The sequence below is a fragment of the Malania oleifera genome, chromosome 7, assembly GCF_029873635.1.
Source record: "Malania oleifera isolate guangnan ecotype guangnan chromosome 7, ASM2987363v1, whole genome shotgun sequence".
NCBI lineage: Eukaryota > Viridiplantae > Streptophyta > Magnoliopsida > Santalales > Ximeniaceae > Malania > Malania oleifera.
This window is the reverse complement of record NC_080423.1, coordinates 87297919-87370007: the sequence shown is the minus strand read 5'-3', so window position 1 is coordinate 87370007 and position 72089 is coordinate 87297919. Positions and strand designations below refer to the sequence as shown.

Sequence of the window (72089 nt, the reverse complement as noted above, 5' to 3'; positions counted from 1 at the left end):
AATATTATTAGGTTTTGAAAACTGTAAATATATTTAATCGGAATAATAACTTGGTAAAACATATAGTTCGTACTGAAATCGTAAAAGGGTTTCCTAGAATAGCATGTTTCCCTTACCTGACTACTGAAAAACTCCTATGGTATACTGGTCCAACACATGTAGGGCTTCCTACTCAACACCCTGAAAACAACATTCACCAGAACACAATATCATTATTTCTTTGCTTCCATCATTTCCTACAACTGTCAGAAGGCCAAAAACTGAATATAAAGTCTCACCCTGATTCTGGGAAGAAATTCAACTCGATCTCATCGACGATCTGCCTCGGTAAACTTGGAGAGAACTTCACCAAGAGTGTCGTGGTGGCCTCAGATCGTCAATCTAGTGACTGACGGGGCCAAAATCAAAGAGAGATGAAGGAGAGGCCGTAGAAGAGAGAGAGAGAGAGAGAGAGAGAGAGAGAGAGAGAGAGAGAGAGAGAGAGAGGGAGAGAGAGAGGAAAGTTGCATTGATTTTTCTGCGATTAAACTGAGTTGATGGCTATTTATACTGCAGAATTCATCGACGAGCCACGTCACCTCGTCGACGAGTCCTGTAGAAAGTTCGTCGACGAATCTGCACCCTTGTCAACGAATTTCTGACTTCCCAAAAATCCTTTCTCGGTATCTTCTCGTCGACGAGACGAGACCTCGTGGACGAGATCCTGAAGAACCCTTGTCGACGAAACCCCTGTGTTCGTCAACGAGTGCTTGGAAAATTTCTTAGGTTATTATATCCAAAATCCAATGTCGTCAACGAACGCGAAGTCTATTGCCTCCTTCTGTTCCTGTTTCCATTTCCCTCCTTCTTTATTATTTAAATAACATTATTCTTCGGGTCGTTACAATATATATCTATATATATATAGATATATAATATAAATTTTTAATATATATAAAATATAAATTAGATATATAAAATTTTAATATGTATAATATATTAAAAAAATAAAATTTTAGTATATATATATATATAATATATAAATATTTTAATATAATATATATAATTATTTATTATTAATTTATATTATTCAGTTAATTCGGTTAACTAAATTAACCGAATCCAAAAATTGAATCGAAAATCGAAAGTCAAAAACCGAAATTCAACGAAAATAAAAACCAAACTAAACCGAATAAATTTTAAACTGAATCGAATCAACCAAATTTGCTCGATTAACTCGGTTTTAACCAAATTATACTCACCCCTAGCACAAAGGAGGTGAAAGAGAAAGAAAGAGTTAAAATGACTATAATGTCTAGAAGTTCCTCAATATTACAAAAAATTTTCATTGTCTCTTTACAGTGCTTAGTATTTATGAAGGCGCAAGAGGGGTGTTAGAAATAAAGTAGGTTTTGTTTGTAAATAGTTAGAAAGTGAGGGATATAATTGGAATGTATTTTATTCTTTAAATGTAATAGTATAAATAGTGATGTACAGTACATTAACTTTACTTTTTTTTTTTTTTATCATTCTAGAATATAGAAGAGACTTTCTTCAATTTCTTTGTTTGCTTACATGGTATCGAAGCATTTCTCTAAGCAAATGCTCCCTTCAAAGCTCCTCGAAGATAGTTGATCTCTTCATCTAAAGCAGCTTCAGATGTTACCTTGGAGTGTTCGATGCACTATGTCAGATTGTTCAAATCATTTTTCTTCCAGAGGAACTCAACAGGGTGCTCGCTGAACAAGATCAAATTTTGGACGTTGATTGGCGCCTGCAACTTGTTTGAAATTGAGTTCGAATTTCTGTTATGTTTGCGTGTAGCTAACTAGAAGATCAAAACAATTTTCTCTTAAAGAAATTTCTCTCTCTGATAGACAGTGCTATCTTTGATCAATGCCAAGTTCTTTCTCTTAAGCATCAAGTTCTAGTGGTTCTTGTCTCACGTTATCAGTCTATTGAGTTCGATTGAAGAGTTCATCTTCTAAACGAGCAGGAGTTTCTTGAATTTTGGGGGAAGTTTTTCGCATGCTTTTCCTTTGTTTTTGGTTTCGCTGCCGCCTTCGACTTAGCTATAGTTTTCGTCTTCACTTCGCAGCAATCTTCTTCTTTGCCAGCATAGTTTTGATTTGATCGTTGACAGTTGAGAGCAATATTCTGCTTCTGCCACGAGTTCCAATTTCTTCATTCTTCGGAGTAGAGAACTCTGATTTTCTCGAAGGCGGTGAGAAATTTCTTGGAATTTTAGTTTCAGAGCATTATAGATTCTCTTTTCCTGCTGCTGTGCTTCTTATCAATGGAGTCTTTTTTGTCGTCTTCTCTGTTTAACGCCTCTGAGGATCCTACTAGTCCTTACTTATTGCATCATGGTGACAATCCTAGTGTGATTCTCGTCTCTCAACTTCTTTTTGGAGAAAACCATAACACTTGGAGTCGTTCTATGTTAATGGCACTCAATAAAAAGAATAAGATTGCATTTGTTGATGGAACTCTTCCAAAACTTAATTCCTCATATCCACTTTATTATTCATGGATTTGTTGTAATAACCTAGTTCTCTCTTGGCTGCTTAATTCTGTTTCAAAAGAAATTGTCACAAGTATCATCTTTATTGATACTGTTGAAGAGGTTTGGAGTGATCTGAAGGAACGTTTCTCTCAAGGAAAGGGACCTCAAATTTTTCAATTGAAAAAATCTTTAACTTCCTTAGCTCAAGATCAGATGTCCATAAGCCATTATTTTACTCATCTCAAAGGTTTATGGAGTGAATTAACCAATTATTGACCCCTACCAAGCTGTTCTTGTGGTGCCTTAAGGACTTTAGTCGATTATCAGCAGTGGGAATATGTGATGAAATTTTTAATGGACCTCAATGAGTCTTATTCACCTACACATGGCCAAATCTTATTAATGAATCCTCTACCTCCCATTAATAAGGTTTTTTCTTTGATTCTTCAAGAAGAGCATCAACAAGGCATTTCCACCTCTATTTTCATACTTGAAGCTTGTTAGAATTGATGTATTCCCAAGAGGGAGGGGGTGAATTGGAATTTAAAACTTTTTCTCCTAGGTTAATCTATCCAACAACAGTATATACACAACCAAGGGTCTGTCTATGCAATTTCCAAATGCGTAGATAAATATAATGTGGAAATTAAGTCATACGCATCATTCACCCCATAACATACATATGCGGTAAATATAAAGTGCAGAAATATAAACAAGGCACACGATATGTTATCGGAGTTCGGCCAACTGTGCACACTAAAGGCTCACTTAAGGGTGGAGCGGCACCGATTACAACCAAGTCAATTAGCACAGGGCTGACCTTAACCTTTACAACCAGGTCAATTAGAGGGGCTGACCTCAATCTACACGCCTTAACAGGATGGCGCACCTAACTTTCCTAACCGGGTCTAAGCCAATTCGGGACTATTTCAAATGGCTAATCTCCCTCTTCAGGCCCGTGCCTGGAATACAACAGTTTTGCTCAATAAATGAAATGGTACAGTGATTATGCTTTCAGGTAAAGCATATATGTACCCAAATACGCTAAGTCAAATACACCACAATATGATTTAATATGTAAGTTCAGTGTGGTCTAATATTTCAACTCTCAAAATATTTGCTATCAGTGTAATGAGTGCATGAGAGTATCAACAAGCAATCTTTATATCACAAGATATTCAATCAACAAATTTACACAAAGATGTCAAGCAAGTTTCAAATGTATCAGTCTGAGGGATATATCAATCACGCAAGTAGTAGATGACGTATATGCTTGGTTTGCAAAAGATGTATAGTCTTTGTATTCAGCAAATCATATGCAAATAGATATTGCAAGAAAGATCTATATTACAAGCACAAATATCTTCTCAAAGATATATCAAGATAAAACACATTAGATATTTGAAAGTATTTTGAAAATATTTTGCAACCAAAAACAAATACAATATTCTCAAGATTTTGCAATGAAGGTGCAATCTTAGAAGATCAAATGAAAATCTTCTTAGGATAGACTTATTAACAAAGTCTCCTAAGAATACTTAGGTTTAAATCTCAATAAAAATAAATCAATCAAACATAAATGGGAGAGCAAACCTATTAATATAAACACTCAATCAACTTACAAAGGATTTAAGAAATCGAAGAAGGTAAGTATAAGTGAATGGGGATTGGATATGAGTATTATAGGTTTTGGGATTTTCAGAGAATTTCTCATAATCAATATTTTTCAATCTCATACTAATTATCCCAAATGAGGGGATATTTATAGACACCCCTTGAAATATAACTGTTAGAGAGCTATTGGGAATAATTAGGAAATTTTTAAATCATTTTAAAATAATTAACCCTATTTAAAATATTTTAACCACGGTAAAAAATTAGGGCAACCCGAGAGGTCTGGTCAACCAGAAACCTTTTCAGTCGACCGTAGTTCATGTGGTTCGGTCGACCTGGCCATTTTTGAACTGCTCGGTCGGTCGACCAGGAAAAGGCGATTTTTTCAATTCACGAGATTCGGTCGACCAAGAGAAAATGAACTGAGGCTTTTGGTTGACCAGACAGTTGGGACAACTCCCGAGGACCCTCGGTCGACCAGGTTGGTGGTATACAAATTCTTCTCGGTCGACCAGGAAGTCAAGCTATTGACTTCAGAAGGGTTTGGTCAACTGGGCCATTTTGAACTACAAAAGTTCAGTCGACCGAGTTGTGGTCAACTTTTTGACCTAGACCGGGTTCGGTCAACCGGGACAGAATGAACTGTATGGGCCGATTGACCGAAAGTGCTTTAAGTGTGCATTTCGGTCCTATTTTGATTCACAAACACCCTATTCAATGTGCCTAACATATATAAGTGCAAGGGTGAGTGTCCTAGGGTCTTTTCTATGTCTTTTTGAAGACACCGAAAAAATCTGGTGTCGGTCAATCGAAACCCCTAAGGTATTTCTAGGGTCATTTGCATTATAAGCTTGCCTATTAGATCATGCAGGTGATGCATGCAATTATTACAAGACATAAGCCCTAATTACTATTACAGACCCTTTACATCAAAGAAATATATTACAACATAAAATGATTAGGTCTTGACTCTTCACTTTCTCTATGTGCATCTTGACTTGCCAATTTGAGTTCCTGCACATAATCTCAAACACCCATTAGATATAATGAGTATTTGTCATTATCAAAACCAAGCGTGTCCTATAATGTAACGCCCTAACCTGGGTCTGTCAGGGAGCACTACATCTCTCCTCCTCTACCTGGACCAGATAACAGGGGGCGAGCCTTATCGGACTAATGACTGGCCCCCACAGACCAACACGTGTCATTTTCAGTGTGTTTTTTCCTCACTCACACTTCTTGAGAAAACTTCCCAGGAGGTCACCCATCCCAAGATTGCTCCAAGGCAAGCAAGCTTAATTGTGGAGTTCTTATAGGAAAGCTCCCGAAAAGAAAGGTGCACCTTGTTGATATGGGTAGTAACATCTAATCTTTTAAGTCTTTTCATCCTTAGGGTATCACAAATACGGTCGACAAAGCTACTGCATTAGCCAGCCAATCTACTGATGTTAAACAATCACGTAAGACCAGAGAGAAACCAATCTGTAGCTTGTAACAACCCCAAAAATAATATGTGAGTAAGTGTGATCCTAAAATAAAAAATAAAAAAATTAATGATTAATTGATTAATTAACTAATTAGGTGATTAATTAAATGACATAATAAAATAAATAGTATAATATATATAAATTAGGTGATAGGATATATAAATACACATATAGGTATATAGGTATATAGGTATATATAATATTAATCTAATGTAATAATGATATTATATATTATATTATATATATATATATATATATATATATGTGTGTGTGTGTGTGTGTGTGTGTGTATCTTAAACCTAAAGGAAGCTTTAGGAGGCAATTAACGCCCCCTTTCTCTTGCCTTCTCAATAGTCTCTTTCTCCTCATGCCTTCCCTCTCTCTCTCTCTCCACATTTTCTCGGCGAATTCTTGACCAATTAAAGAACGAAAAATACCACTGGGTTCCTATCTCGGCCACCAACATTTTAACCGAAGTGGATTTGTGATTAGGGCGTCGTAGGCACCACTTTTGGGATAAGGTAAACTCACTCTCTCTCTTCAATTTCTCCCCAATTTTCAGCCAAATTGACGATCGTAAACCACCACGTGGTTTTAGGGGCGATTCTCTCCAAGATAGTTGGAGCAGATGCGTGATTTGGGGTTCCTAGGCACCACCCCAAACTAGGGTAAGGGAGTTGTTTTTAAGATTTATTAGCTATTTAATTTATGTAGATTTGGAAATCTTAGGATATTAGGCATTCTGGGGATGAACTGATTAAGTTAAGATTTTTGGAATACAGAGTTCCGTTTTCCATTCATTTTAGGCAGAAGTTCGAGGACCAGGTAAAGGGAATTAAATTATACGAGCCTTTTTATTAAATTTGAATTGGTTATTTTCAAGTATAGGAACTGTATAATCATAATATGATTTTCTGAACGGGTTAGGCAACTGAAAATAATGATTTTTGATTATAAACCATATTTTGGAAAAACAGTGTTGCATGAGAATTACCTTTCATAATTAAGTTTGGTTGTGAATACTGTTCAACTGTGAATACTGTTCGGTTGTGAAACAATCTACTTGTAAATACTGTCTGCTTAGAATACAGTCTGTTTGTGAATACTGTTTGGTTGTGAATATTGTCTGATTGTAAACATAAATGGGCATGTGAGGTTTGTTTATAAAAGCTTTGTGTGAAGTACGCAGTAGCCCTGTGTGGGCCACATACTGTGAAGTACGCAGAAGCCCTGTGTGGGCCACGTACTGGGAACTACGTAGTAGCTCTGTGTGGGCCACGTACTGAGAAGTAAGGTGTGATGTAGAGATGTGCATTTCATCTGTGGATGTACGTGCGTAAAGGTGAATTGAATGTAAGATAACTATAATGTGATGTGGTAGACATGTATGCAGATTTTTCTGGTATGATTGGTGTAGGATGTGAGTGAATATTGGTAGGTGAATTTAAATGCATAAATAATTAGTGCGAAGAAAAACTCTCCGCCTAAGGGTTTATTGAGTAAGATGAGTGCCCCTGATAAGTATCAGTTGTGGCCACACCTGAATTTAATCGAGCGAGGTTACAAACAATATCAGAGCAAAGGGGCAATACATGTATAGGTGTGTAATCTCCTTAATCCTCGGGAACTTCGCTGATAAATAATGGTTGCATATGTGCGAGTACAGTTTACATGTCTCTTTTCAGTTGTTGTTGGTTAATTAATGATTATATTTTATATTTACTAAAAAACCTTTCTGCCACACACTGTTATAGTTTATTTCTTCCTTATTGAGAGGTATCTTACCCCAACAAATTATTAAAATTTTTCAGGTCCTTCAGGTGATCAAGCTTAGAGGGCTCCAGGGAGGGATTAGAATATTGGTAATTTTGGGTGGTTGTAAGAACAATTATATGTACAGTTTATGTTTAAATGTTGGAGGTGTAATATGGACAAATGGTTGCATTTTTTTTTTTTTTTGGGATGCATAGATAATGCTCTGGTATTTTATTTGAGATTGTTTAATTATTTTCCGCTGCGTGAATGGTATCAAATACGTGTGGATGGTCTCATAACACCCCCGGCCCCACCTAGCGGGTTCGGGGCGTGACATAGCTATTGTAAAAAGATTGGTCATACAAAAGATAAATGTTATTGCCTTCATGGATTTCCACCTGGATTCAATTTTACAAAGCCTAAGTCAGATTTTGCATCTGTCAATCAAGCTACTGCTATTTCTTCACACGAGGAACTTAGTAAAGTTCCTAAGATACCTATAACACAATAGCAATATCAGGAACTAGTTTCTTTGCTAAATTCCAATTCTTCAAAAGACAAACTCAACAACACTACTTCTCACACTGCTGCCAACATGACAGGTGATCTTTCTTATTCAATTTTTTCACCTCATCATTCAAACTTTTTTTCATTCTCAATTAGTTTATCTCATCCATCTTCAACTCATGTTTCTTGGATCTTAGATACAAGGGTAACTGACCATATGGTCAATTCCACTTCATATTTTACTTCTTTCACTCCAGTATCAAATACACATGTCAATCTTCCCAATGATTTCAAGGTTAATGGCACTCATAATGGCCCCATAGCTCTAACCAATTCATTAATCCTCACCAATGTTCTTTGTATTCCATCATTTACTTTTAATCTCATTTCACTTAGTAAACTAACTTCCTCACTCAATTGTTGTGTTCTTTTCTTGGCTTAGGACTGTTTTGTTCAGGTCCTACAAACTTGAAAGACGATTGGATGGGGTAAACTGCAGAATGGCCTATATTACATGGCATACAGGCCACAGTGTACTGTTGTACCTTCTCTTGCTTCCTCTGTTTCATCTCCTACAAATTGTTCTTCTTTTGATGTATGGCATTATCATTTAGGACATGTACCAGCTTCCAAGTAGCTTATTTTACATAATTCTTGTCTTTCCATTTCTATTTCATCACATACTCATTGTGATATATGTCATTTTGTGAAACAGCAATGTTTACCTTTTTCACTAAGTGGGTCTTTTAGTTCCTCTATTTTTGAGATAGTTCATTGTGATATTTGGGGACCCTTCTCCATTGATACTACGGAAGGTTTTAGGTTTTTTGTTACCATTGTAGATGATTTCAGTCATTGTACTTGGGTTTATCTCATGAAAAATAAAGCTAATACTCGTTTGCTTCTAAAATTTTTTTTTGCTCTTGTTCATACTCAATTCAATGCCAATATAAAAATCTTACGATCCGATAATGGTCAAGAATTTAACATGCCTAATTTTTATAGTTCTCATGGTGTCATTCAACAAAATGGGATTGTTGAGCGTAAACACAAGCACTTGTTACAAGTTGCTAGAGCCTTTTGTTTTCAGGCACATTTACCATTAACATTTTGGCGGGATTATGTTCTAATAGCCACATATTTAATAAATAGAACCCCCACTCCCCTTCTTTCTAATAGAAGTCCAGATCAAGTTTTGTTTTCCAAATTACCTTCATACACTCATTTGCGTGTCTTTGGCTGTCTTTGCTATGCTACCATCACTTCCCCAAAACACAAGTTTGACTTAAGAGCTCGTAAGTGTCTTTTTCTTGGTTATCCCTATGGAGTCAAAGGTTATAAGCTACTTGATCTTCAATCTCATACTTTTTAAATTTCTCGTGATGTTATTTTTTATGAGTCATTTTTTTCCATATAAAGCTACTTCCCCTTCTTCTTCTTCTCCTCCAACCAATGATAATAGTCTAGTTCTCCCTCTTTCTTTTTCAGATTCTCTTTCCAATTCTCTTCCCCCTTCTCCTTCTTCATCTCCTACTATTCCTACCTCTTCATCTCACATTTCTCATTCTTTTCAATCCCCTTCTACTGCACCTATTTCTCCTATTGCTTGAAGATCAACTCAAGTTAGACATCCTCCATCTTATCTACAGCAGTATCATTGTGACTTGCCACTTAATTCTCATCCCCATTATGTCTCTTTCATGTCTGCAACCTCTACACATTCAAGTACTCCTTTTTCTTTATCTCATGTTCTTTCCTATGATCATTTATCTCTACCTCATCGTGCATTTACTATTTCTGCTTCATCATCTTTTGGATCCAAATTTTAGCACCAAGCTGTCCAATATCCTCATTAGAGGGAAGCCATGTTTGCTGAATTATCCGCTCTTACGGCAAATTACACTTGGGTTCTCACTGATTTACCTCCTACAAACACCCTATTGGCTGCAAATGGGTGTTTTGAATTAAATATAAGGCAAATGGCACAATTGAAAGGTATAAAGACCGACTTGTCGCTAAAGTCTACACTCAAATTGAAGGTCCAGACTATTTGGATACCTTTTCTCCTATTGCTAAACTCACTACCATTCGATGTCTTCTTGCCATTGCCTCCATTCATCATTGGCATTTACATCAACTTGATGTCAATAATGCTTTTTTAAATGGAGATATTTTTTACGAGGTTTATATGGTGCTGCCTCCTGATTATGGCAGCAAGGGGTAGACACGTGTTTGCAAATTACAAAAATCCATTTATGGCTTAAAGCAAGCTTCAAGACAATGGTTCAATAAACTGTCTAGTTTTCTTCTTGAAAGTGGTTTTGTCCCGTCCAAGAATGATTATTCTCTCTTCACTAGAAGAACTAGTGGTACCTTCCTAGCATTATTAAAGTACGTTGATAATGTAATAGTGGCTGGCAATAATCCTCAGCAAGTGATAGAAATAAAAGAGTTGCTGCACAATAAATTCAAAATTAAAGACCTTAGTTTATTGAAATATTTTTTGGGTTTTGAAGTGGCTAGATTAGCCAAGGGAATTTCTATTTGCCAAAGACATTATGGTTTAGATATTATAAATGATATTGGCTATCTTGGTGCAAAACCAGTCAAATTTTCAATGATTTCCAATCTGAAGCTTAGGCAATCGGATTTATCTTTTCTTGATGATTCAACAAGCTACAGGAGATTAATAGGGAGGTTGTTGTATCTTACTATGACAAGACTAGATTTATCCTACTCAATTCAAGCCTTGAGTCAGTTTATAGACAAATTGACACAAAGCCATATGGATGCAGCTTATCAGGTTCTAAAATACATCAAAGGGACACCAGGTCAAGGGATCTTCTTTCCTTCTTCTTTATCATTACATTTGAAGGCATATAGTGATTCAGATTGGGCATCTTGCCCTAACACAAGACGCTCAGTCACTAGATACTGTGTTTTCCTTGGTGATTCTTTGATTTCGTGGAAATCAAAGAAACAAACAACTATTTCCAGGTCATCAGCAGAGGCTGAGTATAGGGCACTTGCTTCTACAAGTTGTGAACTTGTATGGTTGATATCCTTGTTGAAAGATTTTGGAGTTGACCATAAACAAACAGCTTTATTATTCTGTGATAGTCAGACAGCCTTGCATATAGCAGCAAATCTATTATTTCATGAGAGAACAAAATATATAGAAATTGATTGTCACTTGGTGAGAGAAAAAATTCAGTTGGGGAATCTTAGAACACTTCATGTCTCATCCAAGCATCAAGTGGCAGACATTTTGACAAAGGCTCTTGGAGTTGATCAGTTTACTTATCTTCTTTCCAAGATGGGAGTGCTGGAAATAAAGTAGGTTTTGTTTGTAAATAGTTAGAAAGTGAGGGATATAATTGGAATGCATTTTATTCATTAAATGTAATAGTATAAATAGTGATGTAAGTACATTCACTTTACTTTTTTTTTTATCTGGAATATAGAAGAGACTTTCTTCAATTTCTCCCAAAAAAAATGGTTTTGAAGAGTACTTAGTTATTACTATACAAACCAAATATTTTTATGACCATCCAAATGGGATACAATATCCTCCTTAAAAAGTATGATAAAATCAAAAAAAGGAAATAAAAATTTATAATAATATTTTTATAAAATACATTACATAACATGTCTTTCCCTCACCCTCCATAGGGATTAAAAGTCAAACTAGATCTGGAATGCAATAGAAGGTATTACATCTTTCATTTCTTAGCTATTCCCAGTTTTCTCATAATTCAAACCTAAGACGTCTAATATAAAAGGCTCGAGTTTTGAACCACTAAAATATCTCTTAAGAGACATAGCATGTCTGTAAATATGCTCGATATTGATATGTAGTTTTATTAATTTTATAAAAATATGCCGTTAAGTATTTTAGAGGTGAATATATATACTTAATTTAAGTAATATTTCATTTCAAGTCTATATTATTTAGGACCTATTTACCTGTGAAAATCATTTTTCATTTTTACCTTTTAGGTTTTAAAAGAATTATAAAAAAATTTAACATATTTTTTAAAATTTTCAAGATTCGTATTAAAAAGGTCAAAATAAAGAGTTTGCTTGGGTGTGCAAAATATTTTTTTGTTCTTTATTTATAAATAATTATAAAAAAATATAAATTGTATTTCAATTTTCTAAAAATTATATAAGATAATATTTGAGATCATGGATTTTGACATTTGAATTTAAATTTTTGGGCATTTAGAAGAAGCTCTATCCACCCAAATTAAAGTCAAATTTGATAAGCACATACGCAAAATAAAAGTTAGAACTTTATAAAAATAATATATATATATATATATATATATATATATATATATATTCAAACTTTTCTATACAGACTTGGATTATTAGAAAAGAAGATGGTATTTTTGTAATTATATTTTAAAAAAATAAATATAAAATAAAAATATCTCCGCGAGCAAATAATGCCACCACTCTTTATCCGTGTTCATTAATTAGAAACAAATATTGTAAAATTAAAAAATTAGATTTTTTTTCTTTTGTAATTTTTCAGAAGCTAAAATGAAAAATAAAAAATATTTAAAATTAAATGGACTTTCTTTATTTTAAGAAAATTAATTGGTTTGACCACATTCTACTCTTCCATACCACACGTCCCTTCCTGCTACACCATAAACTCCTTAATCATTGGCATTGATCTGGGCGGGTTTGTTGGAAACATGTAACCTCTGTTTACTTGTAGAAAGTAGATTTTATTTTCTATTTTTATTTTTAAAAATTAATTATATTTTCTTTTGTACAATATTTCTATAAAATAAATAAACAATAATAAACAGTTTTGACATTATCTGATTGTAAAAATAAATTTGTTTTTTATTTCTTATTTTTTAATTAATAACAAATAAGCCACCTTATTTCGAATTTTTCAAAAATATGTATGAAAGTTGGAAAAGATTTTTTTATTATTTTTCTAACTTTCTACCTTTTATTTTATACATCGGAGCATGGAATTCAAATATTGGACTTTAATTTGTATGAGTTATGCTTAAAATTTCTTCTAAACTAACATAAGTCTAAATTCAAACCCCAAAATCAATTGTTCGAAATATTACCTTATATAAAATTTGAAAAAATGGAAAAACAAGTTGTTTTTTTTTGTAATTAGTTTGAAATCTAAAAAAATAAAAAATTATTTTGCACATTTAAACAAACTATTTATTTTCCACCTTTTTAGTACAAATCTTGAAAAATTAAAAAAAAGGGTAAAATTTTTATGCTTTTTGAAAAATTAAAATTGAAAAACATAAAATATTTTCTACAACTAACCGAGCCTTAGTTTTTTATAATTGAGCATAATGAATCATGTGGACCAAACTAATGGCACTGTGTAAGAAGGAAAACTGCAATAAAAGTAAAAGGAGATCACACTAGAAAGAAGTAAGTTTGTTGTGCAAATTAATGTATAGCCGAAACAAATGATCTTATAATGCTGCAACCAACATTGAAATATACAGAAAATACAATCACGCTGATTATATGAAAGTAATAAAACAATGATACGAAAAATTACGTGATTCGGCAATGCCTACATCCATAGGAGCAAACAACAGTAAATTTTTACTATTTTGTATCCAAAGACATAGAGTTACATCATACAACATGTATATATAACCCTCCCAAAGGTTTTCCCCAAAGCCCATCCTATAAAACTTCCCAATTCAAATTTTGAAAACCAGTGCTGAGTAACCAAGCAAAATTGTCGACGATATCAATCATACTATTGGCGGTTTAAAGCTAAGACTAAACGATAGATGTAACAGGACAAAAACTGTCGACTATTTCTTCTGCACCTGGCAAAATCATCGATGGTTTTGATTTGATCCTGCAAACCAACATTCTTGCTTTCTACCATATTTTCTCTTTGTACATGCATTCCACTTAACATATGAGTCACATATTACAACAATTTCCACCTTGACAAATATACGTTATAACAACCCAAAAAAAATTATAAAAATTATTATTATTATTATTAATAAAATTAATTAAATTAGGAAATTTGAGGATTTTGGGTATATATATATATATATATATATATATATATATATATATATAAGTATATAATAAAGTTTAAAGTAAAGGATAAAAGAAAGAAAAAGAAAAAAAAGAAAAAAAAAACTTAAAGGCTAAGTTTCTGGAGAAGCAGGAAGAGGAGAAGAAAGAAGAAAAAAAAAAAAGATTCACGCACAGAACAGCAAGGGAAAGAAATAAAGAGAAAAAAAAAAATTCTTTCAGCTCACGTTCTCCACTCCTTTTCTTTTTACGATTTCGCGACGGATTCTCGCCTAATTGAAAATCCGAAAATACCACTAGACTCCATTCTTTGCCACCGACATATCTATCGAAGTGGATTTGTCGTAAGAGCAACGTGAACATATCTCCTGAGGTAAGACAAATTCTCATTCTTACCTCAATTTTTCTTAAATTTTAAGTCAAATTGGCGATCAGACACCACCACAAGAATCTAGAGATGATTCTCTACAAGTCTAGCAGAGCGAATTTCTCGTGGGATCGTTATGAGAATAACCCCAAAACTAGGATAAATGAGTTATTTAGAAATTAATTGTTATTTAACTAATGTAAATTAGGAAAGGTTAAAATAATATTTTATTAGGGTTGATTTGATTGAATCAGGGTTCGGGTGAGTGCCGTGGGTATAATTTTGGGAGCCCTGCAGACGTAGTTCAGGGAATCAGGTAAGGGGGAATAAAATTATATCAGTATTTTATTAAGGTGAATCGGTTATTTACGAGCGTATGAAATTTATTATTTATCTATATGATTTTTAGAACCGTCTGAGTACTAGAAAATAATGATTTTGTTTAAGGTTTATATTTTGGATAATTATGTATGATATTAAATTCGTGTGACATGGGAATAATTTTTCCTAATAAATTGAATATAAATTGCTATGACATTTGGGTTTGCATGTGGGGATGTTTGGAATGATTATGACATGATGAATAAATGATTATGTTTTATTCCTATGTGGAAATGTATTGATATGTTGGGATACTGTGTGGGAAATGAATTGATCTGTTGGATTCCTATGTGGAAATGCATTGATGCGTCTGTGTAAACTAACTGGTGTGGTTATTCATATACATCTTAATATAACGTTGGCATGAGGAGGTTGTTATATTGCCTAAATATAAATCATGATATAATGTTGGCAGGTTGAGGAGCTCGTCATACTGTAATTTATATGGGTAGGACATTGGCAAGTCGAGGAGCTTGTTCTACTGATGTATGACGGGTAGGTCATGGGGATTTGATATTGGTGAATAGTGGTACTTGTGTGGACCACGTGTCGCGGAACTTGGAATGGTGCCTGTGTGAGCCACGTTATATCTTGTGTGGATAATAGTGCCTGTGTGGGCCATGTTATGTACCCTGTGTGAGTAGTGGTGCTTATGTGGGCTACGTTATATCCTGTGTGGATAATGGCGCCTATGTGGGCCATGTTATGTACCCTGTGTGGGTAGTGGTGTGTGGGCCACGTTATGTCCTGTGTGGATAATGGCGCCTGTGTGGGCCATGTTAAGTACCCTGTGTGGGAGTGGTGCCTATGTGGGCCACGTGTAGATAAGAAGTACGTAGGTGCCTGTGTGGGCCACGTATTGATATGTACGCAATTGCTTTGTGTGGGCCACGTACTAAGGACATTGGAAGACGAAGTATAAGTTGCATGATTCCTGTGTGGATGTGTGCGCTTGTGAATTTAATCACAGCATAAAAATAATGGTGTAGCATATTGTGAATGCATGTGTGCGCATGCGGCGAGGTAAACATACCACCGAGAGCTTGCTGAGAAAGGCGAGTGCTCTGCTAGATAGTTTCTTGGTATCAGTGCAAAGGGATGCTACTTGTATGGGCGGGTAGACATCCCGATCCTCGGAAACCTTCGCCTTTAAAATAATAAAGATGTGTATACTGGCGGCGAGATAATTCTTCACCTGAGAGCTTACTGAGTAAGGTGAGTGCTTTGGTAAGTAGTTTTTAGTACCAGAGTAGAGGGAAGCTACTTTTATGGGTGAGTAATCTTCCCTATCCTCGGCGACTTTCGCCTGCATAAAAATTATTTACTTGTGCATATTGGATGTGTATATGATATTAGATGTCGAGGATGTTATTAATGGTACATTTTCTCAGTTGTTATTGATGTTATGTGAGAAGCAGTTTATTTTGATATGTAAATATTAAAACTTATTTGTCACACACTATTATAATTTGTTCCACCCTTACTGAGAAGTGTCTCACCCTAGCGGATTAACAATTTTTCAAGTTCTTCTGGAGACCGAGTTTGAAGGCCTAGGCCGGGATTGTATTTGGTGGTTTCTTTTTGGGGTATTGTGAGATACTGATATATGTATAGATATATTTGTACGGGATTATGTCTTAAATACTAGTTGTGGATATAGATATTTGGATGTTGTAGTGTTGTTTTTGGATTGCTATATAGAACTTTGGTATTTATTTGAGGTTATTTATTTATGTTCTGCTACGTGCATGTTAATTATGGTATCAGATACAGGTGATTAGAACACATGGCACCCAAGCCCCACTTGGCGGGCTTCGGGGCATCACATACGCCCTTTAGAAGAACATCGAAAACATAACTCACTGCTCCACATGGGACAATAGGTTGGGACCGACTCCTACTTAGCAACTGGATACATTAAGCAAATCCAAGCAATGATTGAACTTATCTATGGTAACCAGTTTTGTTAAGAAATTTGTTGCATTCTTAGAAGTGTGAACTTTCTCAAGCATAATTTCACCTGAAGAAACCAACTCCCGGATCCTGTGAAACCTCACATCTATATGCTTGGTTCTCGCATGATATACTTGGTTCTTCGCCAAATAAATGGCACTCTTGACTGTCACAACGCAACTGAACTCCACCTTACTGTATACCCAGCTCCTTAACTAAACCTATAAGCCACACCGCTTCCTTGGCAGCTTCGGCAACTGTCATATTGTGATGACCTAAAAATATATATACGATAAGCACAATAATAATAAAATAATAAAAATGGTCAGTAAGTTAATATCAATACAGAAGTGTTTTTCTGTAGGATCCTTGATTCCATGTTTAATGCCTAAGAAAGACCTTATCTTAGCGAGTACTCAGAGATCATTGCGGCTCAGTCGCTCCCTGGAGGTCGGCCTAGTCAAAATGGAATTTCATAGGATAACCAGGATAGACACTGTTTGTACACGTAAATAAATACATATACATAAAATAGTATTTTGACAGACATAATTTGTAAAAATACATAGTAAGATAATAATAATATAGGTATCATATGGGGGCCCACAAGACTATGTGGGGCCCATATAAATCCCGAAGTCGTGTGGGATTCATGTGAGTCCCGAAATTATGTAGGGCTCATAAAACCATATAAGAACTATTGGAATTACGTAGGACCCACTTAGGTTTCGAAGTTGTGTGGGCCTCACAAGACCATGTGAGGCCCACATGAGTTTTTGAAATTTAAATTTAATTCTTTTTTAAAAAAAAAATAAATACTAAAACATAGCTTAAAAGTAATAATAATGATAATAATGATTTAAAATAATAAAATAATAAAATAATTAATTAACTAATTAATTACTAATTAATTAATTAAGTAATTAATTAAAATTTTATTTAATGGGAATGGTGGCAAGCACTCCGACATGGCCTCCATCCCCATCTCATACTCAACTCATACCTAACCTATCTCATGCCCATTCTTTATTTTAAAAAATATATATAATTTCACTCCTCTCCCCACACTTTTACAAATTCGACTTTTTCTCCAAAATTTTCCTATAAATAAGAAGTTCTCAACCTTCATTTTTCATAAAAATTTTCAAAGGAAGAGAAAGATTAGTGAGTGAAAGAATTAGTGGTGGAGAGAGAATTTTTGAGTAAGTTCTCACTCACCCACTCTTTCCGATCTCATTTCTTAGAGATAGTCATTGTGTTCGTAGCGCAAGGTAAAAGAAAAGGTAAGTAAATTTGATTATGTTAGGATTTTTATTTAAAATTTATACCCGAATTTATTTGTAAGTAAATTTCGATTATGTTAGTTAGCTTCATAAAATTCCCCTAAGTTTATTTTTATGCGTAGTTAATTATACCAGTTTTATTTTAATATATACTTGCATTTATTTTTGGGTTAAGAAATGTTCTAATCCACTCAGATAAATTTTCAGCATTTCTTTCTATTCAAAAAAAAAAAATTATATATATTTTTAACACAAAAATTGTGTGGCATGAGTTTATTTTTACGTTACATTTTTATGAAAATATGAGTAAAGATGAGATTTTCATGAGATTATTTTAAATTGTATAAATTATAATAAGATGGTTTTTAAAACCCCTTATGGCAAAGGAAGTTTAAAGTTACAGATGCTCGGTACCGCAACTTAAAGTTTAAATGTATCAGAGTGCACCCGCACTATTTACAGAGTGGTTATATATGTTAGTAGATTTCTTCTGAGTGCACACCTGGTTCTGGACCAGAACTTAATAAGGAAAATCTCACTTAATGTTTACATACGTTGATTTAGTTTGGTCGGCCAGCCAGCTAAGTCCAGTCTTCGGACCGCATAACCCAGTCATGTGCGTAAACATGACTTACGGCAAACAGGCCTAAGGGTGGTTTTTACAATATATGTTTATACATATTTAATTACGTGTACATAGTTATTAATGATTTGAAGGAAAAATATAAGTTTATATGAAAATGGTCATTCTTGTGCCTAAATGACGATTTAAAGGAAACGTATAAGGAAAAGTATATGTATATATATAATTAAATATTTTTTTTATAGTTTTAAAGTTAAAAGTTTAATTTAACGGTCATAATATATGGTTATTAAATTTTACTGTTATAGTTGATGGTAAAAGTTTTATGCATAAATTTTTAGATTTACATTTATTTTAGAAGCAGTTTTGAAGTTATAGTATTAAATATTATTTTATGAAATTTTTTAAAGCTCATTTTGGCAACACACTAATAATAATTTTATTTACTTACTGAATGTCATCTCACTCCAATCATATTTTTACATTTCAGATAACTCGAAATGACATATCGGAAATCAGGCATAGCAAGTATGTAGGTGGGAATAGAATAGAAAAAAATGAAGCTTGATTATGGATATTAGTATGATGTCAGATATTTAGGCTTATGTAATTTTTCTTTTTTTGAAATAAATGATTGTAATATAGATAATTAGCGCTCTAATTTAATAATAATTGAGTTTATTTACTTCCGCAGTAAATCAATGGTAAAAAGTAAATATCCCAGACCCTTCAGGGTTGAGGTATTACATATATACTCTGACTCATTTGTTAATAATGTAACCATAGATTGTACTATGGACCTCCAACAAATAGGCCATCTCACAAGGGTGAACACATACTCTGTTGTAGATCTCCTGTCACCCAGATCTCCTGCATAATTTGCATCCACATATCCTACAACTGACGGATCACTCTGTTGCCTTCTGAACATGATGCCATAGTGAGAAGTACCCCGCAAGTATCTAAGGATCCATTTAACAACATCACAATGTTGTCTACCCAGATTTAAAAGAAACTTACTTATCACACTAGCAACTTGTGCAAGATCTGGTCTCGTACATACCATAGCATACATTAAACATCCACTGCACTAGCATAGGGGACCTTTAAGATGTCACAGATATCATCATCCATCCTTGGACACTGAGCGGTAGACAATTTAAAATGATTCACTAACGATGTACTTACCGATTTTGCATTAATCGTGCTAAACCACTCCAACACCTTCTCTACATAGCTGCCCTGAGATAATCACAATCTCCTTATAGCTCTGTCCCTTCGAATCTCCATCCCAAGAATCTTCCTGGTTGCACCCAAATATTTTATGTCAAACTCTTTACTCAACAAAATCTTCGACTGATTTACCTCAGTCATATCCTTCGCAACAATCAGCATGTCATCAACATAAAGTAATAGAAAAATAAGAGAACCATCATCAAGACTCTTAACATATATGCAGCAATCATACTCACACCTCTTGTAGCCTATCCAAATCATGTAGGAGTCAAAACATTTGTGCCACTGCCTCGGAGACTACTTCAATTAGTGAAGTGACTTTTTCATTTTACAAACCAGATGCTCCTATCTAAATTGACTAAATCCTTTTGGCAGTGTCATGTAGATCAGCTCCTCCAAATCACCATGGAGAAACATTGTCTTTACGTCCATTTGCTCCAAATGCAAATCATAATGCACCACCAATCCCAACACTACCCTAATGGGAATGTGTCTGATCACAATGGTATAGTGAATATGCTTCCAAGTAAAGCAAATGTGTACCCAGTTACGTGCAATCACATACACCACAAGATGATCTAATATGTAAGCTCAGTGTGGTCTAGTATTTCATCTCTCAGATATATATTTACTATCAATGTAATGAATGCGTGAGAGTATCAATCAAGCAATCTTTGTATCATGAGATATTCAACCAAGGTGTTCACACAAAGATATCAAGCAAGTGTCAAGTATATTAGTCGGTATGATATCTTAGTCACGTAGATCAGATAATGTATATGCTTGGGTTGCAAAAGATGTGTAATCTTTGTATTCAGCAAATAATATGTGAGTGAATAACTTTTGCACAAAGATTAATATCTCAAACACAAATATCTTCTCACAAGTATATCAAACATGAAACACACAAGATATTTGAGTAAGTTTTGAAACGTTTTGTAATCCAAAAACAAATACAAGCTTTCTAAGAAATTGCAACACAAATGCAATACTCAGAAGCTTAGGTAAGTCTTCTGAGGATAGGTTTATGAACAAAGCCCCCTAAGAACACATAGGTTTGGCTCTCAAGAAAATCGTTTCAATCGAACACACAAGGAGAGCAAACCTCTTAAGACAATCACTCAATCAACTTACAAATGACTTTTGGCAATAAGAGAAGATAAGTATGAGTGGTTGGGGCTTAGACATGAGTATTATAGGTTTTGAAAATTTCATAGAATCTTCCCTAATCAAATATGCTAATGTCATGCTAATAATCCCAAATGAAGGGGTATTTATAGACACCCCATGAAATATAACCGTTGGGGACCTATTGGGAATTATTAGGAAAATTTAATAACATTTTAGAAAATTTAACCCTGTTTAAAATATTTTAACTATGAAAAAAAATCAGGGCAACCCGAGAGGTCTAGTCGACCAGAAACCTTTTCGGTCGACCAAAATTCATATGGTTCGGTTGACCGAGCCATTTTTGAACTTAGGACTCGGTCAACCAGACGTACATGTCCAAGGCAATTTTTCCATTTTATTGAGGTTCGGTCGACTAGGCTATTTTGAACTGGGCGATTCGGTCGACCAGACAGTTGGGATTTCTCCCAAAGACCCTCAGTCAACCAGACAGTTACAATGCAATTTGGGCTCAGTCGACCAGGTGGTCAAAATGTTGACCCCAGGAGGTTTCAGTCGACTGGGGGTATTTGAACTATAATGGTTCGGTCGACCGGGCTGAGGTCAAAATGTTGATCCAGACCGATTTCAGTCGATCGGGGCAGAATGAACTGCCAAGGTCGGTTGACCGAAAGTGGCATTTCGATCTTGATTCAATACACTTTCACCCTATTCAAGTGCCTAACATTTATGAGTGCAAAGGTAAGTGTTCTAGGGTCATTTCTAGGTCCTTTTAAAGACACCGAAAAAAGCCGGTGTCGGTCGACCTAACCCCTAAAGTCTTTCTAAGATCATTTTAGTTATACTTGGTTTGAACTTATGTAATATACCATGCATGTGATGTGTGTGAGCTTATTACAAACCAAAGACCCTAATTAACTATTACAAACCAATTACACAGCTGAATATATATATATATATATATATATATATATATATATATATATATATATATATATATATATTACAATTATAAACATGATCTCAAATACCCATTAAATACGATGAGTGTTTGTCATAATCAAAATCGGGCGTGACCTATATGGTCAACACTCTCACTGATCCTGCTGTCGATCCCTCTCCCGCTTTCTCTTCTAATGCAGGTCATGCCAGCTCATCGAGTGATCCCTCTGCATCTGCCGCTCCCGAACCTGGACCATCTGATGATCCTGTCGTCGCTTCCACTCCGCCTGAGTCCACTGAGTTGGATGTCCGTCGTTCTAGTCGGGTAAAGGCACCTCCTGCGTAATGACCTGCTTAATAAACTGATCTTCTTTTTTTTGTTTAAAAAAAAAACTGTAACAATTACCATACTCTGATACCACAGCATTAACCTAAGCAGCGAGAAGCAGAATCATATAACATAATCATAACCATTATATACAATACAAAAACCAATACCAGAGTACTACTGTGTTCCCCAAAATACATATATCACTGAATCCCCAAATTACCCTCAGCTAACTAGGGCAAATACAAAAATCCTCCACTGTACTCACTTTGCTGACAGGGCACTACAGATGCCCCTCTATTTGCGAGCCTAATCTGCTCGCCCACCTGGATCACCTGAAAAATGTTTCAACACTAGGATGAGCCAACACTCAGTAAGAAGAAATATGTTATTACTAGTGTGTGGCAAATGAGCTACCATATATATCATGAAATCTGTTTCCATATAAACATGAATAACTGAGTACAAAAGTACAGTACAAATCATAAAATACACCACCCCTTTTTCCCTATTGCTTAACATAACAGTATTATGGTTATAATTCAAAGTAGTTCTAATGTACATAAGTATGGTCCCTGTTTCTGTAAATCTGTACGTATGTAATAGTAACTGAAACTATTCCCTGTGACTATCTGTGTGTCATGACATACCCCTCATGACAAGGTTGTGCGGCCCGTAGGTTGGATTTACCCTGGCTGGCCAACTAGGAATAAATCACTGAACTCCGTCAATCGACCTGCCCACCTCAACCCATATCTGGATGGAGAGCCTAACCTCTTCAAGAGCCTGGGTGGTCGACCTTACCACGTATTATCTGAATAGGTGGTTGCACTCATAAAGTAACATAGTATCTGTAGCAACGGTATCGTGCTCTGTAGCTGCAAGTCCAACAGGGTCTGATATCATATAATATATTTCTATACATATCTAACTGATTTACTATGATTCTGAAGTAATCGTAATAATCATGATGCTGCATAAACTGTGCTGTAATTCATATGTCGTAATACTGAGAACTGAATAATCATAACACTGAAATTGCATATTCATAATACTGATATTCGTGTAATCATGGTACTAAAATCCGCATAATCATGGTACTAAAATTCACATAATCATAATACTAAAATTCATAAAATCATGAAACTAAATTCATAAAACATACCTCCGTACCATATTTATATTCACAAGCCGCACCATACTAAATACATAATTTTCATAATTAAATAAACTGTATAATGTTTTTAAAAATACCTAGCATAACATATTTCCTTTACCTGACTACTGAAAAGCCCCCTAGGGAATACAAGTCTAACACCCGTAAGGCCTCCTACAAAACACCCTTAAAAAAACAGTATTCTCCAGAACAAAATATCAGTATTTCATCGTCTACAACATTTCTTATAACTACCAGGAAGCCAAAAACTGAATAAAAAGTCTTACCCTAAATTTGGGATGAATTCTAACTCTATTTTCTCGACGATCTGCTCCGGCAGATTTGTAAAGAACTCCGCCAGGAGCATCGTGGTAGCTTCAGATCATCGATCCGGCGAGTGGTGGGTCCGGAATCAAAGAGAGAATGGATAGGGAAACGTAGAGAGAGAGAGAGAGAAAGAGAGAGGAGAGAGAGAGCGGCGCGAGAAATGACAAATATCCCGGTTTCCCTCCTTTTATACTGCTAGATTCATTGATGAGACACGTCACCTCGTCGACGAGTCTTTCATAAAATTCGTCGACGAAGTCCTGTATTCGTCGACGAAATTCAGAGCAGTCGGAAACCTCTCTCGGTATTTTCTTGTCGACGAAGCCCTGTATTCGTTGACGAAATTTCTTAACCACTGGTCGATGAAGCCCTGTATTCGTCGACGAGTCCTTGTAATTTCTTGAATTTATTTTATTCTCCAAAATGCAATGTCATCGATGAAGTCTCTGACCTCCTTCTATTTCTGTATCTATTTTCTCTCCCTCTTATTATTAAAATGCTATTATTCTTCGGGTCACTACATCCTACCTATCTTAGTGACTTTCGCTGCTTTTCTACTTTTAACTCCCTTCACGAGCCTCGCAGTTATCGCGAAGCTTGTTTTGTTCCTGTTTGGCAGCAAGTTATGTCTGAAAAACTTGACGCACTTCACAAAACTCATACTGGGGACCTGGTTAACCTGCCTCTTAGTAAGACTGTAGTTGGGAACAAATGGGTGTATAAACAAAAAACAAACTCCGACGGTTCTGAAGTACGACATAAAGCTCGTTTAGTGGCAAAGGGCTTTACTCAGGAATATGGCACTGAATATGAGGAGACATTTGCCCCTATTGCTCGTATTACCTCCGTTCACTCTCTTTTGGCTGTTGCCTCTGCTCTGTAGTGGCCTTTATTTCAGATGGATGTCAAGAATGCCTTCTTACATGGCGATTTGACTGAGGAGGTATATATGCAGCCCCCTCCTGGGTATCCTCATTCTCCTGGTTAGGTTTGTCGTTTTCGTCGTGCTTTATATGGGCTTAAGCAAACTCCCTGTGATTGGTTTGCCAAGTTCAGCTCCACTATTTCCCAACTTGGGTTTGCCTCTAGCCCTTATGATTTAGCTCTTTTTACCCGTCACACTGCTACTGGCATCACTCTTCTACTACTTTATGTTGACAATATGATCATTATTGGTGTTGATACTTCTGGTATTCATGAGTTTAAGCAATTTCTATGCCGATAGTTTGAAATGAAAGACCTCGGTTCTCTTCGCTACTTCCTTGGCTTAGAAGTGTCCTTAACCTCTGATAACTACTCCTTGACCCAAGCCAAATATGCCTCTGATCTTCTCACATGTGCTGGCCTCACCAATTGTAAGATAACTGATAGTCTGCTGGAACCCAACATCAAACCCCGTCCTACTGATGGGGAGCTCCTTCTCGATGCCACTCGTTACCGACAGCTTGTTAGGAGCTTGATTTATCTCACTGTCACTAGATCAGACATTGCCTATATGGTGCCTTGTTAGCCAGTTTATGTCGGCTCCTCGTTCTGTTCACTATGCAATTGTTCTTCGCATCTTGTGATATGTGAAAGGCACCTTATTTCATGGCCTTTTCTTTTCCTCTCACTCATCCTTGACGTTACAAGTTTATTCAGATGCTGATTGGGCAGGGCACCCTACTAATCGTCGGTCTACCACTAGTTTTTTTTTTTTTTTTTACTTGGTGACTCTCTTATCTCTTGGCGGAGCAAAAAGCGGACTGTTGTTGCTCACTCTAGCATTGAGGCTGAGTATCGGGCTCTCGCTGACACTACTTCTGAACTTCTTTGGCTTCGTTGGCTTCTCCAAGATATAGGAGTTCCTCAGCCCTCGAGCACTCCCCTTTATTGTGACAATCATAGTGCTGTCCAAATTGCTTACAACGATGTCTTTCATGAACGCACCAAACATATCGAGATCGACTGTCATTCTGTGCGTCATCATCTTCAGGATGAGACACTTCCCCTCTTGTTAGTTCCTTCAACTGATCAGTTGGCTAATATCTTCACGAAAGCTCATCTACCTGGTCATCATCATGCTTTAGTCTGCAAACTCCAGATGTCATCTTTGATACCACCTTGAGTTTGAGGGGGGATGTTAGTATATCTCCCTAAAATACCCCTAAAATACCCTTGTACCCTTGTATGCTTCCTTCTCCTATAAAAGGGATGGCCGTATACAGTTGTATTTGTACAAAAAGATTAATACATGGTATTAATTTCAACAAGCATAAAACCTATATACTATTATATAGTGATTACATATCTCATGCACACGAGATCAGCAATCACAAGCAAGCATAATGTCCTTGACTTGCGAAACTTTTCAACGTCAACATCTACAATCCTGTTTAAGTGTGGGTACTTGAGACAAGCTTCATTAGAAGAATCACCAAAAAAGAGTATAAACTAACATTAGTTATATTTTAAAAATCTAAAAATATTATCACTTGCTCTAACTTACTTCATTTACAATCTCATATCGTCTCTACCTCTCGTTGTCCTTTTCAGCCTCTTCAACTGCTTCTTTCTTAACAATCTTCTCTTATTTCAACTGTTGTTTTTGGTATTCTGATTTTAATAACTTGAGTAATATGATAATATTTCATTTTTTTTTTTGTTAAACTTTGTTTAATATATAGTATAACTTGTTTTTTTTTTAAAGTGTCACCTATTCAACTTGAGTCCTGAAAAATATACTTATTTTATTATTATTTTCAAAAATAAAACATGCATGGATGAAAATGTCATATTACCATAAATCCATCAATAATATCTTTTTAAAACCCTACAAATCAAAATTATATTTTCGATAATTTATGATTTAAATATTATAATTTTTAGTAGGGGTGGTAAAACGGATCGAAACCCGATAGGTGACTCATGACCCGTCCGTTTAAACTGGATTTAGGTTTAATACAAACTGACCCGTTTATAAATAGGTCAATCAGGACCCGACACGTTTATTAAATGAGTTAGGTGGGTTCGGGTCGGATCACCCGACAAGTGACCTGCTTATGACCCTTTTAAAAAATAAAATGGAGTATTTTTTTTTTTTTAAAAAGTATGTCATTTGATATGAAATGTTTAAAATTTTTTAAAAATAAATAAATTACATTTTTTAACGGGTGATCCGTTTATGACTCGTTTATTAAACGGATGGATCTGAGTTTACATAATAGTCACCTGTTAATAAACAAATCAATCCGAACCCAAACTCATTTAACTCCAACCAATTTATGACCCATCAAAGGAACCTCTTAACCCATTTTGTTGTCCCTAATTTTTAGGGGTTGGAAGGCATCTTCAATCCGCAAACCAAACACTACATTAAAGTCAACAACATTCCAGCTAGTGCCCCCAATAAGACACTGTCTCGTGGGCGTGGGGGCTAATTGGGGGCAGAATGCTTGGAAGCATTTGATGGTTTGGGGTGGGATCAAGTGTGCAACCACCCCACCCAGCCCCATATGGGCATTAGCTTATGGAAGATGCAAATCATTGGTAGGGCACATGTGCCCTTAGATGTGACCTTGCCTTAACCATAACTCCATCTCCTTCCTTTCATGGATCTGGATCCTTCCCTGTTTCTACATACGCATGTGTGTGTGTGTATGTATGTTAGATGGAGTATAGGAAAATTGGAGTATACCCAAGTGGGTACAATCATTTTTCGCACATTAACCAACTCACATAGCCCACAGCACCCCCAATACAAATATTTTATATATATATATATATATATATATATATATATATATATATATATATATATCTCACATAGCCCACAGCACCCCCAATACAAATATTATATATATATATAGTTGGGTGATGGGAAAAAGTGAACCTGCAGAATGGAGAGGTACCACACCAGAGCAGAGTTGGAAGAAGAAGAAGGCATCCCCACCAAAATTTGGACCAAAGCTTTAAAGCTAAGATTCCATCATTTTATTATATTATATATTATATATCCACATCACTCCCTTGTGTCCTATTACCAAATCCTTATGTTTTAAAATGCATACATAATAATGAGTTAATTCAAGAGAGAAGTACTCTAATAGTATGATTCGACAAGTTTTGAATTAGAAATTATATTAGATTTAGATAAGATGTAATATAAAATTGTGTTGAAATTTGTTTAAATACATTCAAATCCAAATTAAATATCTAAAATTCATACCCTCAAACACAGCATTATGATATGATTTTTTTCACACCAATTTTAGAATTTATGAGTTATAGAATGTATTGATTAAGTGGTGTAAGATAAGATTCACACCGAAGCATGTCTCCAGCTTATAATAAATTAATAATTCAAGTGTTATGACTATATTTTATAATTGACAGGTTTCAAATTCTATAATAAAGAACCATTTTTTTATAAGTCTTGGATAAACAAAGCATAGGTGGTTTATATTTGAAACTTAAAAAATATTAGTGCTGCATTTAGAAGTATGAATTTCAAGTTTTGAATTTAAATTTTGATGAATTTGGATAAAATTTAATATAATTTTATATTATATTTTATCTAACATGCACAAATTCAAATTCAATGCCTCTTCAAAATCGTCAAAGTTTTGTTAAGTAAACTGTTATAAGTAGAATTTCTAAAGGTGCAACTTAGAATTAGATAGGTTATCATTTTTTATTAGTGTGCATCCAGTTCCACATCGTTTCTGTGAACAGTTTCAAAACCATTATAAGATCATCTTAGCTCTCTCTCTTGACACCTAGGTTTTGAAAATGAATTCTCTAACATAGTATCAGAGCTGGACCGTGGGCTGTTTTGCTTCTCCGTGGGTTGGACTTCTCCTCACCTCATTTCCTCCCGTGGGCTCTTCTCGTCTCATTTCTTTTATGAGCTCAAGGGAGAGTATTAGTGTATGCTCAGTCCCACATTGTCTCTGTGAACATTTCCAAAACCAGTATAAAATCATCTTAACTCTCTCTCCTTGACACCTAGATTTTGAGAATGAATTCTCAAACATTTTTGGAGAATGGTCTATATATTACCATAGGGGTAAATTGCACTATAAGCTCATAAAACAATATGGAATTTCTGTGTCGTCCTAGGATTGAAGTAAAGGACATGTAAAGGCACGTGAGAGGAGTGTGACTCAAAGGGGGACCGTTGGGATTGGGGGAGAAATACCAGCAGAGCTGGAAAAGAGCACAGCATTCCTTTAACTGCCGTATCTCGCATGAAGGGAGAGAATGAATTGAGGAAACCAATGAAAAAGCCGTTACCAGAAAGCAAGGCCAGCCCTTAAGAAAAGTCTCCTCCCATTTAAACCACCCCCACCAAACCAACTGCCCCCCTCTCAAGATCTAAGAACAAATTTCATAAAATCAATTTTATTTTTCTAAGTAAAAGATATATATAGATACATAAGAAATAATTATTCTTTTTTATGCTCAAAATTTAAACTATATTCCATCTTATTACCCTGTCAAACCAAATGAATCGAAGAGACATTGATATTTTTTACTAAACTTCAAGAAAAATTAATGTAATTTACTATATTTTATATTTTTTTTCTATTCTTCAAACAATCATAAAAAAAAAAAAAAAAAAATTTATGTTTGTTTAGAAAAGTTTAACTTTTACATAAATTTTGTGAAATTGAAAATACAAATTGTCATTTTTATTATTATTATTATTATAATTAATTGTGGGAGGCAATTTTATTTTTTTGAAAAAAAAAATGAGAAAGAAAAGGCATTTTTTAATTCTTGTATACAAATGTTTAAAATTAAAAATAACATATAATTGTATAATTTTTTTAAAAAATAATATAAATTATTTTTTATATATTTAAAAAACATTACGCCTCAATTTTTACTTTTATTTTAATTCATCTTTTGATTTTTTATTTTATAAATAAAAAATAAAAAAATAATTTTACTGTTTTTATTATATTATATGCGAAGGAGAAACAAAAATAAGATTGCAGTAGCGAGGACGGCATCAATCCTCTTGCACAGTAAAAGGAAAAGGGATGGAATCAGGTACATCCAAAAGCACTGCAATCATTTGATACGGTCACTGTCAGCCACTGATTTATGTGCGTCTAAGTTTCTGGCCCAGTCTCATATCAGATGGGGTCCAGCACTTTGCTACGGAAGAGACCCTCACCGTCGCTGGTCGTGAATCTCGTGATGCCCATGCCCCCCCTGTCGTGGGCTCCACTTTATTTGAAAACCTTCTTGGCTTTTTTCCTTTTTTTTTTAAATTTTATTTTTAAAAGCTTTAATTATTCCGTATTATGGTACGCATGACAATACAATAACAAAACCAACATACCCCGCTCGTCTCATTCTTTTTTTATTTTTAATTTTTAATACATAAAAGCCCCCACTAATAAAATGATACTACTCAAGTTTTTATGCATGAAACATAGTTTTAAAATATTCTAACCTCTTGATTTGCGGAATCCGTAAACTTAACACTGTGTTTGGAATTACAAATTTTAGATCTTAAATTTAAATTTTAATTGTCTGTTTTCAAGAAATTAAGTGGACGAGGAAGAAAGTTAGAGAAATTAAAAAATAAGAATTTAAACTTTGATATGCTAAGAAGGAAAATATAAGAATGAGGTAAGAATTATTATAAACAAAAACTTAATATATAGTGTTATAAATGTCAAAAAAAATAGGGGATAGATAAGGACAATATTATATATTAGATATCTAGCGCTAAAAAAATATTCATAGGAGTATATTTAAATGGATACATTGGAAGGAATAATAAAGATTATGAGAGAATACATAAAGGATATGAACGTGAAAATAAAAATGAGTTTGGAGATATGATCTTAGATTTTGTCATGTCATATGATTTTATTACAATGAACACTTACTTTATGAAAAGATAAGGATACTCAGGCTTAGTTTTCTCCGGGTTTTTTTCCCAAAAAGATCTTTTAAAAAAGAGACTTATTGATATTATTTTTAAAAATGTTTGGTCCCATGATGAAAAAAGGAGTTGTTAGAAAAAAAAAAATGGTTTTAAATGTTTGGTAAAAAAAGTTGTAAAGTTTTTAAAACTATTTAAAATGAGTAAAATATATATATATATATATATATATATATATATATATATATATAGATATAAGAAATATAATTAATGCATTGATAGTTTTATAATATTTGAAAAAAAATTTATGGATAACAATGGAAGAGAATAATTTGTAAGAGAAAAAAAATTAGCTTTTACCTTTTAGAAGTTTCAAATCTATAACTTTTGAAACTTTCCAAAAAAACTGAAAGTTGATTTTTAAAAGTTAGAAAAATTATTTACCAAATACGTTCAACCCAACTTTTACTTTTAAAAAAGATAAGTTGAAGCTAAAAAAGTGGGGGAGTAAAACTCACCATTGGTAACCTTTAAAAGTGGATAAGATAAAAATCAGATAGATTTTTTCTTAATTAAGAAGGTGAATTGTTTATCTTATCCCATATAAAAGCGTTAGTACACAACATAGAGTTTTAGAGTGTGTGTGCGCGCGCGTGTATATTAAAAAAAATGCAAGAGAAATGATAAAATAAATCAATGCAAGAAAACTAGGTGGTGAAACTTAAAAGGAGAAAGAAAAGATAATAAAATTTAAAGATAAAATAATCAAAGATGGTGATTAGACAATAAAGGATAGTGTAATCATAAACACTTCTTGGAGTAGGATAGATAGCTTCATTAAAAAGATAGAAAAAAGAGATTTTACATGAATTAAGAGGAAGATTTTAAGAAGGTGGAGAAAGTTGATGGTGAGATCGAGATGTCCAAAAAGTTGTAAAGTCAAAAAGAATTTGTTATAAAATAAGGCAAAAAATGTAAAAACATGAAAAATTTTAAAAAGTATAAAGAAGCAAGAAGAGATGCAAAAAAGGTTGTTGATGAAGGTAAATATAGACCATTTAATAATTTATATGCTATATCATATATAAAATAAGGTGAAAGAAATATTTTAAACTTATTGGAATTAGAGAAAGAAAAAGTAAAGACTTAGTAAATGTAAACTGTATTTTTTTTATTAAAAAAAAAGTGAGGCTTATATGGTCTTGGTTAAGGAAGAAGACATAAAAGAAATATAGAGAAGTTACTTTAGTGCGCTATTTACTGAAAACCGAGTAGAATGCTTAAACTTAAAATTGACAAATGATAAAAATGCTAAAAATATGAAATTTATTTGCAAAAAATGAGTTAATATTTAAGTATGCATTAAAATGAAAAATAGAAAAGTTATAAGATTGTATAACATTCCAATTGAAGTTTGAAAATGTCTAGGTGATAATGGAATTATATGGTTAACTAATTTATTTAACACAATTATAAAAATTAAGAAAATGTTAAACGAATAGAGGAAAAACATTTTAATATCTATATATAAAATAAAAGAGATATTCAAAATTGTAGTAACTATCATGGAATTGAACTTATGAGTTATATAATGAGACTATAAGAAATGGAAGTTGAACAAGATCAAGATTAGAAATGAAGGTATCAGAAAATTAATTTGGTTTTATGCTTGAGAGATCTACTACAAAAGCAATATAGCTTTTAAGAAGCCTCCGGGCAATGGCTCAGGTGGCAAGGGCGGGCTTGGGATGGGCCACTTGCTGGTTTAAGCCCCAGGTTCGATTCCTGTCCCAAGTGAGCAAATCCTGTATTTACCCCTGCGCAATGAGAACGGCTTTGTTGCGTGGGCGTGGGAATAGTTTGAGTACCATGTGTCACCACCAGATTATGCTCGGTCAACGGAAGTGTCAGCTAGAGTGTCAATTGAATGTGCCGGGGAAGTCAGGACACCTGACGTAATCAATATATAAAAAGCTTTTAAGAAGATTAATGAAAAAGTTCAGGAAAAAGAAGAGGGACATTTGTATTGTATTTATTAACTTAGAGAAAGTGTATAATAGAGTACTAAAGGAAGTTCTATGGAGGGTTTTAAGAAAGAAAAAAATGTGTCACTAAGGATATATACGATGAAACATTAACTAGTGTTAGAACTATATAGGTGGAGAGACTAGGAAATTTACAATCGCAGTAGGTGTACATCAAGGACCTGCTTTGAGCCCTAATCTTTTACTTTAGTGATGGATGAACTTACATATAAAAAATGAGGTTCTATGGTATATGTTGTTCACAAATGATATTATCTTGATTGATGAAACTAGAAGCGGAATATAATCTAAGTTAGAATTACGAAAAGAAACTTTAGAATCTAGAGACTTTAGGATAAGTAGAAATAAAACAAAATATATCAAATGTAATTTTAGTCATAATAAGAGGAATAATGGAGATAATGTTAAATTTGATGATGAAAAAATCAATAACACTAGTAGATTTCAATACTTTAGATTTAGTATGAAAGCTGAATGAGAAATTGAAGAAGATGTAATTCATAAAATTAAATCAGGTTGGGTAAAATGGAGATGTGCTTCGAGTGTATTGTATGATCATAAAATACCCTTAACTTAAAAAGTAAGGTTCTATAGTACGATTATAAGATCAGTTATGCTTTATAGATCAAAATGTTAGACAAATAATTAAGAAACAACATATTCAAAATGTAAAAATTGCCAAGATGAGAATGTTAAGATAAATAAGTGATATAATTCATAGCAAGTTAGGTGCAGCTCCTATAGAAGATAAGGGAAGGACAACTCAAGTAGTTTAAGTATAAGAAGAAATAGCTAGACGTAGAGAGAGAAATTCTGAATCTCATTGATTATTAAAATTATTACATCAATAAGTATACATAGCTGAAACTGAACTACACAAGAACTAACAACCTGAATAGATAACAAAATAATAAACTGAATATAGTTAAGTTACAATAATATACTTTGAAGACTAACTAATTTTCTAACTATATTTACAGCTAGCGACTGACTGTTTAACACTCCCCCTCAAGATGGATGTGATTGAGTATGAACGTCAATTACACCCATCTTGGAAAGAAATGAAGCAAAGGAAGGAAATATGAGAGGTTTCGTGAAGATGTTTGCTAGCTGATTCTATGAAGTGACTTGCAAGGTCTTGATAACACCAGCTTGTAATTTTTTCCCGAACTATATGGCAGTCTATCTCTATATGTTTTGTTCTCTCATGGAATACCAGATTAGCAACTATATGTAGTGCTGCTTGATTATCACAAAAAATCAAGGCTAGCCTTGTATGCTTAATCTTTAATTCCTTAAGTAATGAAATCGGCCAAGTTACTTCGCCGACAGTAGTGGTCGTGGATCTATTTTCTGATTCTACAGATGATCTAGAGACAATTTTCTGTTTCTTGGATTTCCATTAAACTAAAGTACTTGTGATTGATCTCCTGGTTTCTATGCAACCTACCCAATCTGAGTCACAAAAATCCTTCAAATGCATGTCTAAAGAAGTTGAGAAGAATAGACCTTGACCAAGAGTAGCCTTGATATACCTCAACAGCCGATATGTTGCAGTCAAGTGAGGTACACTTGGCTTGTCCATGAACTGACTTACAACTTGAACTGCATATAGGATAGATCTGGCCTTGTAATAGTTAGGTGCAACATCCTCCCAATTAATCTTCTATAGATAGTGAGATCTTCAAGTAAGTCCCCTTCTTCTATAGTCAACTTCAGGCTTTGCTCCATAGGAAATTTGACTGCCTTGGAGCCTATATAACCTGAATCTTTAAGAATGTCCAAGGCATATTTCCTTTGACAGATGGAAATGCCTCTTTTAGACCTTGCTACCTCTATTCCCAAGAAGTACTTCAATTCTCCTAGATTTTAATTTTAAACTTCTCATGTAGGAAGTGTGTCAGATCCTTAAACTTCTGTAAATCATTCCCTGCCAAAAGCACATCATCTACATATACTAAGAGAGCAGTGTATGACTCACCATTATCCTTAGCGAAGAGGGAATAGTCTGCAAGACTATTTGTAACCAAATTTTGTCAAAGAAGTAGATAATTTTCAGCACCATTTGTCGTGATGCTTGCTTGAGCTCATAAAGAGACTTATTTAGCTTGCATACAATATTATCCCCCTTACTAGCAAATCTGGAAGGCACACGCATATAAACTTCCTCATGAAGGCCTCCATGAAGGAAGGCATTATTGAAATCTAACTGATGGAGGTGCCAACCTTTGATAGCAGCAATGGATAAGATGCATCGGACACTGACCAGCTTAGCAATAGAACTAAAAGTCTCGGTGTAATCCAATCTTGCTTGCTATGTGAAACCTTTGGCCACAAGTCAAGCTTTGGGCCTTTCAAAAGAGTCATCAAAGTTGAACTTAATCTTGTAAACCCATTTATCAACAATGAAAACTTTCCCAGGAGGCAATTCAGTCAAGGTCCATGTGTGATTGTCTTCTAGGGTCTTGATTTCAGCAGCCATAGCTTTTCTCCATTTAGGATGAAGAGCTGCCTCCTCATAAGATTTAGGTTCAACAAGGTTGGTAACCGAGGACACAAAAGCTTGATGAGCAAGAGAAAGAATGGAAGTAGATGTGTAGGGAGAAATGTCATGAGGACAACCTGGACTTGCAACAGTGGCAGAGCTAGACTGATTTGTCAAAGAAGGCAGAGAACAGTGATAATCCTGGAGGTAAGAAGGAGATCGAAATTGTCTTGAAGACCTTCTCAAAGGAACAGAGGGAATGGAAGTATTGGAGTCACTTGGAGAATCAATAGAAGCTTCAATTGGACCTAGTGTAATATTTGGATTATGGGAAGATGGGTCAGAGGTGGATGGATTTGAATTGATAATGGGAGTTGAAGAGGATGGAAAAGTCACATAGCTCAGTAGAATGGGATGAGGAATACCAGAGGAATGCTTATGTGAAAATTTCTGAAAGGGAAAAACATGCTTAAGGAACACAACATCTCAAGATATAAATATTTTTGGAGTGTACGTGTGGATCATATAGTTTATAGCCCTTTACAGAATGAGGATAACCTACAAATATGCAAGACTTTGCTCTAGGATCAAATTTGGTTCTACCATGTAAAATAGTAGATGCAAAACAAAGGCAACCGAAAACTCTAAGATGAGAGTAACTAGGAATTTTATGGAACAACATCTCAAAAGGAGATTTGTCATTGAGAATTGGAGTAGGTAACCTGTTCATGAGGTAAACCGCAATTAAAACACACTCACCCCAAAAATGAAGAGGTAAGTTGGACTGAATTTGAAGAGATCTAGCCACGACAAGGATGTGTTGATGCTTTCGTTCAACAACACAATTCTGTTGCGGTGTATGGACACAAGATTTTTTATGAACAATGCTTTTGGAAATAAAAAAAAAAAAAAAATCAGGCATATGGAATTCTGCACCATTATCAATACATATGGCTTCTATAGTAATATGAAACTAAGTTTCAACAAAAGAGACAAAAGATTGCAAGTAATAATTGGCTTGTGCCTTAGACTGCATTAGGTATAGCCAAGTGCATCGGGTATGATTATCTACAATGGTTAGAAAATACCTTGCACCGTCAATTGATTTAGTAGAGAAAGGTTCCCAAATATCACAATGCACAAGTTGAAAAGCTATTGAACATTTATTATTACTATTTGGGAATGACAACCTCTGCTGTTTAGCAAGAGAATAAATATTACAATGACTAGAATTTGATTCTTTTATTTCAAGGACAGATTTATGTAGCAAATCCAGTCTAGGCTTGGATGGATGTCCTAATCTACAATGCCAAACATCAAAATTAGAAGCATTGGCAGACAATGAAGTAGGTACAGTGAGTAGGCTACTCTTATACAAAGTTGTACTAGAGACTGATATAGCCGAATGCTTATTGAGGAGATGATAGAGACCTGCCCTCTCTTCACCCAATCCAGTCATCCTCCATGTCTATAGGTCCTGTATAAAGCAATATTTGCCATGAAAAATAATGTAGCAGGAAATGGATTTTAGAAGTTTGTTGGCTGAGATTAGGTTACAGGCAAAAGAAGGAACAACAAGAACATTAGTGAGCAACAAGTTAGGTGTTATGCTAATTGTTCCAATGTGTGTGACCGGAACAAGAGCACCAGTAGGCAATTTCACAAATGTATTAATTGAAGTTGTTATAGTAGTGGGAGAATGGACAAAATTTACCATATGATTAGTGGCTCCAGTGTCAATAATCCATGTGAGGCTAATTTGCTTTCTGCCTTGAGTGTAAACAGCAGATGAGCAAGAAGAAATACCTATCATTGTGGAGAAGAGATTATCTGCAGAAAAAGATCCTGCACTGTGGGTGAAAGGCCCAGTCACTTGAGCAACTGAAGGTTGTGGTTGTATTTCAAGTGAGGGATGCATGATTGCCATGATCTGCCTAAGTTGTTCCTGAGTGAATGGAAGCTATTGTACTTCACTAGATTGCTCAGCATTGGTTGCCAAGGCTACTTGATTTGCTGAAGGAGCATTTTGCTTGTATCTTGACTTGTAGCCTAGAGGATACCCATGTAGCTTGTAACATTTTTCAGCCGTGTGTCCTAGAAGTCCACAGTGGGAGCACATAGGTCTCTCTTTCTTGCCATGACTCTGTTTGTTTCCTTGATTTCCTGTAGCTCTTCCCAGCATAGCAGTTGGTTCAGTAATAATCACTGAACTGATCTCCCTTTGCCTCTCTTCTTGCACAAGCAATGCAAACACCTTGTTTATAGGAGGTAAGGTAAGAAGAATTTGGCTTTTAATGTGACCATATGACTCATTCAGGCCCATCAAGAACTTCATTACATAATCTCGATTTTGATAATCAGCCAAGCTTTCAAAGAAGTAGGATATGTCTCGGGAATTGGCCTATAACTCATCAATTCATCCCATAAGGACTTCAATTGTGTGAAGTAATCAACAATATTCATCTGACCTTGTGCCAAATCAGAAATAGATTGCTGCAACTGGAAGATCCTAGGTCCATTTGTCAAGGAGAATTGATCTTTAAGTTCAATCCATATATCCCTTGCTGATTTGATGAACATCATACTGGAATAAACATCATCAGACAGCGAATTGAGAATCCATAACTTCACAGTGTCATTGCCTCGTTTCCAGGTGGCATAATTCGCATCAGTAAGGAGAAGAGCTTCCACAGTTCCATCAATGAACCCCAACTTGTTCTTGGCGCTCAGTGCCATTGTTACGCACATGTTCCATGTCCAAAAGTTGTCTCGAGTAAGAACCTTATTGACCAGGTGCAAGTTTCGACCATCACTGCTTTGGAAGTAAAAAGGATTTGAGCTCAAATCAATATTGGAGTTGACGTGAGAACAAGAAGTATCTATAGAGGTTGCAGAGGAAGCCATGAGAGAAGAATTTCTCTAATTGCTCTAATACCATGTGAAGAAACAGCTAGACGTAGAGAGAGAAATTTTGAATCTCATTGATTATTAAAATTATTACATCAATAAGTATATGTAGATGAAGCTGAACTACACAAGAACTGACAACCTGAACAGATAACAAAATAACAAACTAAATATAGTTAAGTTACAATAATATTCTTTGAAGACTAACTAATTTTCTAACTCTATTTACGGCTGGCAGCTAACTGTTTAACAAAGTAGCTACAAAGTAGGCCAAATAGTGAAATAGTGAGAAATAGTGAATTAGTTATTATGAAAGAAAGTACAAGGGGTATAGGTAAATTTAAATTAATTAACTTGAAATGATATAGAGAGTGAGAATTTAATAACTCTAAATTTGTCAAAAGAAATTATCCATGATCACATAAATTGACTAAAAATGATTCATATAGACAACCTCATCTAGTAGACTAAAGGGTTGATTTGTTGTTACTGTTGTTTTTAATATTTAAAATAGTAATAGAATAATTATATGGTACGAAATATTTGCACACAATATTTTAACACAAAATTTATTATATAGAAATTAACTAAATAAAAATAAAAAACATAAAATCCAAATAAAAATAGTCATGTAGAGCAGTAATGGGCCTACATACATGTGAGTAGGGCGAGTACCCTCACTAACATTTTGAAAATAACTCCACACATTTAAATAGGAATGAGATGCTTGCACGTGAAGATCACTGTAGAAATATGAATTATTGGGGAGAAAAAAATTTTGGTTTTACGAAACAATCAAACATGAGAATGCCCATGGTAGCATATATATATATATAGTGTGTGTGTGTGTGTGTGGGTGAGAAAGGCAATTTCAAATGTTACAAATCCCTACAAAATCAACTTTAAACTCTAATGAGATCCCTTGATTCAAGATTTGCTTCCAACTCCAAAGAATACGAAATACCTGAATTTATAGGACAAGAAGTTGTATCTAAAATTGAGTCAAGTTGTCTTCAACATGACATCTGTCTAGTCTAAGTGATGCTTCAAGCATATTGGGGTTGCTAAGATTGTCCAATATCCTTATATAAAATATATTTTTCTCATTTTTTTAAAAAGCTACTGAATACAAGGAAACTGAACAAAAGGGTTAAGCATTCTACTTTTACTTATTGTTAAATAATAGAATCGATGACCTGATCTGACTCCGAGGACGTTAGTAAATTGCCGAACCTCGTAAATCTCATGGTATTTGCATTATGATTTTTTTTTTCCGTTTTCTTTCATTTGCTAGTTTTATTGTGATTTTTTCGTGACAAATATGATGCATTAAAAATATTTTAGACTCATCATATCTTCTTTTTTCTTTTTTTGACAAAGTAGTGTATATTTTGGTTAGGGAAGCAGTGAACAATTCAAATAAATAACACGATTAGGGAGGGAAATAAAGTAGTGGATTAACTATCCAACTATATATGCTATTTGCCTATGTATTGGAACACACATTTGTGGAGTCTCTTCTCACATTGTCCTCGAACCCTCAAATACTCCTTAGTCTACCGCTTCGCTCTTTAGTAGTTATTCACGTATTATAGTATATTTTGTCACTATAAAATTCATCTACGGGGAGATCCCCTTTTTATGGCTCTCTTTCTCTCTAATCACTTCTTCTTTTCTAAGCAAAGGCCTCTCGTCATTCAAACCCTTAAATTGTGACAAAATTTTTTTTTTTGGAATGTTAATAGCCAACTCAAAATATTATGTTACTATAAAGTTTGATCATGGAATTTTGTAAGAGATGTATTAATTTGGGTTGAACCCAATGTATTCATTTAATTTTTTTATAAAAACTATGGTGTATTAATAAATATTAGTTTGGGAAGATATGTAACAATATCGATAATTTGTTTTGAGATCTTCCCCATCAGCTATTCCTTAAGAATTACGACCCTCCCCTATGAGCCATAAATTATATATAGATATTATTGATAGGTTCGGAAATTAGGATTTTAACTCAAGGATTACGTCTTGAATTAAATCCATCATGTGGATCGAAAAAAAAAAAGAGTGAATTAGTATCCAAAAACTAAGCTGCTCTAATAAGATAAATTTATATATAAATTAGTTTTTTTCAAAATGATTAAAATGTATTGTGATCATTTTATTAAGTGGCTCTGCCCTCTTCACTCTTTATTGAGTTGGTTTGATTAATATTGTTAACTATCTCTATTAATAATTAATTAATAAATTTTATAATCACATTTAATAACTGAATTAATTCATGAAATAATAAACAAAATAATTAATATTTTGAAAACTCCCTATAAATTTATAATTAAATTTTTGTAGCTGCTAATGGAATTAATGTTCTTGGTAATAGATAATAATAATTGAATTAATAATATTTTGTCACCATTAATAATAATTAAATCGATATATAACTTTACAACTAATATTAATAACAATTCAATTATTTTATGAAATAATAAATACAATAAATAATATAAATTGTCCCATAAAACTGTAGTGTATAAAACTTCTTTAATTACATTCAAACAAAATATTTGTTAGGGATTGTTTTGAATTACTTATAGAAAATTATATTTCTAAGAAAATGTAATTATCTGAAGAAGTATTTATCAAAAAAAAAAAGCATGACATTATTTATTATAAGTATTTACCAAATAAATACTTTTTTCCAAAAAAAAAATTCAAAAAATATTTATTTTGCTTAAAAATGTAATTTGAAAAAATAATTTTTTAAACAAAGTGTAATTACTTGTCAACACAACTACTCACAAAAAGTGCTTTTCTGAAAACTACTTATTTATTTTTAAGATGTTGCAAATTGGGGTTCAATCTTTTATATTTTCTTTAAGAAGAAAAAGCATTTCATGATTCACTTGCATAGAGGTGCTTCAAAAGCAATATGATAGGATTGAAATTAAAACTAATTAATTAATAATTTCTATGATCACTTTTAATAAATCAATTGATTTATGAAATAATAAATAAAATGATTAATTTTTTGAAATCCTCACTTAAATAAAAAAAATTAGTATTTTGAAAACTCCTGTTAAATTTATAATTTAATTTTTGTAATAGCTAAAAAATGGAATTAACATTTTCTATAACAAGTAATAATAAATGAATTACTAATTTTTTTTAACCATTAATAATAGTTGAGGTAATAATTTTATACCTACTAATAATAATTGAATTATTTTATTAAATATTAAATAAAAGAATTAATATTTTATGAAATATATAATCTATACTATTATAAAGGGGATTTCCCTATCTGGTATCATCTTTCAAAAATATCAAATTTATCCCTATAACTACCAATGATTATTCTAAAATACTCCTTCAACTATCCATAACTTTCCTAAAATACCCTTATAATTATGTCAAATTTATCTCTATAATTACTTATAATTATTTCGAAAGACCCCTATAATGATCTAGAATTATCTCAAAATATCTTTATACTATTTAAATTTTTATTATTTTTAATAATTATTAAAAAATTTTAAAGGATAGAAAGTCGTGTAGCAAGCACATAGTGTGTACCAATGACTAGTAATAATAATAATAATAATGTATAAAAGCACATGGAAAAAAAAAATTAGAGAGCATCCAAATTGTTCTTTGATCTCAAAGTGAAGCAAATCTTTTCATTCATCAAATCCTAAAAAAAGAAAAAAAAAATCTTCTTTTAATGTTCCCTTTATAAATATTTTTCCCTGTAAAATTTGTTTGTTTGTGGGCAAAGCATTTCTTATTTAGAATATTCCATAATTATTATATATTATCTCTCAATAAACTAATGTAAAATAATTATTTAGAGTTGTAAGTGCCTTTTTCCTTTTAGATGTATTTTAAAAAATGGTATTTGATGAAATAATGTTTCTTCAACATGGCCACTGTAATTTTATAAGCATTTAGAAGTCTAATGCATGTGAGCCTCACAATATAGGGCAGGTAAGTATTCTTTAAATTTAGTTAACATGTCATGTGTTCAAGAGTAATGCATTTCAACGCATTAGGTATTTAGATAGGCATCTTTCATTGTGTCCTGAATAGGTAAATATCATTATCTATGATTTTCAAGATAAGTAATTTATTGGTATGTGGCTCATATTGAGTGGAACATGTGTACGGAGAAAACAGGCTGATGTGGAAAGTGAAGCGGAGTGGAGTGAGGGAAACGCAACGTATCGAGTGGAACAACGACATCTGCCTTTTAGGCTTGTAATTTATTATTTTAGTGGTTAAGACGATTAATAGCTCAGGGGTGTAGGGGCAATGCCCTTGCGGTACGGTACAAAAGTATTTGATAAATTTTTTTTAATAACTCTGTACGATTAGGATTAGTATAAATATATATGATGTAACTCTACTTTTATATAGTGAAATTTAAACGTCGTTCGCTTTTGTGGATATAGGCATATTGTTGAACCACGTTAAATCTGTGTGTTTTTGTTACTTTATCTATAACGCCCTGAATCCGAAACTGGGGTCCGAAGTGTTATTCTAAATAAATCTCTAATACCACATAAATACACAGCGGAAGATCTTCATAACAATTATCAGAGTAATATAAATATTTCAATACAATAATAAATTCATCTTAGTATCACAATGAAGTTTTGAATTTATCAAAAACATAAATAAAATATCAACAATATCTCTGATATCAATTTAGTATATAACCTCAGGAATTTCAAGATAAACCAGAATAACAAGATTAACAATTAATTTAACTAAGTAATTGTAGCGCCCCAAACCTAGTGAGGCCCAAAGTGCTAACATTCTATAAATATTCCTATAAAACTCTGATACCACAACATTAGCATCCATAATTAATATAAACATACAGCCAACGGAAGCAAAATATATTTATACAACCATAAATACTAAAGTACTACTCTCAACCAATCTTACTAAAATTTTTCCAAAACATTATACAACCCAAAATGTTCGAAAACAACTAAACATAACAAAATAGTATCTTACCAAGCCCACTCTCGGCTAAATCGTCTAGGTCTCGCCCCGGAGCTCCTAGACTCAATTTCCTGTAGGTTCTGAAAAATTGATATATTCGTTAGGGTGAGACACTTCTCAGTAAGATAAAATAAATTATTATTAGTATGTGGCTAGCGTGAGTTTCAATAAAATTAGACCCATTCTCTAATTTACGTTAGCTAACAAATATAGCATTTGTATAATATAACTCACATCTATACAATTGAAAATACACATTTCTTTCATAATATAAAACAGTTCGATAACTAACTACATTTACATAAATGTGATATGCGAAGAAGAAACCCCCTTTGGGACATACAATATCATCATGTATAAACCCCCATGATCAAGTTGTGTGGTCCGAAAACTGGACCTGATCCTGGCTGGCCTACCACCAGGCCAAGTTAAACCTCATGTCTGCAAGTCCGATTTACCTACCCAGCCTGGTCTAGACTCTCGGGAGGGGGGGGGGGGGTACACAACCCTTCCATGGCCAAATCGACTTTGTATTACCAACACTTCTATCCAGTACAGTGTGGTTGCACTATCTCAAATACTAGCTACGATACCGTGCTCTCACCACATTTGGTCGTCATGGTTTTTAAACCATATAATGCAATTTAAGTAATAAAAACTATAATATAACTCATTTCGTAATTCGGTATAAAACTTGTCGTATCAAAACTCGGCGTACAGTTATCACATCAAAACTCGGTATACAGTCGTCATATCAAACCCCAGCATAGAGCCGTCATATTAAAACCCAGCATTCAGCCATCATTTCACAATTTTCACCACATTTCTAGTATTTCCATCATTCAGTACATATCACATTTTCACTATATATTACCATAAAATACTCAAATTCAATTGTGCTGAAAAGTACAGATAAATCTCATGCCACACGTTTTTTGACTGATAAATCATAATATATTGAACTACTCAAAAATATGTTTTCGTTGAAAAACTAGGTCTAACCATCTTCATAATTTAATTTAACTCAAAATACCGATTTTTATATGAAAAAAAGATGATCAACCCTATTCAATTTGGTTTTTCCCCAAACAATAATAATAATCAAAGCCATAAACTTCATATGCCTGAATCATTCGGAAAATCCTATACAATGTACAAGAATCCATATACTCAATTTTAATTGGTTCAAATTCAATAAAACACTGACGTAATTTATTCCCCTTACCTGTTTCTAAAAAACCGCCTAAAACGGTCAGAAATGAACCCTAGCTTTCACGATCCTACCGCAAGAAAACAAGCCGGCAAGCCAAGGAGAACGAGGAGAGTGATCGGAAGGACTTGCCAGAGCCTCGGGAGGCTGTAGAAGAGAGAGAGAGAGAGAGAGAGAGAGAGAGAGAGAGAGAGAGAGAGGTTTGGGTTGAAATGAGAAAAAAAAACATAAGATTTTGACTTATAAGCCCCCGCCTCGCAAAAAACTGTGGACAGTTTTCTCTATGCTTTACAAAACTGTTGACGGTTTTCTGAGATTCCTCAAAACCATCGACGGTTTTGGTCCCGCCAAACCGATTTCTCTCATTTTCTTTTCCTTTATTTATTTTCTTGGTTCGGGTTCCTACTGTAATCATGAAAACTGTGCTCATATCCATACACACACACACACACACACACACACATTTGAAATCATAAATTTTTCTAAAAAATATGTAGGTGATCAATATGTTTTCCTGGGTTCGAAACCCAACATGTCTATAAATGTAGATTTGTCATGTCTGTAATGAGGAACCAACTTGAGTGTACATTCATATATCATCGTCATATAATCACCCCACATGACTGGGTTGTGCAGCTCAAAGGCAGGACTTAGCCATTGTTGGCCTATCAGTTTAAGTCAAAATTATTTTTGTTTGTAGTACGATTAGCCCTCCACAGCCTGGTCCGAACCTAGGGGTGGTCAACGTCTCCCCGTAGGCCCAATCGACTTCCAATACCAACACTCTCCCCGAGAAGTGTGGTTGCACTAACTCATATCCTAGCAACGGTACTGTGCTTTCATGTACATCACTGGTCCATCCGGATTCTCATTTCCACAATTCCACAGTAATTATCAATATAAAAAATATCATGTTTGTATCTTGGTATAAAACCGGCATTTCACATATTTCACAAATTCACAGTATTTCCATCATTTCCATAAAATCAATACCATTTCACCATTTCACCATATAATGCCATCAAAATATTTTGATTCAATTATGCAATAAAACATATCATTCTCATGTCACACGATTTAAATTATAATTTCGAAATACCGTAAACTACCAGGGAAAAATACATTTTTAACGAAAATAAGGTCTGATCGCCTCCACAATTTTATTTAACCATATATATATTTTTTATAAATAATGACAACCAACCTACACATTTTAGATTTTTCCCAAATATATATAATAATAAAAAACACCCATTTCATATTCCTGAATCATACGGAAAATTATATATAACATATACGAGATCATATACTCAAATTTTTAATCGGTTAATTAATTAATTTTTAAAAATAAAAGTCTGACATAATTTATTTTCCTTACCTTGGCCCTAGAGTGGTACTTAGGAAACCCAAACTTAAAAATATATTCCGATTAACTTGTTAATGATCGAAACCGAGATCTCATGGTGGTGTCTGATCGTTGATTTGACTTACGGATGAGAAGAAATTGAAGAGAAAGAATGGTTGAGAGTGAAATGGAGCAATCCGTGAGAAAGGGGGGGCCGGGGGGAGGGGTCTTTGGAAATTGACAATCTAAAACTTAAATCTTAAGCTTTCATATATATATATATATATATATATATATATATAATTATTTCATATTCATATTATATGTATACATTAATTTTACCCTTATATATATATATATAATATTATTTATTTATGTAATTCAATTTAATAATAATTATTTATTTATTTATTTTTTTACATATACATTTTCATGTATATTATTTTCTGGGACGTTACATTATCTATCTCTTTGTTTTTCTGTATCATTCACAATATAATTTAATAAGGAGTGGAGTGAAATTAAATTTATTAGTTAAGGTTTATAATTGATTTTTTTTAGCACACATTAAATTTGTTGAAATAGCTATTGCTACGTAATAGTATAATAGTTGCAGTATAGAGATTTAATAATTTATAAAAGAAGAAAAGTATTTATTATCAAAAAAAATAAATGAAAATACAAATAATTGTCGGAAAAATAAGAGAAACACAACAATTTACATTGCATCTCCATAAAACCTTCGTCTAATCTCTATTGTATCAATATTAATGAAAATTATTTTAAAATTTTGGTGATAATAATGATGATATAATAATAAAATCATTAATTAGTTCATTCTCAATAATAGTGGAGGTTTTATTATCAACGCGCGAGATCATTCTTATTAGGAAAGTTTAGTGGGCCCCATGGTTCTTCGCACAAAACCTTAAACTTATTTACAAACTTGAAGTAAATAATTCTTCTGTTATGTATCACGGATGGATGAGTGGTATAACATTGAAAGATAAATTGAAAAATAAACATATTCGTGGTAAGTTAGATGTAGCTCCTATAAAAAATAAGATAAGGGAGGGACGATTCAGATGGTATGGACACTTGCAACGTAAACCTTATAGTACACTTATGAGGAAGAGTGACTTAGTTACTGTGTGAGACAGTAGAAGGGGTAGGGGCAAACTCAAAATAACTTGGGAGGAGATAATGAGTAAGAATTTAATATTTTTGAATCTATAAAAAAAAATGATCAATGATCGCATAAATTGATAGAAAATGATTCATATAACCGATCCCACGTAGTGGGACTAAGGCTTAATTTTGTTGTTGTTATTGTTATTGTTGATTATGTATCACAACTCAATAATAAAAAATAATTATTCTTAAATTTCACCCTGATGTTATATTTACTATATCATATTCCATATTTGATAAAATAATACAAAATTTATTAATATTTGTTTTACAATACACTTTCTTACGAGAGAGAGAGAGAGAGAGAGATGGTCTCAACTCATGAAAAAGATTTTAATAAAGGAGTGAGGAAAATGAACTTATTCAAAGTGTAATAAGAATTGTTTGATTTTTGTTAAAAATGAGCTACTAGAAAGATTTTGAATACTTAGTGAAAATTTATAAGTAGGTGAAACATTTTAAATGACCAAAACGGACATGTTAATGTAAGCAAAATAATTAATGTCATAATGTGCAGATAATTATGTGTATTCAGAAATAATAGTAATAATAATAAGATGCATGTGGAATAGAATGATTTACAAAAAAGAAGTCAATTTTTAGCCTTTAAAAGTTCTAAAGTTATGACCTTTTAAAGTTTCCCAAAAAGTTAAAATTATTATTTTAAAAACTAAAATGCCTATTTATCGAACACATTATACTTGAAAATATTTTGGGTGAGTACATGATCTCATATTATTCTCGAGAATGGTAGTTTTAGAAAAAAAACTTATTTTGATATATTTGTGGTGATTTTGCCTTTTTCAATGATTATTACATTTTGTTCAAAAATCGAATCTCAAAAATTATGTATCAAAATAAGAGTGGTTTAAAATAAGTACAACCTTAATAATCCAAGACTATTAAAAAAAAAAATCTTGTCATACCGATTTTTTGAATTTTTTTTTTTAAAAGTTTGTCAAAGATTCAAAAAAAATAGAATAAAATAAAAAGACAAATCTCACCTTGATTGTGTGGGGCCGGGAACACGAACATTCAGTGGTCTGCGAAGCATCTGATTGCCACCATAAAATATTTACCGTGCGTTGGGTTTACAGTTACCGGATCCAATATTACAACACGGATAATTATAAGCGGCACGACCGGCGCGCGCGCACTGTACCCCCAGCGCATTTTAAGCCCGCTCACCGCTTCCCATTCATTCCTTCAATTTTCACTTTACTGTATGTACGCATCTCTCTTCCCTCTACTTTAATATACTCTGCCATACTCATCTCCTCTGCTACTGTATATTCATATTCATTTCTCTTTTCTCTCTCCTCTCTCTCTCTCTCTCTCTCTCTCACATCGCATATGTAGATATATATATATATTTTTTGCATATATATATGAACATCTGTTTCAGAGAGCATTGAATCATGGTGGAATTGTCGGAGATATATTGAGGAAGAAGCAGATATTGAATCATCTGAGCAATTAGGGCTTCTATTTGATCGGTGCGAGCGAGAATGCCTTTGTCAAGGTACCAGATAAGGAACGAGTACAGCTTGGCGGATCCGGAGCTGTACAGAGCCGCCGATAAGGATGACCCCGAAGCCCTTTTGGAAGGTGTCGCCATGGCCGGCCTCGTTGGCGTTCTTCGCCAGCTTGGGGACCTCGCCGAGTCAGTCTCCCACTCTCTGTCTCTCTCCTTCCCTCTACACATTTCTTGTGCTCCTTTTTTTGATTCTTGGATTAGGCTTGGGTCTTGAATTGTGGTGTTTGAGCTAAATGCTGAATTGGTAGGGTTTGAATTTGGGAGGTTCTGCGATGATGTTTGGATTTCTTGTGATTGAATTATCGACCGAATTAAGAATTATGGTTGGAATCTGATTTCTAGGATCGATTAGAATTTGAATTTCAGATTTTCTGATGTATTTTATTATTATCATCATCATCAGTCTGCATTGTCCGTTCCGATTGCCCAAAATTTCATTTTATTTCGGTGCATTGAAGAACTTCGGCTAACAGACCCTGAACGTTAACCCAACTATACAAGAATTGAATCGAGAGAGCAAGAGCTCATTGGCTTTATTGATTTTCCAGTGACGAATAATGGAGTTAGAGCTGTAATTGATTCCTTTCGTTTCCTAATTTAGTTTGGATGCGCGGCTAAAACCATAAATAAAACCTTATTTTATTGATTTTCATTTTAGATTCAGTCTTATAAATTAAATTAAAATATCTTTTCCATTTCTAATAATGGAACTAAGTTTTTGAATTAAGTCATAGAGAAGTCTTTTCCCGTGTGTGAACCCATATCTATGAATGGAATTAGAGTTTGGTTTTTCTGAAAATTTTCAGTCATACTGATTCTGCGTTCAGAAGGTACCGAGTCAGAAGTTTTGATTCTCTTCTCTCAGATAGTTTAGTATTAATGATGTTGTACTATTCTCTTTAACTGAGTTGTGGAGTGTACATTCTTGTGTATGAATGGTTTGCCTTTCCTGATTTTTGTTTTACCTATCTAAGTTTCTTTATTGGGCCAAAGAAGAGTGAGAGGAAGGCCTTGTCTAGCAAAATTGCAAAATACCATTCTCTTATCGGATGTACCAAATGGCAAATGAGTTCCATGTCTTCCCCTTGCCAAAGGTTTGGCCAAGCCATGGCTAAGAACAGGCTATTGCCCCTTCTAAAAAGTTATCATTCATAACTTCAGGCACTATTTTGACTTCTCCGTGAATTTATTGTTTTCATAGAGAGTGCATTCAATATTGATACAACAGTCATTCAAACATTTAGAATACATCTGATCTGGCTTACCAGCATCCAGGTCTGGAAGAATTTCTAGCAAGCGTCATTGACAGTATGCTTTTAGCCATTTTACTTTATATTTCTCAGTCAAATTGCTAAACATGCTGAAACTAGTGGCGCAAAGAGACGCACTGATATCCAGGGTTCACTTTTAAGAATTTTAAATTTCAGCTAGGCAGACCTCATTGATAGACATTGTTGAATTAGCTGCTTGAGTAGCAGCTCCTTTTATTTAAGGACACACTTTCAAATTTGCAATATTTATATTAGTTGGTGGAAGACTTATTAGTACGCCACAAACATCTCACTGTGCAAATTAAATCCTACTCTCACATGTATTAAACTATGTGGCTAATATTGCCAATTATGTAATAACTGAAACTTTGTTGATTAGTAATATTGCAATACCTGGATTTTATTTTATAGTCTTCTTTTTACCAAAAAAACGATTATGGCTACCTTGCATGTGCCGAGTGATATGTTGAATTTACGGTGAATGACATCTTGATTTTAGATTTTAGAGACTCCAAATGGCATGGCGTTGTCTGAGGGATCACTTGTTGATGATAATATCTGGAAAGGTTACCTATGTTGCATAAGGCAGGGATAGAGGATGATACTTGTTATTTATTGGATTTGAATGTCAATGATCTTTGCATGTTGATACTTTAATACTTTACTATTTAAACTATGAAATTCAATGTATGACTTCCATCTTGTGATCACTAAAGGTTTGCTGCTGAGATATTCCATGACTTGCATGAAGAAGTGATGGCCACTGCTGCAAGAGGGCATGGTCTAATGGCTCGCGTCCAACAGCTTGAGGCAGAATTTCCTTTAATTGAAAAGGCATTGCTAACACGAACTGATCATTCAATCCTATTTCACAATACAGGTCAGAGTACTCTCTATCATTAATTTTGCAACCAAATGCTCACTGAACTCTTTTTTTTTTTATCGGTTTGTGGACCTATAGTTATTCATAGAACTTGCATCCTGATGTCAAGTGATTGCTGAATGCTTAGTGTCCATGTTCAACAACATATAAATTTTATGGTTGAAGCACCCATAGTTTTTCATTACACATGTATCACATTTTAGCACCAGTCGCACTTACTGCTTTGTGCCCATGTGCAACCTGCTTGATGCAACTGCTCGTCTGGCGTATGCATGTCCTTGTGGACAACGTCAAATTATAGATTCTTATAGGAGCAGTTTCCATAATGATCCTTTTTTGCAGTCCTCGAAACCTATGCATGCATAGTAACCATTATTGCTGAAAATGAAGTATGGGAGGACTCACTTGTATTGTTTTATTGATAGATACAATAATACAACTTGACATAGTTGTTAGAATTTTACAATTCACGATTCGGTTCATTTGATTCGTTTGAATTCCACACCAAATCGATTCGAATCTTACTAGAAAATATAAAATCAATTGAATCGCTGCCAAATCTATTGACTCACCTTCTGAATCTGGCAAATCAATCCGAATCTATTGATTTATGTGATTCTAGACCTATCGTATCCTAACAAGCCTGACTAGTTTAAAACCCCACTTTTTAATTGCTTTTTTGTTTTACATGATTAGCTTCCATTCCTTGTCTGTGTCAGTTTTCTGTGCTAAAAAAGAGGATAAAATAGAACTTTAGGTCTTATGTTGCTTTTACAAAACCATTCTTCAGTCTTGGAGCATTAGTGCTCTGCCATTGAGAAGAAGGGGCAGAACAAACATTGGTTTTAAGGTGTTACTCACTTCGTTATGTTGTTAAGATTCAAAAGTTGTTTTTCTTTTAGTATTTTGTTCAATTATTATCATTATTATCATTTTTAAAGTTAATTATTTTTTAAAAATTTTTAATCAAGAAAGAATATGCATGAAATGTTTTTTTTTAAATTGTTGATGAATACCAAAAGTTCATTTTTTTAATTATTTTTTCTTGATTCCTTCCCTTAAACAGCATAATGTTCATTTTTTTAAATAAATATTTCTTGACTCATTCCCTTACTTTTTAATTGTTCAGGGAAAGGATACACATGAAATGTGATTTTTTTTTTTTAAATTGTCAAAATGTAAATGTATTGTACCATTTTGCTTTTTGCTTATATATCAATATATGCATGTCATTTAGAGGTGATATTGGAAATTTGTACCAATTCTTATGATTCGATTCGATTCGATTTGATTCTTGGTACACAATTCCCAAAATTGGAATTTCGATTCATGATTCGGATCTAGATTTGACAACTATGCAACTTGATGTATTTCTTTTTGTCACTTCCTGTATTTTCATTATGCAGTATGCATCTATTAATTTATAAGTGGTTTTGCTCTTTGGCAATATCAAAGGAATTTGACATTGTGTATAGTTGTCATGTCCAAAGAAAAGCTAGTCTGAAAAGATCTTTACTGGGGGATCCGCTTCCCCTTGTTATTTATCGTTGTCATGGTTCATTAAAGCCCTTGGTCAATTGATTCAAAAGGCAATATCTACTAGAAGATTTTATGATAGAGAAAAAGGAGGTAGAGGGTGGGTGTTTTTTTTTTTTTTTTAAAATAATAAAAGAAAGTATATTAGATAGGGAAAAAAGAGGGTACAATGTGCGGGGACAAGGAGTCCGCCAAAAAAACAAAAAAAAATTGAAAAAAAAAGAAAACAAAAATTAAATATCGCACCATGAAATAGATAAAATTAACCAAGAAAACCCTTTTCAGGCCCTTTCCATCATAATTTACCAGACTCTCCAAATTTTCTAATTCTTCTTGACCCTTCAATTTACGATTTCTGCCATCATCCAAGCGAACCTCATTTACTCCAATATCACTCCACTTTAAACCCAACTTATCCAAAAGATCTTGAGCTTCTCAATCCACCTTGGGGATTTCCTCCATGGGAGTAGATAACATTCCTTCCCCACACTGTAAGTTGTTGACTAAACCATCATTTTCAAAAATACACTCCCTCCAAACCTTCCAACGGGGTAGGATGAACATAAGATAAATCCCATACTTCATCACAAGAATTAGAAGCGTACCCATATTATTTCCAAATCTCATCCAACAATAACCCCCTACCAGTTAAATTCACTCAAATAATCACTTTATAAATCCAAATCATCCCCTTGTTACTTAACCTCCTTTTGTTTCCTTTCCCCATTGCTATACCCAACCTCCTTCTCTGTAACAGAGTCTTCCACTATGCGAAGTTCTCCTCTAGAGTATCTTCTCAAAAGTTTTGTCCTCTCACCAGAATTTTCTTTCTTCTCATCAAACACCTACCTTGTCCCGGCACCCATATAATCTAACTTTGGCAAGCATACACCTCGCTACCCTCAAATCTGTCAAAATCTGGACACAAGATATCATTGATCTCCCCATAATTGCTCTAGGATTTGTACATCTTACCTCTCTTTTTTTTTAACACTCTTCCAGAGTTACATTTTTAATACCACAGTCTAATTCTAGCTCTGAGCTATTAATATTCTGGCTATTTTCCTGAGTTTGATCAGCCTGACTTGAAGTTTCGAGTGCTGGACTGTGAACGTGAAGTCTAACCTCATCTTTCCCATTGCTCGTTTCCTGAGCTCTAAGGACTGAAATCTGGTCCTTCCTATTCTTGAAATCTGCCTCTGACTTGTTTGATTCCCTATTTCCCCGTCCAACATCCTGACCTTTGCCATTTACCTTCTGAATTGAACCCAAGAAATGAGGACCACCCCTAGACTCATTAGAGCACAATTAGAAAAACCTAAGTTTTGGGCTTGCTCAAGCAAATGGTTCATTTTATATAAAAAAAGAATTACCCTTCTTATCGATTAGTTGGGCCAAGTCCAAAACTAGAGTCATGCTTCCTGGCCCATATCACTTCACTTCTTTTCCCCGAGTGCATCCCTAACAGCCTCTGAGACGAACGACTCCTCCATTGGAACCTTAGCTACCTTCTCAGGCAAATCCGACGGTTGACAAAGATTGCAGCCTTCGAGATTGCTAACTGGTCGTCTATGGCTGGTTCCAGCTGATTAACAGCAACTGCTGCTGATTTCAGAAGCTCAGCCTTGTTCGTCTGAACCACACCGCCACACCAGAAGCTCAGCCTTGTTCGTCTGAACCACACCGCCACACCTACAGCACCTATCTTCCTTATCAGCCGCCATAACTTAATCTCTAGAGAGTGCTTGACGATTGTCACCCTTGCCTCCATCTATATTTCTTTCTAGCATAACCTGCCTACGTGATCTGAAATGTGGATGACCATCTGCAACCATATCACCCAAATATTTCATAACTCCTTCCTTAGGTTGCAGAAGACACTCGTGAAGCTTCGCCATACCTCACCTTTTGCGCTGCTGGGAATGTACACAGAAGACCTCCTATTATTCCAACTCAGCCCTAACTCCAGGAACTTTCCCTCCTTCATCCACCTAATTGACAGCCAATAGTTTGTAATACCCTTGTGAAATCTCCGAAACCCTTCTCCATCTGACCAAAAACCGACAACCCTTCAACAAACCATGAAACAGCCTTTTCCGATAACCCAACCCATCTGTTGCGAACAGCATTCTTCTCGGTCACGAGCAAAGATGAACTCCCCTTCCCCTTGTCCAAACACAGATTGAAGGATTTTCCTTGGTTCTGAATCACTCAGCTTGTCATAACCTAAACCTATCTTCATCACAGAAAACACACAAGAGGGAAGAGGAATAGTATTGCAAGGGGGAGAGCGAGAGAGAGACAAATAGGGCCATCATTTTAAGTCTGAAGGTGGGTTAATTTACACATGCTTTGTGCTGTTGACATAATGAGTTTTAATCAAACAAATTAAGGTCATCTTCACCAATAAAACCATAAAACCTAGAGCATCAAGCACATGATCGTGTTCATTAATTGAAGTATTCTAGAGCATCATATGATCAATCATACCACAGCCACTTTGGCCAGCCAGCAACAGCGATCTGCCAGTAATAAGTCCTGACTACCTTCACATCACAGGCAAAACACAATGACACACATTGAATTGAGATTGATAAGAATCCCTAGAACACTCAAAATTAGAGAAAATGCTTCTAGTTTAGAGTCAGCCTAGTAGAGAAGGACGGAAGGAAGGAACTCCAATCAAAATAGGTCAATGAGATGTTGGAAGAACTATACATTTCTGATGCCACGTTGTGAACCTGAAATATCTGATTTGATTAACCAGAGAACACGAAACTAGGTCAGACGAAGTGGCATGGGAGGGAAAGATACCCCTGAATCTGCTGTACTCATCAGTGTATTTTCTGATGATCAAAATACCTGAACAAATAAAACAAATGCCAAAATATACCAAAACTAGCACTATCATAGTTAGAATCTTACGTTCATGATTCGTATTGTATATTTCATATCAATTCCTTGCCAAATCAATTTGAAACTTACAAGAGAATCTAAAAACAACCAAATAATTGCTAAATCTATCTATAATCTAATGAATCTAGTCAGATCCAACTCGATTAAAGTTTCCAAAATAGCTTTTCTTTTTTAATTGCTTTTTTTTTTCCCCCACAATTGCCTTTCAGTCCTTCTCTTTGTTGGTTCTGTGCTGAGAACGAAGAGAGAACAGAAACTTTGGGTCTTCCATTGCCTTCACAAAACCATTCTTCACTCTTGGAGTAGTACAGTGTTCTGCCATCGTGAATAAGGGGCAGAACATTAGTCGACTAAGGTGGTACTCACGTTTTGCTGTGATTTAGGAGTCAAAGGTTGGTTTTTTAGTAGTTTGTTCAATTAAATTTTAGTTTTTTTTAATTACTTTTTTCCTTTTAAATTTGAGAAAGCATATGCATGAAATATGTTTTTTTAGTTGTTGATTAACACCAAAAGTTTAGTTCTTTTATTATTTTTTTCTTGATTCATTTCCTTAAACAACATAAAGTTACAGTTCAGTTTTTTTATTAATTTTTCCTAGCTCCTTCCCTTATTATTGTTTAGAGAAAGCATGCACATGAAGGATGACATTTTTATTGTTAAAATATAAGTGTATTTAACTATTTTGTTTGTTGCTGTATATGGTATACACATGTCATTTGGAATTGGTCTTGGAAATTTAAACTATATCTTATGATTCGATTCGATTCTCGATTCCTGATTCCCAAAATTGGGATTTTGATTCATGATTGAATCTCAATTTGACAACTACAAGCGCAACTGGAACTTTGGTTTGGTTGTGATTAACCCTCGTTCACAATTTGGCACAATATGGGACAATGTCAGGTCTGTGGATTGTTTGTGGTTGTCGCAGTGTTACATGTTTTTTCTTTTCTTTTTTGGCCTCCAGGGGGGGGGGGGGTTTGTTAATGGAATCAAATGTTGTGTTTTGGTTCCTTTTTTGTTTTTTTCTTCTTTTTCTCTCTTCTGGTGTGGGGGTGGGGGCATGGTCTTAAATTTCCACGAAATTGTCAAAATTTCAGCTTTTGCCAATTGAAATGGCAATCGGTTTTTGTTTTACAAAATTTCCATCAAACTATTTATGACTCTCTTGCAGTTTATTGCAATCAAAAATTCCTGCAATTTTTTTTTTGAAATTTTAACTATAAATTGAAAATTACTTGAAATTGAACTTTGAGATTCAAAACCCATATTGAAGTAATTTATCATCTTTTTCTACTGAGACTAAAGACTATTACAAGAAAGATATGAATAGCTTTCAAACATTTGAATAATAAATTATATGTATCTGTATAATAAATAATAATTAGTTGATTTTTAAATTTCAGTTATATAAATTGAATATGTTTAATATGGTTATGATATTATAATTATTGCACCTTATAAAACACATACTTGTCCTTGACGTATTTTATTTATAATATTTTAGTTCTAAATCTTGCATTATTATGTTTATTAATAGTTTCTAAAGTTTCATAAAAAAATTGCACGCTTTACTACATATTTCCGTCATTTTTGAAATCGAAAATGAAATTGATATATTGTCATCAAAAAAAGTTTTATCTAAAATTTTCATACTTTTGAATCCTTGAAATTTTGGTTGAAGTCGAATTTTAAAACCTTGGTGGGAGGGATTGTGCACAGAAGTGGAGTAGTCATCTCCTTTGATGAAGAAATGACCATTCCCTTTTTTTTCATTTGTGATATGAGCTACTCCTTAGGGACGTTAGGAGTTTGGTGCCTACATTTATTTTTATTTTTTATTTGAGTAAATTTCAGGGAATAGAATAATGTTTGATGTAAATGGAGCTTATTACAAGCTTTCCATTATTTTAAAAGCCTCAATCAAAGTTCACCTTAGGACAAGGCATGCATAGAATGCATTAAGGCCAATCTAAAATGCCAAATCTGAAAAAGGCCAACACATTATACACTAAAGCTTATGCATTTGTACAAGAGGAACGTCCTTTGTGCCTTTTTTTTTAGTTGAAGCTTTTGCATTTTGGGTATGAATCTCATGTTAGATTTGGCTAGAAAATTTTAACCACATGTTTATATGAAAAGGATGTCCTAATATGAGTTGATCTCTAAAACTCTTGAACCTCAAGCATTTCAAAATAATTTAGAGTTGCATCTTATATCATGAAAATAACTTGAACTTTGTAACGTAATAACTATCTGACAGCATGATTTGTTAAGTGGATTCAATTTAGTATTTTTTTTGAGTGGTTAACAAGTAATTTACAGAATATATTTAAAAAAAACAATTTAATTGTATATTTTAATCAAAAGAATTAAAATTTTCTAAAGGCTTAGGCTTCTCCTCACAAGGGATAAAATGCCTGGCCTTACACCTTTGCCTTTTAAAACATGAATGGTTTCTGGTGATTCCAAGGATGTATCCTTGTGAAGGGATGTGATAGACCAAATAGCTGTGTCCCATTCATAAATTTTTTGGATTATTTTGAATTGTAGTTTTAATTTTTTAGTGTCTTTTTTTTTGGTGGAGGAGATTCTCCATGTATTCTTCTGTGCAGTTGGCCAATTTGTGCCCTCAGCCTCTTCCTCCAATGAAGTTATTTTTAGTCATAAAAGAAATTAAGTCCCAAGTAGCATGATATAATCTCATAGTTATGTGGATATGTAATGTTATTGCAGGGGTTGATAGGCACTCTAATCTTCTTGTCAGTCATAGAACTTATACTCAGAAGTTATTAAGGGTCTGTTTGTTTTCTTTAGCCTCTTAATGGGCACCGGCCTCTTAATTTAAACCAATTAAGATATGGGTATTTTAAAAAGAAGTGTTTGTTTATACATCTTAATGTGCTCTTATTAATTATCACTTGTGTATCAAGAGATGGAGACATCTCTTATTGGTCAGCACTTCAATAAGAGGAATCTGTTAACAAAACTGCCCTCAACAAACAATTAAAATTAATTTTGAAAAAAGCTTACCTAGTTGGCCATTTGTGCCCTCAGCCTCTTCATAAAAGAAACAAGGTCCTAAGTAGCATATATAATCTCATAGTTATCTGGATGTGTAATGTTATTGCAGGTGTTGATTGGCACCCAAATCTTCCAATGGACCAGAATCTGATCAGTGGGGGAGATTTGCCTAGATTTGTGATGGACTGTTATGAAGAATGCCGAGGCCCACCACAATTATTCCTTTTGGACAAGTATGCTTGCTTGATTTTTGTTGACCTGACATATTTTTAGGTGAAAGGTAATGGCAATTCTTTTATAAAAATTAACATCTTATTATTTTTATATGGTTCCTTGCAGGTTTGATACTGCAGGTGCTGGAGCATGCTTGAAGCGGTACACAGATCCATCATTCTTTAAAGTAGAAAAAGCATCATCTGGAATAGTAAAGCTAGACATTCAAAGAGATAAGAAAATCCGGAAAGTGAAGGTATTGTGATGATAAGAACATGACCATGTAATGAATGAAGTTTTGTGGCATTACTATTTTGTTATATTCTTTCCTGCTATTGTTAAGTGTGGAGTCTGTAGCTATGAGCTTGCATGCATGTCTTCCACATGTGCTTTGATGTACATCTATCTTTAAAAGCTCACAATACCAGTATATATAAAATGTGAAATCTGCCATATGGGTCAACTTTGATAAACTAAAAAATCTGTTTCCTGCATAAGGTATGCTTGGGATATGTTTTGTGCCTCTTAAGCCTGTGCAGTTATCCCATTTTTTATGAGCTATGACAGAGCTGGGCATTCTTGCCTTGATTTTACATGGAAAAATACATGTTCTCAACAAAATGATGCTGTTGTTATGCATTTGATAGTTTCTTCGTTTTGAATGTGAATGATGATTAAATCTTACACTTCACTGTGAGTTTGGTTTTAGTTTTGCATTACACGTTTTTATTTGTAGTGCGCTATAGGCATCTTTAGATTTTGTTAACTTATAAATTATTGTATAATTTTGTTAAAAAAAAAAATTATTGTTTTTGAATTATTGAAAGGTGGTGTTATTATTATTATTATTATTATTATTATTACTACTACTATAACAACAACTACTGCTACTACTTCTACTGTGACAATATTTGGCAAATCAATACTTACTATTTAATATTTCCAAACACTACTTCTTAACTTTCAAAAACTTATATTTGGAAGTACTTAAATTAAGGGTCTATTTTTTTTTTTTGCTTTAGCCTCTTAGTGGGCACCAGCCTCTTAATTTAAACCTATCAAGATATGGGTATATTTTAAAAAGCTGTGTTTGTTTATTAATGTTAATGTGCTCTTATTAATTATCTTTTGTGTATCAAGAGAGAGTGAGATAGTGACACCTCTTATGAGTCAGCAGTCCATTAAGATGAATCAGTTGACAAAACTACCCTCAACAAACAACTAAAATTAAAATTATTAAAAAATAAATAAAAAAACTTGGCAAAGGGTTTTATGACAGCCTAAAATCCTTAGTTATACACTGTGTTTTCATTTTTTTTCAAAGGGCAAATTTTAGATTTTTAGCAAATCTTTGGTTGTCTTAAAAGTTTTTATTCTTTATAGTTTTTAATATTCTTAAAAGAACTTCAGAGGCAATTTTTACTTAAATAAAAAAATATTTTAATTTAGCAGAGGAAACAGTTTTATATTCTGCAGTTCAAAGGTTAAAAGTGGACAAAATAGACATTCAGAAGTTAGTTAACAAAGAATTATAAACCATACAGCGAACACATACAGAACCTGGTTCAAGGCATTCATAAATTCATTCAACATTCAGCACAATTCTATCTAATGATCCGAGATAGTACATTTGTGCTTTTTCTAATTCAGTGCTACTAATAACTGGTGCCAAATGAAGCCTAGTAGCAGAATAAGTTTTTGTTATGGGTTTCATTGTACACACAAATGTGCTTCTTAAGAATGTCTTAGAATTATTTTTTTTCTTTTCTTGCTAGCAGAAGAAAGGATCACGCTGGAGGAATGGAGAAACACCAGAGGTTACATCACATGCCAAGTGAGGCTTTAAATTTCATATTGATGCTTTAGTTCATGATTGTTTAATTGCATGTATTCTAAGTATATTTGTCACTGACTTGGATATAATTGTCATAATACAGATTGCATCAGCTGTTTTTGGAGGAGCGTGTTCAAAATGGCAATAATGACCCTGCACGTCATGTTCAATTGAAGAGAAGACAACTGAATGGTTTTCCATTGGATTCCAGAACTGAGAAGAGTTACATGGAGAAATTTTTGGTGACTTCTTCACCAGAGCGTAAAGCAGTTCGTGAAATTTCTGTTAGTTCACTGCCATTGGAGTTGACATCTAATATAACCTATGAGTCAGGGCATGAAATACTTGAAATTGGTACAGTGAGTCCTAACCAAGAGAATTTGCAGAGAAAAAGAAGTCCATTTTCATCTCCTAATATGCAGGAAACAGAACAGAAACTATCCATGGAGGAGTTAAGTGGGGATATCACTGATAGAGAAACTTTGAAGGCACTTGAGCCACACACTGATGGTCAGGCGATTCCTTTCACCCACCATAAGGTGGTTGAAGAAAAGGAAGTCACGGTTATTGGGGAAAGCAAAACAGAAGGAAGTATAGATGGGTACCACTCTGATGATATCACTAGTGAGATAGACAACTACATGGATGCCCTCACGACCATGGAGTCTGAGATAGAAACTGATTCTGATTATAGACACAAGAGCAATATGAGATTTTTGCACATTGAAAAGCATGGCACTGACTCTGATGCAAATGAAGAGCCACATGAACTTCGGCCTCGATTTTCTGATTCTCTGTCATTTGGGAATTCCTCCACATCTGATGATGGGAACAGCTCATTCAAGAAAGGAAGATATAGTTTTTCCTGCTCAGATACCCTGAGCAATTTGACAGAGAATATGCCATCGGATGGTGATGGTGTGGCTAAAGTGTTCCCTTCAACTGATTTTTGTGTTGCTGAGATTGATTGCACATCATCTAACCGGCTCTCTGTTGGTGAAGAGAATCTAGAAAGCAAATCTCATGAGCCTGTAGAGTCAAATGGTACGTACGTTGATTTAACTGAGATGCCCACTTACAGGTCTGAAAGGGGAGAGATATCTGCTAGTTCATGTCTCACAGATTCTAATCCTATGCATCAGTCTTTGGATCCTGGAGCAAGTTTGAGGCAAGCTTTGTCAGTGGAACCAGAATTGGATGAAGTTTCCTCTGACTCTGCTAAACTTTGTATTGGATTTTCAAATACTGATGAAAATAGTACCAATATGGGTGATGATTTAAAGATAATCACCAATGCTTCTGATGTTCCTTCAGAGACAAGAGAAGATTTCACCCCTCCAGTGTCCGCTGAAACCCAGGTTGTAGGTGACTTGGTAAGCAGGGAGGATCCTAATAGTTTTCCTTCTTTGCTGCATATGTCAAATGTTTCAGACCTGCCTCCTGAAAAGAAAAGCAGTGATGACATTGCAAGTGAAATGCTTCAACCAGAACCTGCAGGTAGTAGATTCACTGAGAATTTAGTGAATGGAGCAAACTCATTTCCTTCACCTACAGAAGAGCAGCCTCAAGGATCTGCCTTGCGAAAACTACAAAATTGTTTAGAACCTGAACAAGAAGTCCCAGATAGTTTAGCTGCCTCTATTGCTTGTTATCCAGTTGTTGTAGAGCCTGATGGCATAATTTCTGAAGTGGACACTTCTCCAGCAGCTGGAGTCAACTCAGAGAGCTTAACTGCAGTGGTGGATGAAGAAGTGGATGTTGCAGCACATGAAGAAGTGGATGTTACAGCACATGGAGTCAACTCAGATAACTTTACCTTGGCAGATAACAAAGTGGATGCTAGTACAGCATCTGGAGTCAACTCCGAGAACTTAAATTCAGTGGTAAATAACATAGTGCTTGCTACTCCAGTGTCTGGAGTGAACTCAGAGAACAGCACGGTGGTACTGGACACAGAGGATGCTACTCCAGCTGCTGAAATCCACCCAGAGAACTCTACTGTGATGGTAGATAACACAATGGATGGTACTCCAGCAGGTGGAGTCAACTTAGACACTACAACTACTGTGTTAGATACACCAAGCTATAGCTTTTCAGAGCAGCAGTGGTCCAAAATAACAGATGATGTTCCATCACTAGAACTTGCTTCAGAAGTTGGAGTTTTGTATCCTGGAAATCAAAAAAATCTTCAAGGGGTTTCTACTGCTGCTGATGATGGCGAAAATGGTGGATCCACCAATAGTGGGGATACAATGGGAGGCAATAACATCCCTCTTGAGTTTCCATCTAATTATTCAGCTGTGGTTGCTGCTTCTGCTGCTCTTTGTGCGGATGGGAATGGTGCAAAGGATGATGTCGATGATGTAACACGTTCTTCAGATCTGATGTGTTCACCATCCATGAATTCCAGATATAATGAAGATAGTCATGGTTTTTGGGGACATAAAAAAGACTTGGATATTGATGAAGCAATTTCTCCAGAATGTCTTTTAGAATCAGAAGCTCAGACTGAACTGAACACATCCATGAATTCCAGATATAGTGAAGATAGTCATGGTTTTTGGGGACATAAAAAAGACTTGGATATTGATGAAGCAATTTCTCCAGAATGTCTTTTAGAATCAGAAGCTCAGACTGAACTGAACACATCCATGAATTCCAGATATAGTGAAGATAGTCATGGTTTTTGGGGACATAAAAAAGACTTGGATATTGATGAAGCAATTTCTCCAGAATGTCTTTTAGAATCAGAAGCTCAGACTGAACTTAGTCAACTGGCTACTGCTCCAACAAACTCAAACTCCAGGTTTTGCAATGCAGTCTCTCAAGACAAGTCCAATTCAGAATTGATTAATGATGCTCCCTATTCATCTCTCACTGAACAAATTCATGAGGATCATCTGGGTGATGCCGTCACAGCTCCAACATCATCAAAGCAAGCTGATCTGGATTTGGAAACAAGATCTCCTGGTAAGAGTCATAATGAAGAGGACATGGAAGACGCCAGGTCTTCAACTTATGGTTACCTCCCAGAGCCGGAAATTCCTTCGAAAGAATCACTTGACTTGCTAGAGAATGAATCTGACATGGAAGGTTTGCATAGAGAAAATGCAAATTCCATGAAATTGAATCTCCAATCTGTACAGGTACAGCCTTTAGATCACATGGATCAAGAAATATGCTCTGATGCATCTCCTAAATCTTGTGCAGAAGATGTTTCAAGCCAGCCCTCAGCTGCAGAGCTCTTACCCCAATCAGTTGCCCCGAACCTTGAGAGTTCTGAGCAATCAACAGAATCAATCTTTCCCGGCTTTGTCCTGCCCCCAAAGTCGAGTCAAAAGAATATAGAGGAGGTGCCACCATTGCCACCACTTCCCCCTATGCAGTGGAGAGTCGGAAAGCTTCAAAATGCTCCCTTATCTTCAGAGAAGGAAACAATGGATTATGGTCTGAATTTGTTCCCACAGATGCCCCAATCTATAACAGCTGATGAAAATACCCAAGGTGGTTTCCCAGCACTAGGAGGAAGGATTACAAAACCTCAGAGCCCATTTTTGCCAGAGTCAACTGTAGAAGAAGAGACATCACAACTTGTTTTTGAAAACCCAGCTGGTAAGTTGGAGCAGTCCAGTTCGCTTGCAACACAAATGCCAATTGCTAACCACGATGATAAATGTGAACATGAACTGGAAACCCAACCATCCAACCATTTTTTGACATTACCAGCAATGAGTGACGAGCAGACTCAACATGCTTCTCTAGCTCTAGAGGGAGCTATAGCACAGCATTCTTCGATTCCATTTTCAGCAGTATCAACCATTGAAGATGCAAGCCCTGAACACCCTACCTCGTTTTTAGAAGAAAATGAGGTTCAACCTTTGAACCACATGGAACCAGAAACTGGCTTAGAGGATAAAAAGCTTCAACAAACTTCAGCAATGGTACATCCTTCTTTGATACCATTTTCACCAATATCAACCGTTGAAGACACAACCCCTACACGTCCTCCATCATCTCTAGAACAAAATGCAGTTCAACTTTTGAACCACATAGAACCAGAGACTAGCTTAGAGGATAAGAAGCTTCAACAAACTTCCCAAATTTCAGCTGTGGATAAGGTAAATTGTCCTGAAACATTTGGGTTGCCATCAAGTATGGATGCTGAGCAGCTTCAAGGCCCCCAACACATGTTACTGTCTCCTGAAGGGGAAATGGTGTGTTCATCAAGCACATCTCAACTACCAGGAAATGAAGACGGAAAGCCCAATGGAAAGCCATCGACGAAGATTCCCCGACCTCAAGATCGACTCATTGAAGCTGTTGCTGCGCATGACAAAAGCAAAGTAATGGTTGCCTTTCAGTCCTCCCTCCCCAACCCCATCCTTCTTTGTATCATTAAGTATTTTCTTATTATATTTAAGTAGTGAAAGTACGTGCATTGTGATGGGTTCAACATTTTTCAGTTGAAAAAGGTCACAGAAAGGATTCGGCCCCAGATTAGACCAAAGCTGGAGCAAAGAGACTCCCTGCTGGAACAGATACGGACTAGGGTAAAGGGGCACTCTCCCCAGCAGCAGCCTTATTTGGCTTATATTATTTAATTGTCTGTTGATGAAAGGTTGTATATGCTTATGCTTTTTTTTTTTCCTGGTTACATCAGTCCTTCAATTTGAGGCCAGCATCTGCAACCAGACCCATCATTCAAGGTATTCAAGGTCCTAAAACGAACTTGAAAGTTGCTGCCATTTTGGAGAAAGCAAATGCAATTCGTCAGGTTGATCTTTCTCTCTCCCTCTCTCTCTCTGGGTGTGTTCCATTCCTTTGTGGTGTTGAAATTGTTGAATGTTCAAAATAGGCATGGGCTGGAAGTGATGAAGATGATGACGGGGATAGTTGGAGCGACTCTTGAAGAAATTTGCTCTGCTTCAGCTCTATTCCCCATGAAAGTGGAATGATGCAGGATCGGCCCTCCCATAAGTTGGAGGGAGATCTGTGTTGTCTTGGCGTTTTCTTTCCCACTCAAATCTATGTCCATGTATATTACAACCACCCCTCATTCTTCTTCTTCTTCTTCTCCTTCTCCTCTCTATTTTTGTTGATGAAAATGTATCCATTGGTGAGCAGCCGTGTTTTACAGAAGGATTATTTGCCTGGTGTGGGATTAAGTGCGTATACATGACAAGACAGCTGAGGTGCAGTGTGCAAGCACCGTGCCCAATTGATTTCCATGTAATATTCTTTCTTTCTTTCTTTTCTTATGATTTTGGCCTGTGTATGTAAATTGCAAGCATATAAAATTTGATATGTAGTGCACTTGAGGATGCATTTTTTGTAGTCCACTCTAGTGATTGTTGCAACTTGGTACCATAATTCATGCACTTCAATCCATTTATCCCAGAAAATAAAACCCGTCTCTGTATTCATCCATAGCTTTCCATTGCTTTTTGGATTTTATTGATGAGTTTGATTAAATTTATGCTTGTAAGTTGGAGGGAGTATACATCTTGAATGGATGCGACTTGCTGCTACCAACAATGCTTGAATTGACTGCACATTAGTAAGCCTTTTGTTGTGAAATAACGCCCTCTTACAACAATGCACAGCGGAATAACAGTATTATTGTAAAGAATCAAGCATGCACTTGCAATAATCTAAACGGTGATAAACAGAATATATCCACAACCATAGCAGTATAAAGAAAACAATAATAAAGGCAATGGCACCAAGAATAATGTCGTTCGACAAAACTTACATCCACAGGAGCAATCAATAAGAGATTTTACTATGAAGAAAGACACAATACAATTACATACAAAGATGTTCTCTCCTCTTACCCTCTCACTAGTATCTTGCCCAATATACAACGTAATATATGTTTTATACAAGCCCCCTCAAAGGTTTCCCTCGGAAACCAAACCAAAACAACGTCCAAATAATTCAAAATTCAAAATCTGCGCAAACTGCACCAAGCCAAACCATCGACGATTTTAGATACCGAGTGCTAGCTTTTTGAAAACTTAGCTAAACCGTCGACGATTTTCCTGAAATCGTCGACGATTTCCCTATGCTCTGCTGCACCTTGATTTCTTTCATGTTTTCCCTTAATATGTGCGACATAATTCACAACAAACTCCAGTTTGGCGAACATACACCCTTTAGGAGAAACCGATAACATGAACCCGCTGCTCCACCTTGAACTTGGGACATTAGGTTGGGACCGCCTCCCGTCTAGCAACTGGAGACAAACATCAAGTCCAAGTAACACCGCTTGAACTTACCGATGACAACTTCAACTTCTATCATCAACCTCGATACAGTTGTAGATGCAACACCTGAAGACTTCGCCCTAGGCTTCCAACAAGACCTTCCCACAACAATAAATACAAACACTGCTGCAAGTCTTCTATCACCAAAGCCCCCCTGCATAGTCTTTAACAAAACTAACAACTAATGGTCAACTTTGTTGCCCACTGAAACACCCCATTTCATAATCATAGAGGATCTTTGATATATCCCAGACATCACAACCCATCCTTGGATACCGAGCGGTAGACATTCCATATTGATTCTCCACAGAACCCCCTTAAGACAACAAAAAAAGTCTCCCCGAGGTTCCATCGATAAAGCCACCCTGAGATAACACAAATCTCCCTATAGCTCTGTCCACAAAACCATCCTGAGATAACACCAATCTCCCTGCAGTTTTGTCCATGCAAATCAGTAAACTAAGACCCATCTTGGCCGTACTAACACATTAATGTCAAAAACTTTCAACAGAGTTTCTAACTAATTAGCCTAAGTTAAAGCCTTATCAGCCAATAACATGTCATTCACACACAAAAAATACATCACTCCGCTGCATCCTATTACTCTCTTCCAAACTAGAAGTTTCACCAACTCACACATTTGGTACGTATGCAATACCTCCATTTCCTCTACCATAGCAATCATCCACCTAGTTTTCCCTTTGCCATGCATTGCAACTTGAAAAATAGTAGAAACCTTGCAGCTGGTAGTAATGAATGCATAAATCTCCAAAATGACAAAATTATACCTGAGTGGTGGTCTGATAATGCACATAGGCCCACCATGATTCTGCTGGTCTCTTGAGCGGAAACTCCCTGCAATATGAACTATGTCATCTTTGCCCTAAGTCTGTTGCTCCACCTGCATCACATGCCTATCCATATTGTGATACTGCTGACCTGAGATAAAACTCCTCGCATTTCTGCCTTGTGTCCCTAACTCCACCTGAATAACATTATTGTTGTTGCTACAGTTTTCTGACATTTATTTCTCTTCATTTACCTGAGTGCACTACCCTATGGCTTCATCAACAAAAGTCATGTCCTCAATCACCCCTTTGTTTGTCACAAGATTACCCAACTTGCACCCACCTTTCTTATACCCCAGAAAAGTGTACTTTCTAGACATAACAACAAGCCTAGATCCTCTATCACTAGAATAGTGCACTAGTGGACATTCACTCATAACCGAATAGTTTACCGCAAAACCTACCCACAATTCATCTGCAACTTTCCCCATCTAGCGATACCTTTGGCGATTGGTCACATGAGAAATGCGTCATACTCACTGACTTCACCAAGAAGTACCTTGCAAGCCCTGCATATAACCTGCCCTACTCTCAAAACTTCTTGAACGAAACCAGCATACTCAACCTCAATGTTTGACTTGAGAATTTCTCACCTGGTCTGGTTCTCCACCTCAGCCACTGCGTGAAGTACACCAAAACCTTTCATGATAAACCCACGAAATACATATGTCTATCCCCTGATGCTATCATCATCGGTTCTCAAACATCTGAATACATGTAGTCACCCATATGCCTTAACAGCATGTGCCACAGAATATCTGATTCAGATTCAATAGCTGCAACTCCACCTGCAACCGTAACACCCTACAGTGCATAGATATTTCCCACTACTTTTTCTCCTTTCATCACTATCGAGTCACCTTCACACACTTTCATTTCTCCAAATTCAAATTTGTAACAATATCCATTACAGTCTAAAGTACTCGATGAAATAACATTCTTCCTTAGACTCGATTCATGTTTTACATCACATACGACTTTTACAACACCATCATAGATTCTAATTTTGACATTTTCAATAACAAATATTTTGCAAGAAATATCATTTTCCATTAAAATACAACTAGCATAAACTGACCTGTAGGCATCAAACCATTTTCTAGGATAAAAGCATTCGGTATCCAAGATCCAAGAATTACCCGTGAGGCACTCTGAACCTGATGAAACACATAACATATCTTCATCACTATATTCTGAATTTTCCTCCACTACACTTGCAGATTTTGACAAACCCTTAGACATATATCAGCATACCAGTTTTTGCCAAACTAATTTCGAAGAATCCTTATACATGACATGATACGACACATCATTAGCCAAACAAAGACAAATGATTTCTCCAAATTCATTCCAAGTCGTTGCAACCAAGCTATCTGGTTGAATTCTGTATAAACCTTCCATCATGCCTTGTTGCACCACGAGATCCTTCAATTTAAAGGCCATACAACATTCTCTGATACCAATTGTTGTGAAATAAAGCCTCTTACAACAATGCACAGCGGAATAACAATATTGTTGTAAAGAATCAAACATGCACTTGCTGTTCTAAATGGTGATAAACAAAATATATCCACAACCACAGCAGTATAAAGAAAATAATAATAAAGGCAATGACACCAGGAATAACGTGATTTGGCAAAACCTACATTTACGGGAGCAACCGGCAAGAGATTTCACTATGAAGATCAAAGATACACAATACAATTACATACAATGATCTTCTCTCCTTCTCTTACCCTCTCACTAGTATCTTGCCCAATATACAATGTAATATATGCATATAAGCCCCTTCGAAGGTTTCCTCTCGAAACCCAAGCAAAATAACGTCCAAACAATTCAAAATTCAAAATCTGTGCAGATTGCATCGAGCGAAACGGTCGACAATTTCAGATACAGAGAGCAAAATTTCTGAAAACTCAGCCAAACTGTCGATGGTTTCCCTCTGCTCTGCTGCACCTTTCTTTCATGTTTTCCCTTAGTATGTGAGACATAATTCACAACACCTTTTTTGTTACAAAATTGATTGATGAATACAGCTAAGGTTTGAGATCATGTGTGTTGCATTGGGTTGCCCCATCAGAGAAATTGAGTGTCGGTGCCTCTATTCTTTGGACTGGCCAATGCTTGACAATTTAAGCTGCCAAGCTAGGATTCCATTGATTTCCAGATATAAGGGCGTCTTGTGAAAGATGCTGAACCACTTTGAACATTATGGCTAAGAAATTTTCATGGGATTTAGAATTCTATAATTGAAAAAAGAAGGAAAAAATGAGATGGAAATAAAAATTAAAAAAAAAAAAAAACACACACACACACACACACACAAGGGAGTAGTGAGTTAGTTATTTTTTTTGGCTTGGAATGGGAGAAGGGTAGGTTTAAAATAATTTGAAATGAAGTAGTTTTTAATCTAATAAAAAAAATACTCTCAATTGGGTGAATTAACGAAAAATGATTCATGTAGCTTACTCCATCAAGTGGGATTTAAAGCTTGTTCTTATTGTTGTGTTTTCTTTTAACCTCAAACATAACTATGAAAATTAATAGATCTTCTAGAGTTATTTTACATAGTATTTATAAATTTGAATTATAGTTAATTGTTAATAGTTTTGATAACCTTGAATATAAGCGAGAGAGAGAGAGAGAGAGAGAGAGAGAGAGAGAGAGAGAGAGAGATTTTCAACTTCATAAATACTCTATGAAAAAGGAACTTGTTGACTTTGGTGCAATCCCAAAAGGGGGGGGGGTGAACTGGAGATTTAAAAACTCTTCCTAGGTTCAACTAATCCAACAACAGTATTACACAACTTAAGGATAGTATAAATATGTATGAAATTGTAGAGATGATATATCTATTAATTTTCAGCACATGCAAAGCAATTCTAGTATCTATCAACCAAAAACAATAATGTGTCAACTAGATATGCAGTATATTCAGTAAGGAAATTAAACCAAGCACAAAGCAGAATATAAAGCAAGGAAAGTAAAGGTGACATCAAATATATTATCGGGGTGTGCCTACGTCCCTGCCTCAGCTCGCAAGCCCGAGGATTACCACTATTACTCATTTAACGGGTGGAGCAACACCAGTTACAACCAAGTCAAATTTCCAGGGCTGACCTCAACTTTTACAAACTCTCCTTGCGGGGTGGAGAAGACCCTAACAACTGATCCTTATGGGCTAGATCAATACCCCCTCAGGCCACGCCTGGAATACAATCAATGAATATAAAATTTGCGTACAATTCAAATGCTTCTAACACAAGCTGACATGTACCACAATATAACCTAAATGGATATGCACTCACAGATGATAAGGATTTAATGCTCAGGTGAGATCCAATATGTAGACTCTCCAAAATATGTGAGTGTATGTATATGTGAGAGTTCAACCTTTGATTCAAGATATGATATTCAAAAAACAATTAATCAAAGGAAGTTAAAATACAATCCAAATCAAATATCTCAAAATGTTTTTCAAAAACTTTAAGCACAAGAGATATTTTTAGCACAAGCTTGTCAAAAAGATTTTGCTTCACAATCACAAGACAAGCTCAAGAGTCTTGTAATAAAATTATGCAAAGACTCACAAGCTCTCAAAATTTCCCCCCACAAATGAATTTATGGATTAAATCAATGGAAAATTTTTTTAGCTTAACTCTCAATAAAAATCAATCAAGCAATCAACACAATGAGAGTTTGAGCAAGTGGGAACAATATAGGATAACTCAAAGGCACTCTCACAAAACTTGATTTAGCAAAGGAATAACAATGGGTGAGTATTTGACTTTGTATAAGAAGAATGACCTCTCATAATCTTAGAGGAATTTTTCTTAATCAAAATCTCTAATCCACTCTTAATTTTTGCAAATGACCACATATATATAGGTTCACCCAAAGTTTTGACAGTCGGGACATGGTGGAAATAATTAAAAAAGTTTTAAACCCAATTAACCTAAATAACTCCGTTTTACTACAATTAAAATTTGAGCAACCTGAGAGTTTCGGTCGCCCAGTCAATAGTTCGGTCTGCTGAACTTAAGGATTAGGTCGCCCGAGGTATATTTGAACGTAAAGTTTGGGCGCCCGGGGAAGGTAAAAAAGTCCTCATTCAATGTTTGGTCGACCGTGAACGATCATGAAATTAGAAATAGCTTCCCAAGAGGGGGGGTGAATTGGATTCTAAAAAAATTTCTTTTGATTCCTTTTAAAATACCTTAAACTTCTTTTATTTCTTTTAACCAATTCTTGACTTGGTTTTTTTTTTAATTCTTTAATCAATCAAGAACTTAGTTCTTTTATCCAATCAATAACACAATTAACAACCAATCAATTAAACACAATCTTCAAACCAAACAATCAATTTATTTGCCAAGCACAAGTTAAACAACAAACAACCAAACCAAGATATAAAGTATTCAGCACTTTGGTAATATAACAACTCAAGATGGTTGTTTGTTTATATTTGCCAAATTTGAACCAAGCCCTGTAGTGAATGAGAATTTATGCTTGCTGATGTAAAACCCTGTATAGATGAATCAAATCACTCTTTCCAAATATTTAGAACTCAAATAAACTCTTTGTAAATTTATCTTTGGGATGTTAACCAAGTAACGTACTCCCGTAAGGTTTCCGTAAGATATGGTGTAACCAACGTACTCCCTTTTAGTTTCCGCAACCCAAATCAAAATTAAACCTTAAGTTTGTTTGATTTCCAAATATACGTAGTTTATATGATTTTCAAATTTAAACCATCCACGCAATTTAAATATGCACTAAAAATAAAGAATAGGAAAAGAGAGAGTGAGATGGGGATTTTTACGAGATTTGGCTTATACCCAACCTACGTTCTCGCCTTTGGCAAACCACCAAAGGGTTCACTAAACTTATTCCGTTGACGGGTGGAACAAAACCTGATTACAAGCGATACCCCACGCTTAAACACTCCTTCATTAGGCTGGAGCCCGCCTCTCCAAACGATGTCCTCTCATTCGGTTACTCCTTTAGGCTAGAGCCCGCCTCTCTAAGCAATATTCCCTTGCTTAGCCAACGATCCAAACAACCCTTGGAATGTCAAAGAACTACAAGAAACACAA

General features: G+C 34.8%; 2 protein-coding genes across 5 annotated transcripts; one reads left to right on the top strand and one right to left on the bottom strand.

The window, feature by feature from the left end:
- Positions 1–36965: 36965 nt before the first annotated feature.
- LOC131160917 (uncharacterized) lies at positions 36966–37741 on the bottom strand. The gene is made up of 2 exons (XM_058116791.1): positions 37460–37741; positions 36966–37406 (listed from the first exon to the last, which is right to left on the bottom strand). The coding sequence occupies exons 1-2, from the start codon at positions 37739–37741 to the stop codon at positions 36966–36968; spliced, it is 723 nt and encodes a 240-aa protein (XP_057972774.1).
- Positions 37742–47865: 10124 nt separating this feature from the next.
- On the top strand, positions 47866–65306 carry LOC131159519 (protein SCAR2). 4 transcript variants are annotated; one of them, XM_058114500.1, is made up of 9 exons: positions 47866–48328; positions 50190–50353; positions 57942–58065; positions 58172–58301; positions 59824–59879; positions 59983–64222; positions 64343–64429; positions 64540–64653; positions 64735–65306. In XM_058114500.1, the coding sequence occupies exons 1-9, from the start codon at positions 48174–48176 to the stop codon at positions 64786–64788; spliced, it is 5124 nt and encodes a 1707-aa protein (XP_057970483.1). In that variant the 5' UTR covers positions 47866–48173; the 3' UTR covers positions 64789–65306. The 4 variants fall into 4 exon arrangements, with proteins under 4 accessions (XP_057970483.1, XP_057970481.1, XP_057970480.1 ...); XM_058114499.1 differs by having other exon boundaries at positions 47940–48328; positions 59821–59879; XM_058114498.1 differs by having other exon boundaries at positions 64540–65306.
- Positions 65307–72089: the final 6783 nt, after the last annotated feature.

Bases quoted from the DNA above. Each gene is read 5' to 3' on its own strand.
- LOC131160917 (XM_058116791.1), bottom strand. From the start codon at position 37,741: ATGGCACTGAGCGCCAAGAACAAGTTGGGGTTCATTGATGGAACTGTG. The intron at 37,407-37,459 runs GTTGATTACTTC...GATGAGTTATAG, and splicing joins CACAAGGTCAGATGAATATT to GCCAATTCCCGAGACATATC.
- LOC131159519 (XM_058114497.1), top strand. From the start codon at position 48,174: ATGCCTTTGTCAAGGTACCAGATAAGGAACGAGTACAGCTTGGCGGAT. The intron at 59,880-59,982 runs GTGAGGCTTTAA...GTCATAATACAG, and splicing joins GAGGTTACATCACATGCCAA to ATTGCATCAGCTGTTTTTGG. The intron at 64,223-64,342 runs GTAATGGTTGCC...AACATTTTTCAG, and splicing joins CTGCGCATGACAAAAGCAAA to TTGAAAAAGGTCACAGAAAG.